General features: G+C 35.7%; 2 protein-coding genes across 2 annotated transcripts; both read left to right on the top strand.

The window, feature by feature from the left end:
• The first annotated feature begins 6,416 nt into the window (after positions 1-6,416).
• On the top strand, positions 6,417-9,835 carry LOC127844628 (uncharacterized). Its single transcript, XM_052375033.1, has 3 exons — positions 6,417-6,956; positions 7,965-8,953; positions 9,486-9,835. The coding sequence occupies exons 1-3, from the start codon at positions 6,622-6,624 to the stop codon at positions 9,833-9,835; spliced, it is 1,674 nt and encodes a 557-aa protein (XP_052230993.1). The 5' UTR covers positions 6,417-6,621.
• Positions 9,836-14,189: 4,354 nt separating this feature from the next.
• Positions 14,190-37,426, top strand: LOC127844629 (methionine--tRNA ligase, cytoplasmic-like). Its single transcript, XM_052375034.1, has 18 exons — positions 14,190-14,291; positions 18,445-18,549; positions 18,660-18,940; positions 18,971-19,210; positions 21,322-21,525; positions 22,036-22,124; positions 23,046-23,233; positions 23,621-23,791; positions 25,759-25,972; positions 26,852-26,985; positions 27,506-27,585; positions 28,957-29,088; positions 31,743-31,847; positions 33,666-33,849; positions 34,009-34,104; positions 34,447-34,536; positions 35,715-35,972; positions 36,349-37,426. Exons 1-18 carry the CDS (start codon positions 14,190-14,192, stop codon positions 36,508-36,510), a joined length of 2,835 nt encoding a protein of 944 aa, XP_052230994.1. The 3' UTR covers positions 36,511-37,426.
• The last annotated feature ends 34,663 nt before the right edge of the window (positions 37,427-72,089 follow it).

Here is a 72,089-nt window from a genome sequence, read left to right on the forward strand (position 1 = left end):
CATCCTTCATAAGGTCAAGGTCATCCTTCAATGTCAAACGTCATATAGGGGGACATTGCGTTTCACGAAGATAGCAACTTGATATTTGGCATGCATGTGTATCTCATGGAGCTGCACATTTTGAGTGGTGAAAGGTCAAGGTCATCCTTCACAAGGTCACAAACACATCTTGTTTTTAATTAAATATATTCACATTTATGTCAATTTTCTGTAAAATGGCCTCTATATTATCGAAACTCATACTCATAAAGCATGTTGAGGCAGTTTTTTTTAAATAGAAGTTTGCTTAAGATAATCAGTAGCGCGTGTTACGACATAGGATTTTAGGCGGGAATACAACTCGAGTACAGTCTAATATCGACCGGGTACGATTTAGTATATTTACCGTTCCCGGGGTACATGTAAGTATACTTAAGAGTACCCGGGGTACACGTAAGTAGTACCCGAGTCGACAATGACCAATGGAGTCCATATTAAGGGATTAATTATGTCATGCCTGGGGTCGGGCAGCTTCCAGTACTTTGTCCGGAGTATTAGTCTTTAACTATATCACCTATTCACATGAAACTTCATATATGCATATATGGATAGATCTCACTGATTAGACGTTCAGTGCACAAGAACTATAGCTATAGCCCCTTCATTACTTTATTTATCTCACTTTTTTATTGTCCGGGTCATAACGTAATTACAATAAGACCCATTTACATCAAACTTCGAACAAAGGTAGGTTGTGGTGTATAGAAGTGCAGCGTTCAACAATCATAAGTCGAGAACTCTGGCTTGCATATTTCACAATTCTATGCCTTTGTTGGTTTCACATTTTTTCTTGGTTTCCTGTTTTCCTGAAACTACTAGTTCATGATTGAAAATTAAGTTTTTATTACATTTAGAAAGGAAATCATACTGCTTATATGGGTTATATCAAATATTTCAGTTGTGTGTGGTATTTCGTATTTTATACACAATAATGAAAAGTGATATAAGTCCTTGGTGTTATATGTCTGTTTGTTTAGAGGGAAAAAGACAGCACAGGAACTAACGTCTGGGATATCATATCCTTATCAGAAAACAAAACAGTTAATACCTGAAACTGCAAATATAACTCAAATGTATTTAAACATCATCTATTCTATTGGAGAAGTGGTGTTGTGTCCCATATTTGAAACTAGCCAGTACAGTATGTTTCAAGAAGACTCCCGCATGTCTCTGCTTATAACGCTACCAGTGCACGGTGTTGTTAAAGATAAAAAACAAACAACTACAATAACAAAACAATGAACCTAACACACTGCCCTGTTCAGGCATTTTGTGTAAAAAAACAACTTGTGGAATGTAACCGGTACACTAAGGTACGACATTGCACCGAAAATGTTTGCAAGCTAAATTTCTAGGAAAAAAACCTCCAAAACTGTTACACGGGAATAAACAGCAAAAGAAATACAATTCCGAATGACAATAATTATGCTTCCAATGCTATTGTTTTTCTGGATTGTATTTATCATCACAGTAATGGATAAAAGCAACGTTTGGATTATCTAAAGGTAAATGCAATATATTTGCGAGACAAGTCACTTTATATATACAGTGAGTGTTGCAAAATTATGGTCGGAACGTTTTATATTCATCTTGACAGAAATATCGATATGTGGGTCTAATCTTTTACCAAAAAGACATTATATTCAACGTAAATTTTGGTACTGATTTAAGAAATCTCAAAAATTATTATTTGATTCCGACACCTTAAAAAGAAAATATCAATTATTTAATAAAGTTTGGTGTCTTTATACAATGTAATATAGTGCTATGTGTATTAACTGTTGAATGAATTGTGATTCCTACCCCCCCCCGTAAAAGTCCCATTGGTGTTCTTTTTAAATGGGAGTTAGACGGGGATCCCCCGTCAAACGCCCGTTGGGGTTTATTAAAAATGGGGGATTGACGGGGTCCTCCGTCAAACCTCCCACGGATGTTTAATGGAAATGGGGGTTTCAGGGGAGCTCCCGTAAAACTCCAACGGGGGAAGAAAATCTACAAACACTTTATTTTCTTATTTAAATACTTATTTCTTACAATTATGACTTCAGCATGTGTATTTGTAAACATTTAAACAGAAAACAAAGCATAACATTTAAATTACATTTTTTGTAAAATATAGGTAAAATTCTCCCGTCTGGAAAAATCTTCCGTTGGAAAATTGCAATTCTTAACGGGGGAACCAAAACCCCGTTGGGATCCCACGGGAGATGGCAACTTTATCATCAAATAACTCTACTTTCTAAAAACATTTTAAATCTTTTTTTTTCAATTATATGTATGTACTCAATGCCCCCTACAAATATGCAAATTTTCATAACAATTGTTCAATAAATAAAAAAAATAAGTTTGCAAATAATCTGGATTTGCAAACCTAATCTGGATACTGTTTAAGGTGTCTCTCATAACAGATTTTGTAAATATCACGTCACCTGGAGACCTTAAACAACTTTTTGATGACATCAAGACGATAAAGCAACAACTGAAAGAGCTATGAAAGAGTCGAGAGGAGAACATTGCGTCCTTGAAAGAGTCATTGAAGAAAAGCAAACAATACATAACAGATATGCGTAACAAAATTAACGCTGCATTAGATGAGCTTGAGAAGATGACAATGACAGAACTAGATTTTTCAATTGCAAACCTCAAAACAGACTTTAAAAAAGATGTTGACAACTGCAATAAGCTGTATGAAGAGTTGAAATGTTTCAGAGATACAATTCATGAAATAGGTGAAAACAATAATGAAGTCAATTTCGTAGCAAATAAAAAATGGTTGGAAAAGAAAAAAACAAACAATCGGAATCTTATATACAAGAACTTTCCGGAAAGCCTGGTATTTCATTATCGCTTCAGGTTAACACTACCATTGAAAAATATTTGTCGGAACTACATGGTTTGGGCATAATGCACACAGATTCGGTAACTACATATCTGTGCATTATCTATGATTGGTAAGACTGAGTTCAGGTTACATTCAAATGACGATACCTATTTGTGCAGCATTTTAGGGGTATGTTTTCTTCATGATAGTCACATCGTCTTAACGGACTATTCGAACGCTTCGCGGAAACTGTTGAACCAGAAATATATTGTGATCAGCAGAACTTCCCTGGTTACACATGCGCACGACATATGCCATGTTTGTTCATCAGAGATGGCGATTACTCTTAATAAGCAAGCTTCACACGAGGTGCAATTGTTTACAGTGGAAAAAGGGGGATTGATCAAAGGCAGGACTCATCGGCTTGAACATCAATGTATTGGAATTAGCCATCTACTGGGTGAGCTGTACATCACTTCGGGGTCTGCGCTGTACAAATACAGTCTGAGTGGGGAACTAATAAAGAAATTCTATTAAGATATATGTCATGAATATTCAGGTATTTTTACTTTTAATAAGAATACTAAATTTTATTTTCATTTTATAATATCCGATTATGATTGTGCATGTATACACACGTGTAATATAAACCGAAAATAATCACATTGTGACTTTCGAATGTGAGTGTATGATTTGATTCTTGAAAATACCACTAAGTCCTACAAAATTACTATTTTAACGCACCAACAAATTCATAATTGTTTGTCAGTGGCATGTATTGTTGTATTTATATATAATATTTAAATCAAGCATCTTTCACGATATCTTGTTTGGCAGTGTTGAAGTGTGCTTTGAGTCATAACGGTGACAGGATCTTCGTCACCGATCGTGGTAATAACAAGCTGCTTACACTGGCTAAGAATTGGGACATTCTCTTCGCGTTCTCTGATACAGACATGCAAGTCCCATGGAATGTACACGTCTCAGCTGCGGAGCACATTCTCGTCTGTGGATATGAATCACGCACTGTTATACATATTGATAGCAGGGAGGGGAGAAAAAATGCCACTCTTGCTTGAGATGAGGATGGGTTGATTGAACCAAAATCAGTGTTTTACAACACATATACAAACTCTGTCATAGTTGGGCAATCGAATAATCTTAAAATAATTGTATTTAATGTTAAATAAAATATGTTTTTAATTTTTTAGATTAATAAATGTGTCTAATGCGTTAAATATTAGGCCAATAATATCTAGTTTAACATCGATTTTGCTACAGATTGTTATACATAATTGACATATGGCTTTAGTCAGCAATATGCATAGTAAGAATAAATGTATGATTGACGTTCGTATATATACCTTGCTCAACGTAAAACACAAAAAGCCACATGATTTTAACTAACTGATATCTTTATGGGTTTTTGTAAGTTTCGAAGTTCATTAGAACCCGTCCTCAAAGTTTCAATACATGAGTTCCTCGTTTAATCCCAGCACTTTGGTAAATTTTGGCTGTTAAAAGCATCGATGATCAGAATACAAATTTAGTTTGTTGCTATAAGGTTTATTTTTGTTTACAATTAAGCTTTTGTGATCGATTTTACTCTTAGTGGGTGTTTCGGAATGCCTTTAACCGCTTTAAACCTTAATAATTTATTTGACCTTTCTAAGACAGCAAGTGCAGCTTGAAAATGTTAAACACATGATGACAGAAACACACTTTTCATCGACAGTATTTGAAGTTGTGACTATGTACAGGTAGCTGTGCCTTGCAATTATACATGCACATTTTGAGTGGTGGAAGTTCAAGGTCTAGGTCAAGGTCATCCTTCAAGGTCAAAGGTAAAAAAATCAAAGCGGCGTTATCATGAAGCTGTACAATTTTAGTGGTGGAAGTTCAAGGTCAAGGTCATCCTTCAAGGTCAACGTTATTCTTCAAGGTCAAAGGTAAAAAAAAAATCAAAGCGGCTATCATGAAGCTGCACATTTTTAGTGGTGGAAGTTCAAGGTCAATGTCATCCTTCAAGGACAAGGTCATCCTTCAAGGTCAGAGGTAAAAAAAATTTTTTAAAGCGGCGTTCTCATAAAGCTGCACATTTTGAGTGGTCGAAGTGTAAGGTCAAGGTCATCCTTCAAGGTAAAAGGTAAAAAAAAAAAAATTCAAAGCGGCGCAATAGGGTGGGGGCTTTGTGTTTCTGACGAACACATCTCTTGTTTTTTTTCAAACATGTTTAAAAAATACAAATATTTATTTTTATTATTTTATTTTTGAAATACCGTCCAACCATCCCACCCAAGAATCCCCCCCTCCCTCAGAAACATTTTTTTTGTGCATTTTGTTTGCATTTTTGGAAGATAATGTAATAAATGACCACACCCCCACACTATACACCCCTCTCAACCCCTCCCTCCTTTGTGATTGAAATTGAGATAGGTCCCTACACCTTTAAAAAGAAAAATAGATGAGTGGTCTGCACCCGCAAGGCGGTGCTCTTGTTTCCAAAAGTGCATTAACTGAAAGTTAACAAATAAAATAAGCACTTACACTTTACATTACAAGCCAAAATGAATGTAAATCAATATTTGTGTACTGACTTTTGTTTTTATATCATTATTAGCAATTAAAAATACTATAATTCCCAATTGGAAGATTTCACGATGCGAATTTTCCAAATTTGATTTTTTGCCCTAATTTTTCCCAATTTGCATGGTACAGGTAATTTTCCCAAATGGGGACTAAAAATCGCTGTCGACTATAGAAGCTACATTTATGACTAAGTCTTGATAAAACTTGGTCAGAATGTTTATCTTGCCAAAAAAGGTCAAGTTCAAATCTGGGTCACATGTTTCCAAAAATTAGGTCACCAGGTCAAGTTTTGAATATTGGTTGACCTTTAACTCAGGTGAGTGCTCTTGTTTGAAATTTATATTTAACTAAACAGAACAGGGCATATTAGTGTATTTTCACTTACGCTTGTAAAGCTCATCGTCATTAACATACATTTAAACTAACAACATGTGTACAAGTACTTTTAAAAACACATCATTTTAAAGAATGGTTAATTTTAATAAACAGAAAATAAACATATTTCGGGACAATGCCACATGGATGAGGTTAATACATAGTTATCACACAATGTTATGTGTATCGTTTAACAATTGTAACAAACATTCCGTTCTTTACTTGTATGACATTTCAAACAGAAATATGTACATGTACATTCAATTTACTGTGTTATCTGTAATAAGGCCACTTTATCAGCTAAATGGTTGTAGATATATTTTCACGCAGCAAAAACCTCTCCTTTAAAAATGCAATGTTTCAGGTTTCCTTTATGAGTGGTATATTTCTTAAACTTTTCATTAAATAGTGTACTTTATGTAAACCTCAGCAGAGGATCGATAAGTTATGACAAAGGGTTTTTCATAGTGTCTGTCTACCTTTCAAACCTATATGCAAACTTGCCGTATGATTATTGATTTGGTGAAAGCTTATACTCATGGGACTGATTTGCTTAGGTACATGTACTGCTGTTTGCGGGTTTGATCAAAACAGCCGAACTATTGAAATAATCTTAAAATTATCTTGTAAGAGTTATGTTCAACAATTTTTTAGTTGCTTGAAATCTGACATAAGTATTTAATGTTTTGTTTGTTTGGACAATATTTCTGTGGTACTGGAAAATATTAAAAGATGAAGTTATAATTAAATTGAGGACATACAGGATTATTTTTTCTTTAACTTTAACAACATTTAAGATGGCTACCTTTTCTCAGTCAACTGTGGATAAAGGATCTGATTCATTTACAGACTTTAGTTGTTCATCGTGTCTAGAGCACAAAATTGACCAGTGGGCAGACTTTTACTGTAATAACTGTCAAAAATGTTATTGTGCAAAATGTTTTAAACCCCATGGTCAGTTGTTTGGGAAACATGTGACATATGGAAGGGGAGACAAAAGTAAGTGGCCAGTGTTAAAGGAAGTGGAGGATTTCCTTCGGAAATGTGACCTACATGGGGACGAAGATCTAAAAATGTTATGTAATGACCACAGTCAGCTGTGCTGCACTAATTGTGCTTTCCTCAATCACAGGTATTTGAGTTTTGTATTGGCTTTCAATTCTGTTAGTAATAGACCATTCATTGCTAAGATCAATCATATAGAGGATATTTGTTGGATTTGGTGGAATATCAATTTTAATTCACGAGTGATAATAGAAAAATATATTTTTACAAGTGGAAAAGCCACGAGTGAAAATGTATTTTTTCTATGATCAGGAGTAGATTGAAATCGATATTCCACCACATCCAACACATTTTCTTTTTTATTTTTGGCTTACAAAGGAATAATTTTTAGCGAGGATGTTTTCAGAGAAAAACCGAGGTATTGTCATAGCCTGCTCGTCGTCCGCCGTCCGCCGTCCGCCGGCGTCGTGCTTAAACCTTAACATTGGCTCTAAAATCAAAGTGCTTCCACCTACAACTTTTAAACTTCATATGTAGATGCACCTTGATGACTTCTACATGCCACACTTATTTTGGGTCACTAGGTCAAAGGTCAAGGTCACTGTGACCTCTAAAAAAATTTATTCTGACAAGCTTTCGCAATCAAGCGTGGCACCCGTTATGCGGTGCTCGTTTTTTTTCCATTCCATACAATATCATTCCCCATTAAGCACTCCGGAATGTTCAAGGGAAGCTTATTGGTATGTTTTGATAAACATTCAATGCAGAGTAATTGCCCTTGGAACCAGTGATAATTTTCTCTGTTTTTTTTCCCCAAAGATTTTAACAGTCAAATATTAGTTTTATGCCACTGATATTTCTCTGTAAGCCATCGGTAAGCATTAAATTATAACAAACAATTATTGACTTTGTGTGTGAATGTGAATAATTTGAATAAAAGTACAATAGTAACTAATATGAATTATGTGTATTTCAGTATCTCTATTAAAATGATTACATTCGAAATCTAAGACAATTACCTAAAAAGAGCATTTTGAAAACAGAAGACTCCTAAAACAACCAAAGCTCAGCCATATTTGTTCATAATCGCCATTAAAAACCACCTACAAATATATAAGTATTGTTTTCCTTCCAGTCAATGCACTAAGGTAATCCTGATATCCAAGTTAGTCAAAGGACCTTCACCTGACTTACAGCAAGTATCAAAAAAGATTCAAACTATTCTGGAAACACTAAAGAAACTGGAGAACGATTGGAACACCAACATGCAGTCTGTGCAGGTCTCATACAGCAAACAATTACATAAAGTACGTCAGACACGCCAGACAATAAATACAATTTTAGACAAGATTGAAAAGAACACCATAAAAGAGCTAGATGATAAGATGACCACTCTGAAAGCTTCTCTCAAGACTGATATGGACAATTGCAGCAAGCTTAAAAATGAACTGAAACAACTCAGTGACGCAATTCATGATATTGTTGATAAGGGCAAATCAGAACTTATATTTATTGCAAGTAAGAAATGTCTGGAAAAAATTAGGCAGTCAGAAACTTATCTGCGGGAGAACTCAGTTCAGCTAGAAAGATTATTAACATTTCAGGCTGACATTGATATTGAACAGTTCTTCTCCACACTGTCATGTCTGGGGAAGATTGTGCTAGGTGACCAAAACCATGTATTTACTGTGCAGGGAAAGTCAGAGTATGAGGTGACAATACCAATTGATTCATCGCCTTGTGTACTCAATGGCATCTGTGTTCTATCCAATGGTCAGATGCTTGTAGCAGATACTTTTTATAATAATCGTGTTAAGCTACTAGATCAGCAATACCAGGTGGTCGGACACTGTGATTTAAATGCTCATGATATGTGTCAAATCACACCAAGTGAAGTAGCCGTTGCTTTCGAAACTTTGGACAATACACATGGGGTCCAGTTTGTCTCAGTGAATGATGGGCATCTGGTAAAGGGCAGGAAGTTACGGTTTCAACATGAATGCTGGGGTATTGCTTATGATCAGAAGGACCTGTATCTCACCACTGGCAATGCACTTCACAAGTATTCAATGAGTGGAGAACTGTTGAATAAGATGTACGAGGATACATCAAGCAGGTTTACAAGTAAGTACATTGTAATATTACAGTAGATTTATCTAGATATATTTGGAATTTATTAACAGTTTCCCAACTTTATAGTTGACATGTCAATTTCATTAGATTCAATTAAGTATTCGTGCGATAATTATGTTTGCAAATCATAAACTTAATTACTTTATTTTGGCAATATATGTAAATGAAAACTGCCATACAATAGTCTATCCTTTGCAAAGTATCACTACATGTATAATGACTTGTTTCTTTATTGTATAAAAGGCTTTATAAAATACAATTAAAAATAATGCAATGTTCATAATTATGTCAGCAGACTCTGTATCTCAGTAACCACATGTATTATTGTGAAAATGTTACAAATGTGTGCATCATGGGGTTTCAGCATAAAATAATTATGCATTCATACATGTTTAATTGTAGCTGAAATTCGTCAAAAAATCTTACTCTATAAATTGAAAACAAGCGAATAAGACGTAAGTGTCTTTATGAACATAATTGTTGTGTAAAAAATAAACTTCATTGATAATATTCTTCTTTGCAGCAATGAGGTGTACAGTTAGTCCAACAGGTGACAAGATAATCGTCATCAACAGCGTCCATGACAAGGTCCTCACACTTGCTAGAGATGGTAGTGTACTCTGCACCTTCACAGACCCAGACCTAAAATGGCCACTTGCTATACATGTGACAGCTCAGGGACAGGTGCTGGTCTGTGGGCAACATTCCAACACTCTCCTACAGCTGGATGGGGAAGGCAGGAAGAAGCTGGCAACCCTTGCTACCAGTAGGGATGGACTTAAATATATATGGTCAGTCTGCTACAACAGGAGCACAGCCTCAATCATTGTTGCACAATTTGATGAAAAGATCCGGGTGTTTAAAGTACAATAGTTTTTTTCACAAGTTTCAGTACAAACATTTTGAAGGGTGTACATAAATAATAAATTCATGGGGACACCAAACTCATATTCAGTGTTAGGTCTCATCACATAACTAATATGGATGATGTATTGTGTTGCTTCGGAATGATAAATCGTGAATTTGTTTAAAACAGGAACTTCACAATAAAATTCTTGGCAGCATGGATTTAGTTTAATTGTTTTTTTGCATTGTTCTTACAGGATTGATTGTGTTGCCACATTATTTTAAAACATCATCTGTTGCAAGAAAGCAATTCTTATTATTATGATTTTTTTTCTGTTAAATTGCATATACATGTAATGAGTGTATTGTTTTAATCTTGATCTTAATATTGAAAATGTTTGGCTTGAACATTCATGATTTACTTGCGATTATTTGTTATGCTCCATTATATGCTCTATTATGTTTTGCGTAATTCTTTTGCAAAGTAAAAGAACTGCAGAGTGCAGTTTATGAGATATTTAATATTTACATTTCATTCTTTAACTGCCACTAGTTGTTCTGTTCTAAGAAACATTTAGTAACATTATAGAATAATTATTTTGTATTGAGCTTAGTTTTTACATCATTGTTTTTAAGCCCCCGGTAGGGTGGCATATAGCATTTGAACTGTCAGTCAGTCAGTATGTCAGTCTGTCCGTCCGAAAAAAACTTTAACGTTGGCCATAACTTTTTCACTATTGAAGATAGCAACTTGATATTTGGCATGCATGTGTATCTCATAGAGCTAAACATTTTGAGTGGTGAAAGGTGAAGGTCAAGGTCATCCTTCAAGGTCAAATGTCAAATATATGGCATCTGTCCGTCCGAAAACTTTAACATTGGCCATAACTTTTTCAATATTGAAGATAACAGCTTGGTATTTGGCATGCATGTGCATCTCACGGAGCTGCACATTTTGGGTGGTGAAAGTGAAGGTGAAGGTCATCCTTCAATGTCAAATGTCTAATATATGGCGTCTGTCCGTCCGTCCAAAAACTTTAACATTGGCCATAACTTTTTCACTATTGAAGATAGCAACTTGATATTTGGAATGCTTGTGCATCTCATGGAGTTGAACATTTTGAGTGGTGAAAGGCGAAGGTCAAGGTCATCTTTCAAGGTCAAATGTTAAATATATGGCGTCTGTTGGTCCGAAAACTTTAACATTGGCCATAACTTTTTCATTATTGATGATAGCAACTTGATATTTGGCATGCATGTGTATCTCATGAAGCTGCACATTTTGAGTGGTGGAAGTTCAAGGTCAAGGTCATCCTTCAAGGTCAAAGGTCAAACAAATTATTAATTTTTTCAAAGCGACGCAATAGGGAGCATTGTGTTTCTGACGAACACATCACTTGTTAGATTTTATTTTTGTGGATGACAAGAATAGGTGTATTTATTTATATCATATGTGTTATTTACCTTAATATTTCACTATGTTTTAAGCCCCCGGTAGGGTGGCATATAGCAGTTGAACTGTCCGTCAGTCAGTATGTCAGTCAGACTGTCCGTTTGTCCGGAAAAAAACTTAAACATTGGCCATAACGTTTTCACTATTGAACATAGCAACTTGATATTTGGCATGCATGTGTATCTCATGGAGTTGAACATTTTGATTGGTGAAAGGTCAAGGTCATCCTTCAAGGTCAAATATCAAATATATGGCGTCTGTCCGTCCGAAAAGTTTAACATTGGCCATATTTTTTTCAATATTGAAGATAGCAACTAGATATTTGGCATGCATGTGCATCTCACAGAGTTGCACATTTTGAGTGGTGAAAGGTGAAGGTCAAGGTCATCCTTCAATGTCAAATGTCTAATATATGGCGTCTGTCCGTCCGTCCAAAAACTTTAACATCGGCCATAACTGTTTCACTATTGAAGATAGCAACTTGATATTTGGCATGCATGTGTACCTTAAGGAGCTGAACATTTTGAGTGGTGAAAGGTGGAGGTCAAGGTCATCCTTCAAGGTCAAATGTCAAATATAGGGCGTCTCTCCGTCCGAAAACTTTAACATTGGCAATAACTTTTTCAAAATTAAAGATAGCAACTTGATATTTGGCATTCATGTGTATCTCAGGAAGCTGCAAATTTTGAGTGGTGGAAGTTCAAGATCAAGGCCATCCTTCAAGGTCAAAGGTCAAAAAATAAAAAATAAAAAATTCAAAGCGGCATTCTCATCAAACTGCACATTTTGAGTGGTGAAAGTTTAAGGTCAAGGTCATCCTTCAAGGTCAAAGGTCTAAAAAACAAAAAAACAAATAATTTTGTTCAAGGTGACGCAATAGGGGGCATTGTGTTTCTGACGAACACATCTCTTGTTCTTAATAAATTAACTGTTACTAGTTTGAATATATGCATATTCATTCAATCAAATATTTTAGTAATAGCAATACTGGTGTTTACTACTTTGTGCCCAGGAGACACTGTATTTGTGTGTTTAAGTATCAATTTCCAACAATGTTGTCTGATGATTTTAAAATGTCTGCTTTCTTATTATTAAACAACTTCCAGTCCTGTACAAAATTTATTTATAATAAAAAAGTAAAAACAAGCCACACTTTATTTTAATCAAGTATTGACGACTGACACTAAGGTGTTTCTTTGATATTCAAGCTTGACATGTGACACTGGACCATATGGTTGATTGAACTCACTTTATGTTGTAGTATTTGGTGAAATCAATATCTTTGAGTTTAGAACAAACAACTTTTTACAAAAGGAAAACTATTGGTATTTAATAATAATTTAAATTTGTGAATATTTGCATGGCTTTTCTACACTGGAATTGCAAACATTCAATTGAATATTCAACTGTAAAATAATTGTGTCATCCCTATGTTACCACATCATAATTATGAAAATATACACTGTATATAATTTGTTTACAGTAGTATATATATACGGTTCCTTGTTTTGAAACTAAAGTTTTATAAATAATGGAAAAAAAACAAGCATTATCTTGGAACACAACTTCCTCAACACACAATATATAAAAAGGTCCATAATCCCCTGCATAAGGCATTATACCCATTTTCGCATTTTCAAATATCTTATTTCAGTAGACCATGCCAAAACAAGCTCTCCGAATACCAGAAATCTCCCGATTCCGAATGGTCGGGCCATTTACAGCAGTCCCGTTTTTTCCCTTTCTATTTCTTTGTTAAAAAATGACGAATAAACCGAACTCTCTCAAAACTGTAAACGGAACGGATATATCCATGAATTTTTTCATTTTCAACGTAAAATACATTGAGTACACCAGACGTTCAAAATTCTCAAGATGCCTGAGGCGTGTAAATAGAGAATAATAGGTTGGTGACGTGGATGGAGAATGGTTATCTGGCAAGTCGGAGGAAGTAATCCGGTGAGCCGAAGGCGGATAAGATCCTCCGAGGAGCCAGATAACCATTCTCCATCCACGTCACCAACCTATTATTCTATTTATCCTGTCACATTTACATCATTCGTTGAAATGTTTCTAAAATATCTAGTTTTAGAGTTTTTTGTGTTTTAATATATAATATAGGAAAAAACACGCGCGAACAAAAACGTTGTGACGTCACGTCGTGCAAAACGCTTAGGCTAGCTTCTATCTTGTTAAACAACACAGATATCGAGTTAATTGTTATAGATTCAATACACAAAGACGAAATTGTGCTGTTAGAAATAATTTTGTTTAAACAAACAGTAATTTACTACATGTATTTTGTATTTTTTTAATTGAATGCAAGTATATTTTATTAATAGAAAATAGTACAGGCTTGCGCATGCGCGGAGAGCAACCGACGGATATTCGATGTCACGTGGTCATCTAGCCTAATATCTTTTGGGATATTAGGTTACCCGGTTGTCGGGCTGATTTAAAGGCATGTGACGGGATAAATTACAATACCTAGTCAGCACGGCGCGTGCGGTGTCACACATTACAGTTATCGATAATGGGAATAAACATGCCATAAAGGTGTCAAGTCGTTACCGCGCTATTGAAGTCCGATTAAATAATGTAAAACAAACTGTGAATGTCTATTATAGAGGTGCGGTATCACCAAAAAGTGATTGACGCGATCGTTTTATTAAGCTTATGATAAACATTTTAGTTACCAAATTAATGCATGCCGTTGCAACAATCACTTTCTTGTGATCTTCTCGGGTAGTTTAAAAGATCTTATAGCCATGTTTTAAATGCTTAAATGGTTGTTTGTTTGTCAAATAAAACTGTTAACTGTTAAATATCCATCCATTTGTCTGCAAATTAATTCATTGCCTTTTCATACTTTTAAACGCATCTTCAGTATTAATAATATAAAAATCTACAAGTCTTTTCAAATCTGAAATGTCGCAGCCTCCAGCTAAACGAAGACGCGTAAAGCTTACGTTAGAGGAGAAGATTAAGCTGATCACGGAATCAACTTCTGAACCAAAAGCATCTCTGAAGGTAAAAATTAAGTCTCAAAATTTGAATGCACCTGCTTTAATTTTGTCCATTTTGTTATATCTTTTTTATGCCCCCCTTCGAAGAAGAGGAGTATATTGTTTTGCACATGTCGGTCGGTCCGTCCACCAGATGGTTTCCGGATGATTACTCAAGGACGCTTAGGCCTAGGATCATGAAACTTCATAAGTACATTGATCATGACTAACAGATGACCCCTATTGATTTTCAGGTCACTAGGTCAAAGGTCAAGGTCACAGTGACTCAAAACAGTAAAACGATTTCCGGATGATAACACAAGAATGCTTAAACCTAGGAACATGGAACTTCATAGGTACATTGACCATGACTTGCAGATGACCTTTATTGATTTTTAGGTCACAAGGTCAAAGGTCAAGGTCACAGTGACTCGAAACAGTAAAATGGTTTCCGGATGAGAACTCAAGAATGTTTACGCCTATGATCATGAAACTTCATAGGAACATTGATCATGACTGGCAGATGACCTCTATTGAGTTTCAGGTCACTAGGTCAAAGGTCAAGGTCGTAGTGACTTGAAACAGTAAAATGGTTTCCGGATTATAACTCAAGAATGCGTACACCTAGAATCATGAAACTTCATAGGTACATTGATAATGACTGGCAGATGAAACCTATTGATTTTCAGGTCATTAGGTCAAAGGTCAAGGTCACAGTGACTCGAAATAGTAAAATGGTTTCCGGATGATTACTCAAGAATGCTTACGCCTAGGATCATGAAACTTCAAAGATACATTGATCATGACTGGCAGATGACCCCTATTGATTCAGGTCACTAGGTCAAAGGTCAAGGTCACAGTAACTCGAAACAGTAAAATGGTTTTCTGATGATAACTCAAGAATAATTAGACCTAGGATCATGAAACTTCATAGGTACATTGATCATGACTGGCAGATTGCCCCTATTGATTTTCAGGTCACTAGGTCAAAGGTCAAGGTCAAAGTGCCAAAAAACGTATTCACACAATGGCTCCACTACAACTGACAACCCATATTTCATTCATGGTATGTGTGTGTCCAAAAACTTTACCTTGGTTAAGTTCCTTGGTTAAAGTTTGATAACTTTTGAAATATTGAAGATAGCAACTTCATATTTGGCATGCATGTGTATCTCACTGAGCTGCACATTTGGATTGGTGAAAAGTCAAGGTCAAGGTCATCCTTCAAGGTCAAAGGTCAAATATCATTGTATTTTTCTTTCCTTAAACTTTAACCCATTTATGACTAGTAGACTCTCCCATCCAGCTAAATTGGATCAATTTAGCATGACTGGCAGATGACCCCTATTGATTTTCAGGTCAGTAGGTCAAAGGTCAAGGTCATAGTGACAAAAAACGTAATCACACAGTGGCTTCCACTACAACTGACAGCCCATATGGGGGCATGCATGTTTTACAAACAGCCCTTGTTTATTTTAAAACGGGATTAATTGGATTTAGAAAAAGATCTGTGTTTTTAGCTCACCTGATTGCTCAGGTGAGCTTTTGTGACCGGCCTTTGTCCGTCGTCTGTCCGTCCGTCCACATTTGTTTGTTAACACTCTAGAGGCCACATTTATTCATGCCCAATCTTCATGTAACTTTGTCAAAATGTTTGTCTTAATGATATGTTGGTTGAGTTCAAAAGTGGTTCCGGTCCGTTGAAAAAAATGGGGCTGTTTTCCTTATTTGGCTATAGAGAAACCTTGTAAACACTCTAGAAGTCACAATTTTTGCCCAATCATCATAAAAGTTGGTCAAAACATTGGTTTTATTGATTTCTCGGACGAGTTTGAAAATGGTCCAGATCGGTGAAAAAATATGGCGGCCAGTTGGTGGGGCATTTTTCTCTATATGTATATAGTGAAAACATGTAAACACTCTAGAAGTCACATTTTTGGCCCAATATTCAAGAAATTTGGTCAGAACATTTGTTTCTTTGATATGAGAGTTGAGTTAAAAAATGGTTCTGGTCCGTTGAAAAACATGGTTGCCAGGGGGACGGGCATTTTTATGCCCCCTTTCTAAGAAAAGGGGGCATATAGTGATCGGACTGTCTGTCTGTCCGTCTTTCCGTCACACTTTGCGTTTAGGTTTCGAAAAATGCTCATAACTTCTATGTCCCTTGAGATATAACCTTCATAATTGGTATGCATGTATATATGGACAAGGCCTTTCCATACGCACACACATTTTTACCCCTGTGACCTTGACCTTGAACTTAGGGTCCGCGTTTAGGTTTTGAAATCTGCGTTTAGGTTTCGAAAAATGCTCATAACTTCTATGTCCCTTGAAATATAACCTTCATATTAGGTATGCATGTGTATATGAACAAGGCCTTTCCATACGCACACAAATTTTGACCCCTGTGACCTTGAACTTAGGGTCCGCGTTTAGGTTTCGAAATCTGTGTTTAGGTTTCGAAAACAGCTAATAACTTCTATCAAGCGTTTATAGGGGGCATAAGTCATCCGATGGTGACAGCTCTTGTTCCTTATATTTATATAGTTAAAAGGCTTGTAAATATTCATGAATTAAGATCATGTAACATGCGAGACAACTCTTATAAATATTGCATTTAAGTTTACAGTAGTTACTCCCCTTTGACTATTAATGTTTTCATAATAATAAAGTATATTTTCTAGAGGGAACATTTCTTTACCGATCTTCATGAAACTTGGTAAGAAGCTTTGTCCCAATGATATCTCGGTCGAGTTCGAAACTGGGTCATGCCCGGTCAAAAACTAGGTCACTAGGTTAAAAAAAAGAAAAAACTTGTAAACACTGTAGAAGTCACATTTCATATCCAATCTTCATGTTACTTTGTCAAAATGTTTGTCTAAATGATATGTTGGTTGAGTTCAAAAGTGGTTCCGGTCCATTGAAAAACATGGCTGCCAGTGGGCGGGGCAGTTTCCTGATTTGGCTATAGAAAAACCTTGTTAACACTCTAGAAGTCACAATTTTTGCCCAATCATCATGAAAATTTGTCAAAACATTGGTTTTATTGATATCTTGGACGAGTTCGAAAATGGTCCAGATCGGTGAAAAAAACATGGCTGCCATTGGGCGGGGAATTTTTCTCTATATGTATACAGTGAAAACATGTGAACACTCTAGAAGTAACATTTTTTGCCCAATTTTCATGAAATTTGGTCAGAACATTTGTTTCTTTGATATGAGAGTTGAGTTCGAAAATGGTTCCGGTCAGTTGAATAACATGGCTGCCGGGGGGGGGGGAGTTTTCTTATATTTATACATACTAAAAAAAGCTTGTGAACACTCTAGAAGTCACATTTGTTGCCCAATCATCATGAAACTTGGTGAAAAGATTGGTTATATATATATCTCAGATGAGTTCGCAAATAGTCCCGATCGGTAAAAAAACATGGGTGCCAGGGGGGGCAGTTTTCCTTATGTGACTAGAGAGAAACCTTGTGATCAAACACTATAGAAGTCATATTATTTGCCTAATCATCGTGAAACTTAGTCAATACATTGGTTTTATTGATTTCTTTGACAAGTTGGAAAATGGCTCAGATCGGTGAAACACACTTTTTAGCTCACCTGATTGCTCAGGTGAGGTTTAAGGATTGGTCTTTGTCCGCCGTCCACCCGTCCACATTTGGTTTGTAAACACTCTAGCATTCACATTTCTAAGGCATTCTTTATCAAAGTTGCTGATATATCTCAGTCAAGTTTGATAATGAGCAATATCACATAATTAATGCCATAATTATTGCCCTTAGATTGTCCAAATTTTTATTATATTATACAAAATCCTTGAAAACACTCTAGAGGTCACAAATTTGTTTCCGGTGTTATGAATCTTGGTCATAATATTTATTTTTGTAAGCAAAGTTTGATGTTTGGTAAGGGGGGTCAACTCAAAATATAGGTCACCAGGTCAAATCTGACAAAAACAAAAACACTCCATGCGCCATAGTTTTGGTTCAATAATGATGAAACTTGACCAGGATGTTTGTCTGGCCAATATCTAGGTAAAGTTTGATGTTTGGTAAAGATTGAATGAACCAACTCCTCTCAGGTGAGGGCACTAGGGCCTCTTGGCCCTCTTGTTTAGTTTTACCATCAGCGTCAAAGGGGCAACATATTTTTAACTTTCTTTCATTTTGCAGACACTTGGCAAGCGCTTCAAGATCGGAACGTCAACGGTCAGTGACAACTTCAAGAAAACGAATGTATTCCAGGAGCAGTGGGAGAGGCATGCGTCCGGCTCCAATGTCCGTTTTGTCAACGAGTGCAAGTGCGACTGACTGAACGAGCTGACGTGGGAGTGGTTTAGCCAAAAGCGGGCCCAGAACTTTCCTTTGTCTGGCTCACCTCCTGGAAGTCCCGCTACTCAGTGAAGGCGTTCAAGGTGTCCGGACAGAGTGCTGGGGTGGACCTGCAGACAGTCAGGGACTTCAAGAGCCGGCTGCCAGACATCATATTACAGGGATACATATTGGAAAACATCTTCAACGCCGAAGAGACCGGCCTCTACTACAAGGCGCTACCTGACAAGACCCTGGCTGTGCGCGGAGACGGTGCAAAGGGAGTCAAAGTGCACAAGGATTGGATAACCATCCTCTTCGCATGCAGCGGAACAGACGTCGAGACTCATGACTCCGAGTGAAAAGTAGACATCGTCAACTGATATAGAGAGGACGCAGCCGATTCCGTCGCCGCCACCGATGATGTGGACCAGACTCAAGGAGAAGTGCCTCCAGTGACTCTCAAAGAGATCCGCGACTTTGCTCTCGGTCTGCAGCGGTACGGACATGAGACGGATAGTGACTTCCTGGCAACTGTAGACACCCTCATAAACAGTTTAGAGTTTAAGATCGTGAAGCAGAATTGTGCACTGAAGCAGAGAGTGATTGCAGACTTTTTCAAGAAATCGTGAACTTCGTGCGTGTGCTTTTAATCGAATAAAAACACATTTTTGGCAAAATAATTTAAACATAAACATTACATGAGTACAGTTATCACAAGGTACATGTAAATGTATATGGTTTGTTGTATTCTTATATGACTTTGTACACAATGCATACAATGTATATTTCGGCAATATGCCTGCTATTGGTAAACCAGAACCAGTCCCCAGACTGTCCGGTTTACACAGAGTCTACTGTACATATTTAGCTCCTCTGAGCATGAAATGCTGACAGTGAGTTATTGCGATCAGTCTACATGTATTTCCTGAGTCTGTCATCACGTTGTATGTATCTTGGGTCATCACTGATTATATCATTAACACTCAAATAACCACATTTTTCATTTATATGGACAATATTTGGTTAAAATGTTTATGTTGACAACATAGGTTAAGGTGTGTGCAGAACACTATATCACATGGTAGAAGAACCTTGTTATCACTTATGTAGCCACATTTATTGTTAAATATTGATTAAACATGGTGAGATTTTGATGGAAACAATATCAAGGCAAAGTTGGTAAAGTGTGATCCAAAACTTGGCCACCATATCAAGTTTTCCAAAATTTGTGTACATTAAACTCAGGGGAGTACATTTTGGACCACTTATGTAGTTTGTGGCAAAACAAAATGGCTGGACAAAAAAGTAAAAACAATATTCCGAGGCAAAATGATATATAACACTATAGATGAGCATGTAATGCGATTAAATAAAATGAATGTAGGTATGTCTTTGTAAGTGTATTATTTACTCTTTTGTGGTGCTCTTTATTAAACATTCGTAATCACTTACTCTCAGGAGTGTTCGTTTTTGTTTTATTTTACAACTTTCACCCATGCTCTTAAGTTTGTTGCCTTGGTCAAACCAGTACTAGTGTCTAAAGCAAAGATCTTGAGAATGCTGTCATAGTTGCACTCAACCCCCGAACTTTCGCATCGCTAGGCGGACACCATATCCTCCATGTCACAGGAACTAACATGAAAATGCTGATGACCGTGACATCTTGGCCAGATTTGATAAACAAATAAATTGAACATTGATTTTATTGGCTCTGTGTCTAACATTTTTCTTTTCAATTTTTATCAAACCTGATATTTGATTGATATATATGAACCTACTGGATGCATATTTTGATTGATAAAAAGCTGTTGTTTTTATAAATGCAAGTCACACATACCACATACTCTCCACCTGAAACAGGAAATTACTGTGCCCAACAAGTATATGTGTAGGCTAATGATAAATTGATTAAACCTTTCACAATAATTTATATGAGCCACGCTTTAGGAAAACAGTTTACCCCACTTTTACAGCGAATTCGGTTGATTAAAGCTCGTTTATTAAATTTCTGCTATAAACCACGGCATGAAATGATATCGTTTTTTCGACAAAATGACATCATAAATCCTGCAAAATTATCCAGTTAAACTAATTTTGTTTAAATAAAAAGGTTTACTGAATAAAAAGTGGGATAAAAGAACAAAAGATTATTGTTGAGTAAAGCTCCTCCAGCTCGTGCTTTTTGTTTTCTAAGCCTCGTATGATAAACCAGGGGCTGTATTCCAGTAGCTTCTTAAGTTAAAAAATAACTTAAGTTGAAATATTGCGCATTATTTTTTCTTATCTCCGCCATTTTTTTTAAACATAAGATTTCACTTAAGTTAAATTCTGGTAGCTTCATAAACTTAATAAATTTCTTTACTCTGTGTATTTTTTCTCATATATTTAAAATTAAGTAAATCTTTTAACTCTTAAAGGAATTTCTTAAAGAGAAATGCTAAGCGTCTCATGATTTGTTTTTGACATTTCAAATTTAACTGAAGAAATTTATTTAAGAAATTTCTTAACTTAAGTGAAAACATAAGAAGCTACTGGAATACGGCCCCTGATCTATAATCAACACTAACCTATTATTCTCTATTAAATGTGTGTGTGTGAAGAGTCCTCCCAGATTAGCCTGTGCATTTTTATGAAAACAGGTAAAATTATTAGCATTATATATTTTCACAAACTATTTAACTGATGAAGTTTTAACTGTGTCTGCTCATTTCATAAGCTTTTCCAATAACTTCTCAGATATTGTCGTCTGCGCAACTACAACGTGCTGTACATCTGCGGTACAGACGAGTATGGGACCGCTACGGAGACCAAGGCCATAGCGGAGGGTCTCACCCCGCAGCAGATATGTGACAAGTACTCCGCCCTCCACCGCGACATTTACAAATGGTTCAATATTGACTTTGACTACTTCGGCAGAACTACTACGGAGCAGCAGAAAGTGTATGGATTGTTCTGAAATTATTATATGTTTGCTTATGGTAATTGTTATAGACTAACAATTGTCTGTTAGTATGTCAAATGAATCTGCTTTAAATTTCTATGTTCTGTACAATAATTGAAAGGTAATTAGTAATGCATATATGGGTGTAGTCTATAGCTTTATCAAAAGTAATGTCCAGTTTGTGATGCATGACTGATGTATGTTACAGGATAGCGCAGGACATATTTATACATTACTGATGTATGTTACAGGATAGCGCAGGACATATTTATACATTACTGATGTATGTTACAGGATAGCGCAGGACATATTTATACATTACTGATGTATGTCACAGGATAGCGCAGGACATATTTATACATTACTGATGTATGTTACAGGATAGCGCAGGACATAATTATACATTACTGATGTATGTTACAGGATAGCGCAGGACATATTTATACATTACTGATGTATGTTCCAGGATAGCGCAGGACATATTTATACATTACTGATGTATGTTCCAGGATAGCGCAGGACATATTCTGGCACCTCCACAAGAAAGGCTACGTACTCACCAACAGTGTGGAGCAACTGCACTGTGAGAACTGTGATAGGTAGGGACCAAGGACTATGTTATTGCAGTGCATTCTGGGAAAACTGTGCTTAATGCATGTACCTTAAGTGTCATCCCAGTTTAACCTGTTCAGTTAGCACAGGCTAATCAGGTACAACACATTTTGCTTTTATGGTATGTTTCTTTTAAAGGAAGTCTGTTCCTAACATATCAAGTTAGGCGAAGAATGTCCTAGATTAGCCTGTGCTAAACTATTCTCAGGGATGACATTTTACACACATGCTTTAAGCACAATTTTTCCCAGTACGAGGCTCTTATTGAACAAAATTCATATGTACTAACAGGCTGTTTAAGTCATTGGCACTGTATCATGCCACCAACATATCTGACGACTTGTTATGCCCCCGAAGGAGGGCATATAGTGATCAGACCGTCCGTCTGTCCATCTGTTCGTCTGTTCTTCCGTCACACTTTGTGTTTAGGTTTCGCGTTTTGGTTTCGAAAAATGCTCATAACTTCTGTGTAGCTTCAGATAGCAACTTGATATTTGGCATGCATGTGTATCTCATGGAGCTGCACATTTTGAGTGGTGAAAGGTCAAGGCATAGGTCATCCTTCAAGGTCAAAGGTGAACTATATGGCTTCAAAGCGGCGCAGAAGGAGGCATTGTATTTCTGACAAACACATCTCTTGTTTTAAAGTCATTTTATTCATGGCTGTTATATATTTAAGATGTCCTCAATCTTTAGGATTTTAGGATCTTTATATCCTGAGATCTTTAGTTATTGATTATGTACATATAATTTTAATAATACATATAAGAAAATATATAATTATTGAAATAAGAAAAAACATGCTTTAAAAAATAGTATTATGATAGAAATAATAACATAAATAATATAAATAGTTACAATGCTAATAAATACATATATAAATAACTAAATGCACTCGTCCTTGGCTGGTTCCTTGCAGACAGGTTCGCAGAGGGCACATGTCCCATGTGTAAGTACGATGCCGCCCTTGGAGACCAGTGTGACGCCTGCGGAAAGCTTATCAACGCTGTGGAACTCATCAACCCCAAATGTAAACTGTGTGGCAACAGGCCAAAGGTCCGGTCCAGTGAGCATCTTTTCCTGGATCTTCCCAAGGTAGAGAATGCTGTTCAATTGGGTTGCTTGTTTCTTGTTTGCATAAACCCTGTCCTTCTCGTAATATGGGTGAAAAAGTCTGTATGCAACCGGCATAAACCAGAGCAGCCTGTGAGTAAATTGCAGTCTGTTCAGGTTTCATGCTGTTTTCTTGGCATGACTATTCAAAGGTTGAAAATTAAGCCTTTTAAACTTGAGTCTAGTGGGAAAAGTCGTACATTTAATTTGATTCTCTAAGGGACTTCAAACTCATCAAACTTTGATTCAAAGCGTTAAAGAGAACTTATTGCAGCAAAGGAGAGCTAAACCACTGATATTTGCTTGAAAAATGTTTGTTTTGTAACACAGACAAAAGTCGAAAATAAAAATTGATACAACTTATCACAGGCAGAGCCGAAGCTCCAAGTCCACCTGGACAGTGTGTTCCAGACTGGATTGTGGACGAACAATGCGAAGGTGATCACCAAGTCCTGGATACGAGACGGGCTCAAACCTCGGTGCATCAGTCGTGACCTCAAGTGGGGAATACCGGTGCCTCTAGAGGGCTTCACAGACAAGGTGCAACATTTGCAATGGGTGTACATTTATTTGACTAGCTGACAACAAACAGGGCTTTACAGTATCCATGGAGGCAGACATCTTGAAAACTTCGCAGTAAATATTCGCCGATTTGCCGTTTTGCAAGACGTTGTTTCATTGGTTAGTTCGATTTAGCTCTTATCAAACTGTTTGGGTCAAACAAAGTATCACAACAGTTACAAATATATCACCGCAGTGATAAATTTATTACCGCAGTGACAAAAATGTCACCGCGGTAACAATTTTGTCACCGCTGTGATATCTATTTTAAGCTGTTGGCGTATCTGTACTTTTGACCCAAAGGGTACGTCATATGCATGGGCGTAAAGTGCTGTCTCCGATTAGTGTTTTCAGTCAGCAAAGGTTAATCAGAGACAACACTTTCTTCTGTTATGTTTTGTATGCCCCCAGAGCGAATGATCAGGGGGTTTATTGGTTTTGGCCTGTCTGTCTGTTATTGTAGGTGTGTGTCTGTCCCAAACTTTTAACCTTGCTCATAAAATGATAACTCTTGGGTCTATGTTCTTTAAACTTCACATGTGCATGCATCTCATTGAGATCTACAATCAAACATTGTTTGAGGTCACTAGGTCAAGGTCAAGGTCACTGTGATCTTTACATTCAAAATATAACCTTGTTTCTAAAAAAGCTGCAGTGTGGTTTCAAAGCCCAGTAGGGGGCATTGTGTTTCACAAAAACAGCTCTTGTTTTTGTTCTCAACAAAAATCTTGCAAATTAAAAATGTTGTCCCTGATCAGCCTGTGTTGAATGCACAGGCTTATCTGAGACGACACTAAATGCACATGCATAAAGCCCAGTTTTTCCAAGGCAAGGCTTATTTACTCTTAAGGTAACGTTATTTCATGTTATGTCATGCTTTAATGTTGAGTCAAGGTGCAAGAACATTAAAACCTTGCTGCCAATATCATATTAATTTGTTTGAAATTATTCCCTTAGCCATTCTGCTCAATCTCTGATTCAAGTAGGATGGTTATCAGTTACTGGTAAAGCATGTGCACTGATTCAAGCAGGGTGGTTAACTGTTACTGGTAAAGCATGTGCACTGATTCAAGCAGGGTGGTTATCTGTTACTGGTAAAGCATGTGCACTGATTCAAGTAGGATGGTTATCAGTTACTGGTAAAGCATGTGCACTGATTCAAGCAGGGTGGTTATCTGTTACTGGTAACGCATGTGCACTGATTCAAGCAGGGTGGTTATCTGTTACTGGTAAAGCATGTGCACTGATTCAAGCAGGGTGGTTATCTGTTACTGGAAAAGCATGTGCACTGATTCAAGCAGGGTGGTTATTAGTTACTGGTAAAGCATGTGCACTGATTCAAGTAGGGTGGTTATCAGTTACTGGTAAAGCATGTGCACTGATTCAAGTAGGATGGTTATCTGTTACTGGTAAAGCATGTGCACTGATTCAAGTAGGATGGTTATCTGTTACTGGTAAAGCATGTGCATTGATTCAAGCAGGGTGGTTATCTGTTACTGGTAAAGCATGTGCACTGATTCAAGTAGGGTGGTTATCTGTTACTGGTAAAGCATGTGCACTGATTCAAGCAGGGTGGTTATCTGTTACTGGAAAAGCATGTGCACTGATTCAAGCAGGGTGGTTATTAGTTACTGGTAAGGCATGTGCACTGATTCAAGTAGGGTGGTCATCAGTTACTGGTAAAGCATGTGCACTAATTGAAGTAGGGTGGTCATCAGTTACTGGTAAAGCATGTGCACTGATTCAAGTAGGGTGGTTATTAGTTACTGGTAAAGCATGTGCACTCTGTGCTGGAAAACCAGCTAACCCAGTAAACTTGTGAGTAGTTGACTGCGGTGACATGATTAAAATCCTGTCGAAATCTTCAGGCCTTTTTCTATGTCCACTTATTTCTCCAGTTCCAAATGAATTAATTTCTTGCTTTAACAGACACATAATTTTTTCAGGTGTTTTACGTTTGGTTTGACGCCCCCATTGGCTACATCTCAATCACTGCCAACTACACCGAGCACTGGGCTAACTGGTGGAAGAACCCAGAACACGTCCAACTGTACAACTTTCTCGGGAAAGACAACGTCCCGTTCCACAGCGTGATTTTCCCTGCGTCACTGCTCGGGGCTGATGACCACTACACTGTGGTGGGTCACATGTCTGCTACAGGTGAGGACAGAAACCTCAAATATCAATATAAACATTTAAGACGTCTTCAGAAATTTCTAAAGGAGATGCATGTAATGATAACTATGTATATTATATATTACTCTTAATAGCACCATATTTTATAACCATTCAGGGATTTGAATGTACTTCATTTAAGATGATTTTCTTCTTTTTAAAGAAGTTTTATCTTGAATGAGGAAAGTTAAATACAATTTATCAATTATCTGTGTATCGTAGCATGAATCAAATTTTGTTTACTTCAATGCAAAAAAACCCACTAATGTGTTCTTATCACTTTGCCATTAATTGACCAATTTAAACAGGTTTTCTCGTATTTATTGAAAACCAAGAGTTCTGTTTATGTGTTCTGTGTACAAATCTGCATACAATTCTGGGGATTTCCCAAAAGTGTTCATGAATGTGTTAATCATTTGGTACCTTTTCCTTCTGTACTTTAATTCTAGTTTTGCATTCATCAATGTTTTATTTAATTTGAAACAAAAAGAGAAAGATTGTATATCTGCCTGTATGCCTGCTTAAAAGTGAAGGGTCAAAGCAGTTTCAAAAATCCTGTTAATTATATTTTATGTTCTTATATGTTTTCTTTCTGAGCCTTGCCCTTGGAACACCGGGCGTAATGCATGAGCATTAAGTGTCATCCAAGATTAGCCAGTGCAGTCTGCACAGTCTAATCACTGACAACACTTTCTGATTTTATAAAATGTTTCTTTTAAATGAAGTCTCTTCCAAACAATCTAATCTAGGCGGAAAGTGTTGTCCCTGATTAGCCTGTGTGACCTGCACAGGCTTATATGGGACAACACTTTAGACACAAACATTAAGCCTGGTTTTCTCATAGTGACCCTCTCTGTATTTCAGAGTACTTGAACTATGAGGACGTCAAGTTCTCCAAGAGTCGAGGCACGGGTGTGTTTGGTGATCAGGCACGTGACACTGGCATCCCAGCAGACATCTACAGGTTCTACCTGCTCTATGTGAGGCCAGAAACTCAGGTGTGGTTACAATCTACCGTATTAGTAATGTGTTATCTTGTTACCAGTTTCATAAGATTTCATGGATTAATTTTTACCGCAGTCAATGATTTCCAAAAAAGAAGTGGCATTAAAATTGATTTTGCAAAAGATGCAACTAACAGCTTGGATTTTTCAATGTATTGGTCAATATTGCAGGGTAATTTATTACCCCTCTAAGTTCTTAATGAAATCAAATGATTTCATTGTAATAAACTATGATTTAAGTATGGGTAATTATGTTAAATGTACCAAACTAAGACAATCAAATCGAGGTTTTAGCGGCTAATTGTAGATTTACAGTATGTCTGAGCTTATGTTTAAGCTTGACCCAATTTATTTATTTTGTCTGTGAAATGTATGTACATAATCAATTTATTTTAAGCTTGAAAAACATGTATTTATTTTTGTCTGTGATATGTTAACTAACTCAAGATGATCTTGTGTGCTTTGTTAAATGTAAAAATTCAAAATTGTTTTTATTTCATATACACCAAAACAGGACAGCAGTTTCAGCTGGGATGATCTATTTTTAAAGAACAACAGCGAGCTTTTAAATAACCTTGGCAACTTCATAAACAGGTATGGAACATCATGATTTTGTTTGTTATAAGCAATTGTCAATATTTAGTTTTATATTGTTACATTAAATGATCATCACTAGCCTGTTTTATCGGTTTTAATTATCTTGTAATCTTGAATGATAAATTAACTTCTTCTGGAGGAGTTTTTTCATGTCTAAAACATGGATGTAATGTTTGTATAATTGATTTTCTATTCAAATGATTCTGTTAGATGGGTTCTATGGATTAGTTCTACTAGAGGCCTGTGGCAACAGTGAATAATATTACAAAGAAATGGATCAATAGATTGGCTATTATACCAACTTAACTGGAATCTATCAGTTGACAATTGTAATGAATCTTCTCCCTAAATTCAGCAACAGTAGAAGTCACTTCTAAATTTCTGTAAATTTCTGCAAAATGGAAAAGTCACTTCTCCCTAAATTTGGGCAAGGATGACCCTGGTAGCCTGTATTTTTTCTTATGCCCCCGAATCGAATGATCGGGGTATATTGTTTTTGTTATGCCCCCGCATCGAATGGTCAGGGGTATATTGTTTTTGGCCTGTCTGTCATTCTGTCTCTCTGTCATTCTGTTCCAAAACTTTAACATTGGTCATAATGTTTGCAATATTGAAGCTAGCAACTTGATATTTGGCATGCATGTTTATCTCATGGAGCTGCACATTTTGAGTGATAAAAAGTCAAGGTCATCTTTCAAAGTCAAAGGTCAAATATATGGCTTCAAAGCGGCGCAGTAGGGGGCATTGTGTTTCTGACAAACACATCTCTTGTTTTTACTCGTAGTTATAAATGTCTTGTACTAAAATGTTGAATCTCAGAGCTTATCGGGTACATTAATTCTAGCTCCATAGTTCACAGTGAACTAATTTCAGTCAAAAAGAATCCTTTAGCTAAAATGGACCTGTTGTTTACATAATACTGTACTTCTTTTACAGACACAAAATACTTGAACATTCAAAGTTCTAAGCATTTCCAGTACATTAGTTCTGTGCTTAATTCTCATTCTCTGATCAGTTTTTTGACACCTGTTTAGTATTCCAGTTTGTAAATTTTAAAAAGAGTTTAATTAAGTGGCCTGCATAACTGAAGTAAGCTGTTAAAAATCAGGTTTATAGTCTGATATTGACATACAAGCACATTTGCAGACAACTTTATATTAATCCCTGGGTCATATGTGCTCCATTCACCGTCTGCGTAGTCTGCAGCCATGGGAGATTGGCATATTTCCGGCACAGATACCCATTCATACACCTGAGTGCAGAGAAGAAAACTTCTGATTATTTTCTTGCTGAAGAAAATTTCAGGGTTCAAGCAGTGATCAAACCAGGAAACTTTATCCTGAAACTTATAAAACTCTGATTTTTCAGAGCTCTGATGTTTGTGAGCAATAGTTTTGGTGGCAGTATACAACAGATGGACCTCTCAGCTGACGATTTCAATCTGATTGCTCTGGTGACGAGAGAGCTGCGTTCATACATTGACAATATGGAAAACGCAAGGTTCGCAAAAAATCTTGATGTGCACTCTGGGAAAACAGGGCTTAATGCAGTCTGCACAGGCTTATCAGGGCCAACACTTTCTGCTTTTGTTTTAATTTTAGTGTAAAGGAAGTCTGATTGTAGCAAAAATCCAGTTTAGGTTGAAAGTGTTGTCCCTGATTAGCCTGTGCATTTAACATCAATTTCCAGAAGCGATGCCAACTTGTTTTTAAGCCATGAAACTATTTTGATAAGCAAATAGCTACTCACAGACATCAGCAATATTGCAAACCCATGGTCTGCAAAAAACTTTTTGTAAGCTTAATAGTATTTATTAGCAATATTTTTAGCTCATCTATTTTTTGAAAAAAAATTATGAGCTATTGTCATCACCTTGGCGTCGGCGTCGGCGTCCGGTTAAGTTTTGCGTTTAGGTCCACTTTTCTCAGAAAGTATCCATGCTATTGCATTCAAACTTGGTACACTAACTTACTATCATGAGAGGACTGGGCAGCCAAAGTTAGATAACTCTGGCGTGCAATTTGACAGAATTATGTGCCCTTTTTATACTTAGAAAATTGAAAATTTTGGTTAAGTTTTGCGTTTAGGTCCACTTTTCTCAGAAAGTTCAATGCTATTGCATTCAAACTTGGTACACTTACTTACTATCATGAGGGGACTGGGAAGAAAAAGATAGATAACTCTGGCGTGCATTTTGACAGAATTATGTGCCCTTTTTAAACTTAGAAAATTGAAAATTTTGGTTAAGTTTTGTGTTTAGGTCCATTTTATTCCGTAAGTATCAAAGCTATTGCTTCCATACTTGCAACACTTACTAACTATCATAAGGGGACTGTGCAGGCAAAGTAATGTAACTCTGACTGGCATTTTGACAGAATTATGGGCCCTTTTTATACTTAGAAAATTGAAAATTTGGTTAAGTTTTGTGTTTAGGTCCACTTTATTCCTACAGTATCAAAGCTATTGCTTTCATACTTGCAACACTTATTAACTATCATAAGGGGACTGTGCAGGCAAAGTTATGTAACTCTGACTGGCATTTGGACGGAATTATGGGCCTTTCATACTTAGAAAATTGAAAATTTGGTTAAGTTTTGTGTTTTGGTCCACTTTACCCCTAAAGTATCATAGATATTGCTTTCATACTTGGAACACTCGCAAACTATCATAAGAGTACAGTAAAAGGACAAGTTGCATAACTCTGGTTTTCATTTTTACGGAATTATGGCCCTTTTTTGACTTAGTAACTTTGAATATATGGATAAATTTTGTGTTTCGATCCACTTTACTTCTTAACTATCAAGGCTATTGCTTTCAAACTTCAAATACTTTCATGCTATCATGAGATTACTGTACCTGGCAAGGTTTAATTTTACCTTGACCTTTGAATGAGCTTGACTCTAAAGGTCAAATTATTAAATTTTGCTAAAATTGCCATACCTTCTTTATTTATTATTAGATTTGATTGATACTTTGACAAAACTACTCTTACCTGACATACCACAATAGACTCCACCCAAACCATCACCCGTGCCCTCCCCCCCTCCCCCCCTCCCCCCCCAAATCCCCCCCCTATTTTTTTTTTTTTAAGATCATCTCACAAATGACCACCACAACCTCACACTATACCTCCCCCACCCCACCCCACCCCAACCCCCCCCAAAAAAATATGTTTTTTTTAACGGTTAAAAAACACAAATATTTATTTTTATTATTTTATGTTTGAAATACCGTCCAACCATCGCACCCAAGAATACCACCCACCCACCCCACCCACCCCCCCACCCCCCCAACCCCCCCCCCGATTTTTTTTTTTGCATTTTTTTTCGCATTTTTGGAAAATAATGTAATAAATGTCCACACCCCCACACTATACACCTCTCTTCACTCCACCCCTCCCTCCTTTGTGATTGAAAATGAGAGTCCCTTCACCTTTAAAAAGAAAATAGATGAGCGGTCTGCACCCGCAAGGCGGTGCTCTTGTTATGACTTGTTGTTAAGCCATGTATCTTTTTATAAGGTAAACAGATGTGGGTTAATATATACCATATGAAAAATACAAGGTTTGCAATTTTAAGTATTAATTGAATTTCATATATGCAAGAAAAGAAAGTAACTTCATTCAAAAGCAAGTATGGTAATGACTAGATATTGCTCTCTGCATATTACATTTCAAATATTAAATATGCTGTTTAATGTTCCAATGTACATTTGACTGAGAACCAGATACATAAACAAAGAATTTTACCTAATAAACCAATGTCTTTCCTGGAATAGGGAAATCTTTTGGAAATAAACACACTTCATTTTGTTGAAGCAAAATATCAAGTGAGATGCATTTACAACTGATCTCTCATTTATTGTGACAATGTCTTTACTCTTAAGTTATAAATGCTAACCACCCAGCTACAAACCAGGCCATCTTGCTAAAGAGAATTTATATTTGGCTACAATTTTTTCTTCCATAAACCCCATTTAATCCCCAAATGACAAGAATTTGGTCATTTCGAGGAAAATTTGGTCAACAAATATTTTGAGCCCGGGAAAGTCCTGATACCAACATTTCAATGTCTTGTACTTGAAATAATTTATTTGAAAATAGATGTGTGAATAGGAACCAAGTTTCAAGGTTAGTTCTGTGTATCTTGTTCCAGAATTCGGGACTCCATCCGGAACGTTCTCAGCATATCTCGACTTGGGAACCAGTTCATGCAGGAAAACAAGCCATGGGTGCTTGTGAAAGGATCAGACATTGAGAAGTAAGGAACCAAGAGGGTACTCATTTTTGTTCCGTGTGATATAATGAGCTACATGTATATATAAACGTCTGGAATTTGTTGAGAAGAAGCAAATATATGTGATATTTCTGTAATATTATAAGTTGTAATTGTACTTACTACTATAATTTGATGGACTTCAAGTCATATTAATTAGGCTGATTGTATCTGACCGAAATTGATCAGGCTAATTGTACCTGACCTTGATTGATCAGGCTGATAGTAGTTGACCTATATCAGTTGATGCCAACAATATGTGTATATAAGACAGTACAATATTCTAGTAGATGGTATATAAAGGGATTAACATTAACTTTCAAGTCCACTAGTCCAGTTGGACTCTTATGCACTGCTATTAAACTGCTCGAACTTACTCCCTGATGAAAACCAAAACCATTGGCATATTGGACTTTTAAAAAGGATACAATAATTGCAAGGCAAGCCAGTATTTGCTATTGTTGGCACATATGCAAACACATGTAAAACATAAACAAAACATTACAAGGAGTTTAAATAAGCAGGTTCTCAAAATCCATTGACCAATACATTTCCTTCTTAGCCCCTATTTTATAAGTATTATCTGTACGTATTTAAGAAGAACTAAATATATAATAAGCGTTCATGACGGTGAACACAATTTAACTGTACATCCCTTATTATACAGCCTCTCAGCCTTATTTAACTGTACATCCCTTATTATACAGCCTCTCAGCCTTATTTAACTGTACATCCCTTATTATACAGCCCCTCAGCCTTAATTAACTGTACATCCCTTATTATACAGCCTCTCAGCCTTATTTAACTGTACATCCCTTATTATACAGCCTCTCAGCCTCTTACAGATAAGCGTTCATAACGGTGAACACAGTTTAACTGTACATCCCTTATTATACAGCCTCTCATCCTTATTTAACTGTACATCCCTTATTATACAGCCTCTCAGCCTTATTTAACTGTACATCCCTTATTATACAGCCCCTCAGCCTTATTTAACTGTACATCCCTTATTATACAGCCTCTCAGCCTTATTTAACTGTACATCCCTTATTATACAGCCTCTCAGCCTTATTTAACTGTACATCCCTTATTATACAGCCTCTCAGCCTTATTTAACTGTACATCCCTTATTATACAGCCTCTCAGCCTTATTTAACTGTACATCCCTTATTATACAGCCTCTCAGCCTTATTTAACTGTTCACCCCATATTATACAGCCTCTCAGCCTTATTTAACTGTACATCCCTTATTATACAGCCTCTCAGCCTTATTTAACTGTACATCCCTTATTATACAGCCTCTCAGCCTTATTTAACTGTACATCCCTTATTATACAGCCTCTCTGTCTTATTTAACTGTACACCCCTTATTATACAGCCTCTCAGCCTTATTTAACTGTACATCCCTTATTATACAGCCTCTCAGCCTCTTATTATACAGCCCCTTATTATACAGCCTCTTATTATACAGCCTCTTATTATAAAGCCTCTTATTATACAGCCTTTTATTATGCAGTCTCTTATTATATAGCCTCTTATTATACAGCCTCTTATTATACAGCCTCTTATTATAAAGCCTCTTATTATACAGCCTTTTATTATGCAGCCTCTTATTATACAGCCTCTTATTATACAGCCCCTTATTATACAGCCTCTTATTATACAGCCCCTTATTATACAGCCTCTCAGCCTCTTACAGATAAATATAAGCCTCGCTCTGAGCAAATTTTATGGAACTTAATTCTTGTGCATAAAATATCGTCCCAGTTAAGCCTTATTTTTTATTTCTCACATTGTCCAAAGGTCTCGTGCTGGTACAGTAGTGAGCCTGGCAGCCAATCTGGCGTGCCTGCTGTCCGTGTTGCTGCACCCGTTCATGCCAGAGGTCAGCGCAACCATCCAGGGCCAGTTGAACGCCCCTCCGTCTTGCAATGTGGTCTATGAGGATTTTGTGTGTCACCTAGACCCCGGGCACAAGATTTGGCAGGTGTGTTGAAGGTTTCGTAATTCTTGTGCAGTTGAAGTTTTTGTTCAACCATCCACTGGAAGATTCCAGTCACAAAGAGTTAAAAATACAAAGTATTTGTCTGGTTGATATGCTCTTTATTCGGTTTCAAGCACTATCAAGTTCTTTTGTTATTTGCAGCCATCACCGCTTTTCCAGAAAATAGAGTCAAGCACAATCGCAGAGTTAAAGAAACGCTTTGCGGGCCAGGGACCTGCTGCTCCCAGCAAACCCAAGGTGATTGTCAACAAATTAGTTCTCATTTATTTTACATAAAAAATTAAAAACAAAGTATGCAGTAGAAACTGATAACGAGAAAACCCTAACACAAGTAAAAAAGGTATTAAACAAATGTAAAAAAGTATCAGAAGAATGCAAACTTTGAAAATTCTCTGTAAACAGTTTAGTAACAGCCATTATATATATGTTTCCAACAAAATGTTGAGTAATACAAAATCTTGATAAAAAAAAATCAGATGTTACAAGAACACAATATACATACAGAAGAGCACATTTTTCTCTAATTCATTACTTTAATTTTAATCTCAAGCACATTATCTCATACATATCGTGTTACAGCCTAAGAAAGGAGGGGAAACTTCACAGAACTCCCAGACAGCAACCAGTCCTGCGGAGGTAGAGCGATTACAAGAGGAGGTAACAAATCAGGTCAGTCAGAGAGAGGTTATGTGGGGATGTAATCAATCATGTCGGTCACAGTGAGGTTACAAAGGGAGATAACAGAGAATATGAATTATATGGAGTGGTTTCAAGGGGAGTTAATAAAGAAGGGGAATTATATGGAATGGTTACATGGGGAGATAATAAAGAAGGTGAATTATATGGAGTTGTTACACTGGAGTAAATAAAGAAGGTGAATTATATGGAGTGGTTACAAGGGAGTAAATAAAGAAGCTGAATTATATGGAGTGGTTACAAGGGGGGGGGGGGTTGATGAAGAACATGAATTATATGAAGTGGTTACAAGAGGAGGTAGTATAGTAGGTGTATTATATTTAGAGGTTTCATGGGCAGGTAAACAAGAAGGTGAATAATATGGGGGGTTTACAATGTTCGGTATTACAGAAGGTAAAGTATATAAATGGTTTACAAAGGGCGGTAACATGATGGAGGATTTATGGGTTCAAGAGGGGATAACAAAACAGGAGAGTTATATAAGTTAAGTTACACGGAGAGGTATACAATCAGCTGAGTTATATAGAAGTTAAAAAGCCAACAAGCCATTCACTTCATCACATGTTTATGTCACAGTACATGTAAGTAAGAAATTATCATTATAGGATGATTTAAAAGTTGATACTACTTAATATGTGGTGATGAAATGCAGGGGTGTGGAAGTACAATGACCATTTGGTCCGAAGCAGCATTTATTTTTCACAACAGTCCTGCTAGCTTAGTTGGTAGAGCAACAAAGCCCTGGCTTGTGGGTTGGATTACCGGTTAATAGTTCACTCTGATATGACTATTATAATGATGAAACACCCAAATAAACAAACAGAAGTATTCTGCCTGATGAGTAAATTTGTCCTGTCTACTAATTCAAGAACAAGAAAAATATCAAGGTGTGAAAATGATAAAAGTTGGAAGTTTATTATCTTAATATTAACTGTTTATGTTTAAAAGAATACATGTGTTCAATTTATAATTAACGAGACAAAAAACACTGAAATGATCAGAATAACATATACATGTATCAGTATTTTTATACAGGAAAAATACTTTTCTCTGCAGACTATTTTGTTGAATGTGTCCATAGACATATAACATATGTTGATTAAGGATGTCTACACCCCTGATTTGATGGTATGCTCTGTTGATATTTCCAGGCGAACAAGGTTCGAGACTTGAAAGCAAAGAAGGCAGAGAAGGGTGTTATAGACGCTGAAGTGAAGATCCTCCTGGATCTGAAGAAACAGCTTGCTGATGCACAAGTACCATCTGCCCTCACAGAAACCGGGGGAGGTAAAAAGAAGGGTGAGAAGGGAGATCAGCCAGGAGTGAAACAGGATGTGAAAGTAACAGCCAACAACGTGACTTCCAGTCCTGCAGAAGTTGAGAGACTAAATAAGCTTGTTACTGAGCAGGTATGTATTAGCTATTAGCACCACGAGAAAGTGGTCTATTTACAGCACATTTATTTATGCTAGATTATGCTTTTATGTGATCTTATTGAAAAGTTGCATTTGATAGAGATTTGCAGTTTCCAGATTTAAAAATTAATTTTCAAAAGAGATTTGCTGTTGGTGGCTGATGCAATGATGAAATGGAGTTGCTTAGATCTCAAGATCTTGCCGAATATTGGATCCTCACAGGAAACGAATTTTCTCTAAAGTTTAAGGCCTTCGATGCAAGCAAGCTTAATAAATATGTTTAAATCAAACGAAGTTACTCTATTTAATGCATTTATTTATTATTGTCCTTGCATATGTTAAAAACATGTTGTGTCTATTTTTTCGCCAGGGTAACAAAGTTAGAGAATTGATGACCGCAAAGGCAGAGAAAGCACTGGTTGACACAGAAGTGTCCAAACTTCTTGACCTCAAACGTCAGCTTGCACTTGCCCAAGGAGAGAACCCTGATGCCTCACCAGCAGTAGGAAAACAGAAGGGCAAGAAAAAGTAAAAACTACTTTTGAGGAGGCAATTGGAAAAGCCTTAAACCATGGCTATTTGAATGAACTATTTGAAAATATTTGCCTATATAATGGTGTTATATACTATACAACACTTGTTTTTATGCCCCCAGTAGGGTGGCATATAGCAGTTGAACTGTCCGTCAGTATGTCAGTCAGTCTGTCCGTCCATCCGAAAAAAACTTTAACATAGGCCATAACTTTTTCACTATTGAAGATAGCAACTTGATATTTGGCATGCATGTGTATCTCATGGAACTGAACATTTTGAGTGGTGAAAGGTGAAAATGGGGGTCATCCTTCAAGGTCAAATGTCAAATATATGGTGTCTGTCCGTCCCAAAACTTTAACATTGGCCATAACTTTTTCAATATTGAAGATAGCAAATTAATATTTGGCATGCATGTGTATCTCATGAAGATGAACATTTTGAGTGGTGGAAGTTCAAGGTCAAGGTCATCCTTCAAGTTCAAAGGTAAAAAAACAAAAAACTTTTGTTCAAAGCAGCGTTCTCATGAAGCTGCACATTTTGAGTGGTGGAAGTTCAAGGTCAATGTCATCCTTTAATGTCAAGGTCATCCTTCAAGGTCAAGGTAAAAAAATAAATTCAAAGCGGCGTTATCATAAAGCTGCACATTTTGAGTGGTGGAAGTTTATTTAACACAGAGAGTTACTATACATATGACTACCCTTTTGAAATTCTTTAAACTGCTTTTAACGAAACTGTATGAAACAACTCTCAAATTAACTATATAACTTGAATATGTTTTTATTTTGCTAGTATTTATCAATCAGATCTAATGCCGGTTTCTGTGTTTTGCAATAATAGTGCAAATATTTGTTTATAAGAGCTTTTGAAAATTGAATGTGTGCACTTGTATTTATTTAATAAATAAACGAAAATCATTATAAATTGTTTGTTATGAATTGATATGTTTTCATGTCTCAAGCATTTTGTTGTGAGTGTGTCTTTTGTATTATACTTACATGCAACCCGTAAGTTCTGAACAGTTGAAACTTTACATATATAAAATAACGACACTATTTTAATTGCTCCCAAAGTTATTAGAATATATCATCTGCCCCCATATTCTTAACCACTTGGACTAGCACAAAGTATAAACAAACGTTTATCATGCTTCTGCTCAGGATAATCTTGTGAAACAGCCGATGAAACGCTCGGATACTACGATCATAACAAACAGGTTGACACCATAATGCTTGATTTTAGTAAGGCCTTTGCCGCTGTGCCCAACCAACGCCTACTTCTGAAGCTTGATAGCTATGCTATTCGCGGTCCAATACTCCAAAAAAATCTCCTTACGAACTGACTAATGTGTGTGGTAGTTGGAGAGAATTCCGACCATTTTAGTGTAGGCTCCGGCGTACCTTAAAGCACAGTGTTAGGTCCCCTGCTTGTTCTCTGCCATATCAATGACGTGCCAGACAGAGTAAGTCTCACATACAACTTTTTGCAGATAATTGCCAACAGTATAGAACTATGAACTAAATCAAAGACCATAGAATCTCAAATAAGACCTTGACAACCTACAAAATTGGACCCATATAAAGGTAATGCGGTTTAACGCCAAGAAATGATATCTTCTCAGTACCCAATCCTTGGCTACTTTCTTGTACACTATTGACAACGCAATTTAAAAACGTCAAATGTAACTTATATTAAGGCATTACTTTATCCAATGATCTGGAATGGAAAACCAACACTTCCCAAAAAGGACCAACTCTACACCAGGTTTCTTGAGACGTTACCTCAGATACTGTGCCAAAGCTACTGGAAAACCGAATGCAAGTCTAGCGTCAGTACGCCGGGTTTGCAGGGATGACCATCCCAGGGAGGCGATCATATGGCTTGGGCTGCTTGTCCTGTAGACTCCCTTGACGAATCATGCAGCTCTGTGCTGTACTGATTCTAGCTGGGATATGTTTCCCGCTGTATATGTGTTGCATGCTGTAGATGCGTATTCCAGGATTGGGTGCACTAGGGCCTTGTAGCATCGGTCCTTCACATCAGTCGAGCATTTGCTGATATGTTGTCTTAGGAAGGCAAGGGAGTTGTTGGTTTGTTTGGAGATCTCATCAACATGACTTTTCCCGAGCAGTTTTTCATAAAATGTGACCCCTAGGTATTTACCACTTGTGACATGGGCGAGTTGGTGGCCGTGAAGCTCATAGGTCCTCTTGATTGGATGCCGTTTTTGGGTCAAATGGATGGGTTCACATTTGGATGGGTAAAATTACATCTTCCAGTCTCTCTCCCACTGTTCCATTTTTGTTCATATCCTCTTGCAGGATGTCTGTATCTTCAGTTTTTCGATACAGTAGACTGTCTTAAAAGAGGCGTGTGGTGGAGGCCACTCTTCCTGGCACGTCATTTATGTACAGTAGAAAAAAGTAAGGGACCGAGGGCAGAGCCCTGGGGGACGCCTGATGTGACAGGGGCAGACGATGAGGTGTGACCTTCGACAAGGACTTCTTGGCTTCTGTTGCTGAGGAAACTCCTGATCCAATTGAGCAGTTCATTGCGGATTCCATAGTTGTCCTGCTTGATGGAAAGTCTCTTGTGGGGTATCTTGTCGAACGCTTTGCTAAATTCAAGTAGCATAGCATCTATCTGGTAACCGTCGTCCAATCATGAGGAAATGTCTTGTATCGTGAGTTCAAGTTGGCCTTCGCAGAAACGTCTTTCCTTGAAACAATGCTGACTAAAGGTGAGGATACCATAGATGATATGATCAATGGTTTTGGAACAGATTGAGGTCAGGAATATCGGCCTGAATTTTGCAGTAGCTGTGCGATCGCCCTTCTTGTATATTGGAGTGACCATAGCGTGCGTCAAGTCGTCGAGTACTGTTTACTCGACCTTGCGTAAGGCAGGCTTGAAACACTAGTGTCAGTGCAGGGGCAATCCCATTGGCGAATTCCATTGAGGAATCGTCGTGACAGGCCGTCTGGCTCTTGTGCCTTGTGGGGATTTAGGTCTAGCAGAAGCTTTCTTATACCGTTTTCAGTTATGTCGAAGGGTCTATCAATATGAATATCGATCCTATGTGAAACGTCTTAGACCAAAACGCACATTAAGGGCTATGCAATTTGAGAACTACTTCCACAAAAATAATTGTGTTAAAATCAGTGAACAAAAAGTAAGTGCTACCAACCAATACGTACCAACAATGAAACATTTAAATACTAAATACTATTTCTTTCCGCGAACCATTTTGACTGAAATTTACTTAGTGACAGCACTGCGTATTCATCTGCATAGTGTTTTACGGGTGAACGTAACATTAAAAGTAACAGATTTATCCTGCACATATTTACTTCATGCGCTCTCCCCGTTTACTAGAAGGCAAACTCTGTTACTTCAACTTATTGAGAAGTCGAGCAGTCGGCTGATGCTCCGTTAATTAATGCTGATACAATGGTACACATGAATATTGCTAGAATTTGCTAAATAGTTATTAATCTATTTTGTCAACAGAACGCGCAATTAAAAGTACGTGCCAATACCTACCCATCAATACGCAAAACAAATATAGTTATTGTGAAACTTGCATTATAGATGACACGAATCTTAGGACCTAAATTTCAATTTTTGTAGTAAACTATCTTTCTAAGTCAGTTGATGTTATCGATAAGATACGTAATCATGTGACACGTTTTTAAACTCTTATCAGAACAAAACTTTCAAGACAGTTAACTGCTTGATTTAATCAGATATTTATGTACTAGTATCATATATAGATATATTTTTAAAATGGCAACAATTACTCGGTCATCAGTGTATAAAGGATCGGATATCATGCTGGATTATTCTTGCATGCCCTGTGAAGAAAAAGGTTTTTCAAAAGAGGCGGAAGTATATTGTGAAAAATGCACAACATTTTACTGTGAATCGTGTTTGAACTTGCACAATCAGTTGTAAAAAACACAAACGAGGTATGAAAGATCCGATATGAAACATTGGCCACTAGCTAGGCTACACGAGATTGTGTAGAGAAGTGTGAGTTACACATGGACGAGAAATTGAAACTTTTTTGTGAGGACCACGAAAAGCTCTGTTGCAACACTGGCATATCGCTGAACCATCGGTATTATTTTCTTTGAAAATTTATTTTATTCTTAAGGCTGAGTCAGAAAACGTTAAAGATGTTGAATTAGTCTGTGTAAGTAATATTTATGATGCAAAACGTGGTTTGTGTCGCCACGCCGTGGGTTTCGTCATTATCATAACTTTGGAAATATTTGTATACGTTGATGCGCTTTGCATCATTACAATAATTACCTTTCTTGTAAAACACTGCCATTTTATTAATCTTTTAAAAATTGCCAAAATGATAAATGTATTTACACACCTGTTTATTCCTGAGTTGACATACGTTCGATCGGCCCCTATCATAATTCATGAATAAATTATTGGTGTTAAATCACGCTTTATATATTTATACATGTATACAATACTAGTTTAGACAAATTCAGATCAAGTTAAGTAGCTACAGCATTTATAAGTACTATTTCAATACCTATATTTAAAATATTTCATATTTTACAGAAAGAGCGGTAGTTAATTGTATTTAATGGCTTATTGGCTTGAATGCCTTGTCTGAACAACCCAGCCGTCAAAATTGTGTAAATACGTTTTGGATGGGTTAATTTTGATTGCAGAGAAAATGGTCGTTTAGCACGATGTTATACTTGGGAAAATACATTAGTTGCATGTGCGGTGCTTGTGTTTAATAGCATGGCACACACACTCGTTTTAACCAACTATAACATTAAATATACTTGTTTGATCATATCGTCCTAAGGAAATATTAATATCTAAAAGAAAGCCGTCTAATCGCTGGATTCATAATTGTAATGAAACATTGTTAAGCGCGATCTCAAATATCTTGAGAGTTGTATGATGAATCAGAATTATAAATGTGTAGAATAAGAAGTACTTTTGAATTATTGTGCAATAATGTTTGAATTAAACGGCAATTTTCGGGATATTAATTAGTTATAGTGTAAAAAGAGTTTCATATATATATATATATATATATATATATATATATATATATATATATATATATATATATATATATATATATATAATTTTTTCAATACTATATATACTATACAATTACAATTTGAAAAAGTAACCAAATTGAATAGTAACATTAGTATTATAACTAAACCCAATTCTCAACATAATACATGAATTATATTTGGTATATATCAAATGTATTAATATCGATATTTTATCCTTTCAGAGACAGAAAGGTAAATGTTTGCAACTCATAACATTAAATAAACTTAAAAAATAATTGTCTTTATTTATAATCTTTATAATATTGGCAAGCATGTGTCGGTGTTCATAAACATATCGATTTTAATGTTTACCATCGGTATTTGTGTTAATTGTTTTAGTGTATATAAACTATTTATTACTAATTATGACAAAATGTACAATCTAAACCGTTTATCAGTCAAATACACTAACTGCTTCATTTGTTTTACTTTCAGGCCAAAATCGGCAAAAACAACTGTCTATGAAACACTTTCTGGTAAGATAATTAAATTTCCCGGAAATATCAGAATAAATGTTAATAAAGTGAAGTTATAATTTTGCTTATTTTTTGAAGACGCTATAATACATATATTATTATTATTTATTGTCAGTTTTATTTGCTTACAGACGCAACAAGGACAGAGTAAGTTATAAAGCAATCGCCTAAACGCTTTAATAGTGTCTTTATCAAAACATATTTCTTGAGTGAATGAACTCCATTGAAAGGATACTTGTTATGCTATATGAGGTCCAACGATTTTACATATGGGTAGGCTAACGCATGTATTAATAGCTTAGAATACGATGTGTAATAACAAACATGTAGTAAATTCTTTATGAAACTATGCATACAGACGTTCCGACGACTACAGTGCTGTCGATCATGCCTCAACCAATGTGCATAGTGCAGGTAAAACACATTTATACTATTATATTTTTCATGTTTTTAAAAATACCAATTAAGTCGTTGTAGAATATTTAAACGTGCTGAATATTTGAAAAGAAGAGCAACATAACACAACCAAAATAACCAAGTTACAATTGTATAGATGTGGGACAAGTGTATAATACTTGTTCTCATAAACTAACATACCTGGTGAAATCACAAATTGCTGAAACTGTGTTAAATTTCAAAATGATATAATAGTTTCTACCTTAAGTTTGTCTTATTATAAATAAATGCATATCTCTTTTATTTAACTCACCTCAATATAAACTTCTTCTCTTTATTATCGAATAAAGGCACCAATTCCAGAATACCAAAGCCGAAAGGAAATCGAAAATTACCGAAGTAAGTGTCCGCGACAAATAATAACTTGTCAAGTGCTCGGACTGATTATAAATAACGATATCAGTTGGAGGAAAAAAGTGAATATGATGTGATGAGATGACAGCAATAAGTGTGTTTCTATCTGCAGTCATTTGCTTCTAGAATGAAGATAAAGAACACGTTATAATGGAATATAATACGGATTTACCAGTTATTAAGTATATGAAAGAAAATCACGTATATTGGAGATTTTGTTTCATATTTAACATTAAACGGGAAACAGCTCTCATGCACGAAATTTGATATAATATAAATAATTGTACTTATTTATGTTTGGTTGTTTGCGTGTTTTTAAACTTCTGTGCAGTGTGTACGTACTATTACTATGTGTCTACTATGTACTAATATTGTTCATACAATATATCTCTGTATATAGATGAACTGACTACTAATCAGATATGTTTACATATTTTTTCATTAATACTAAAATTTAAAACAATAAATGAAAATGCTGATGTGTACATAAATATGTATTGTAGCCATTTTTCGAATCTCGCGTTAGCAGCGTGCGATGTTAATATGCTGTAACATATTGAAAAATGTAATCGTCGTTTGATTAAACATTATACTGATGCATGTTTTGTGTAGGTTGTCATGTTATGTACTTTCTAATTTGTCACAATGGCGACTACACGTACATAAAAAAATAAAGCATTTTTATGACTTAGTTTTGGGACGGGCGCTTATACATTTTTCCATATTCCAGACAAAGTTGAAATTTGTTGATATTTATGAAGAAAACGATTCCTGGAAATACGAATGTCAAACGCTTGAAAATAACGTTAAGAACCCGTGTCACTTACAAAATTTAATATTGTTGGTGAGCAGTAAAAGGGGATAAAGTGGATTTATGCTTGTGTGATTACTGTAGCCATGGGAACGGGTTATCGTACGGCAAAACCCATCACGTAAAGAAGAGTCTTCATCTTTTCAAGAAAGGAATGCCTTGTTTTGCTATCACCACAAAGCTCGGAACATGACTGGCAGATGACCCCTATTGATTTTCAGGTCACTAGGTCAAAGGTCAAGGTCACAGTGACTCGAAACAGTAAAATGGTTTCCGGATGATAACTCAAGAATGCTTACGCCTAGGATCATGAAACATCATAGGAACATTGATCAAGACTGGCAGATGATCCCTATTGATTTTCTGGTCACTAGGTCAAAGGTCAAGGTCTCAGTGCCTCGAAACAGTAAAATGGTTTCCAGATGATAACTCAAGAAAGCTTAGGCCTAGAATCATGAAACTTCATAGGTACATTGATAATGACTGACAGATGACCCAATTAGATTTTCAGGTCACTAGGTCAAGGTCACAGTGACTCGAATTAGTAAAATGGTTTCCGGATGATCACTAAAGAATGCTTACGCCTAGGATCATGAAGCTTCATAGGTACATTGATCATGACTGGCAGATGACCCCTATTAATTTTCAGGTCACAAGGTTAAAGGTCAAGGTCACAGTGACAGAAAACGTATTCACACAATGGCTGCCACTACAACTGACAGTCCATATGGGGGCATGCATGTTTTACAAACAGCCCTTGTTTTTTTATTCCTTTTGTCACATGTTATAAACTATCATATTTGTATATATTATGCATTTATCTATAAATACATACTAAAACGTGTTGTTTTTCAACATTTGGATGATTGAGAGTGAATTTTGTAAATAAATGGTTCACAAAAAATGGAGAAAAAATTTTTGGGGAGTTCAAAACTGAAAATGTCAATACAAATTATTGTACGTCGAATTGTATTTAAACTTTAATGATCAATGCAGAATACCACAGAAATATGCGAAGAAAGAAGAGAAAATCAACATGTCAACACTCTCAATCTGCGCAAAAAGCGTTAACTTTTTCATACAATTTTCTTTTCTTTCATTTTAATGAATGCCGTTAGAGTCCTGGTATAGCTATGGTACATTAGAAAACCGGCGCTCTGTCGGAATGCCACCGGCATTCATCGGGGCTCCGCCGGGGCATTACCGGCGACGACCGGGGTGAAACCGGGGCGTTGCCGTAGCTCTGCCGGGGTCTGATGCCGGTGTAGACACGGTGAGTGCCGGCGGTGTTACGGTATACCGGGGCTCTGCCGGGACGCTGCCGGCTTTCACCGGGGCACTACCGGCGACAACCGGGGCTATGCCGGGACGCTGCCGGTTTTTACCGGGGCACTACCGGCGACAACCGGGGCTTGACCGGGATAAACCGTAGCCAGACCGGGTTGACCGGGACTCTGCCGGGCTGTTGACCGGCTTCAACCGGGGCGGCACCGGGAAATAGTGTGACTGCGTTAAAAAATGTATACGCTACGAATCGGTCGTCCGGCGTTAGCAAACCGGGATGGACCAGGGCTCTACCGGCAAAAGTGAGACTTGGGCCGAAGTGGATTTTCTTTTGTATACACATTACAAAGGAAGAATGAGTGTTTTCCTGATCTGTTAATTATGTAATAGAGAACTATTTTAGGCTATTGAAAGGTATTTATTTGACGCCAACAATAACAGTTTTTTTGCGACCATGTTGTTGTTGTATATCTTCACCGCCTATGTAGACGAACCTCTACCAGATCTGTAGAGTTGAACAAAAGGTTATCGATCTCACAACCAGTATCGTGTTGTCCTCCCCCGTCTATGTACACAACTATTGTCTTTTATTGCAGTCTCTGAGCTTATGCACTCAGCCGCTAGGGTCAATCCGTATAAATTCGAACAAAGGGAGAAATTCGGACAAAACATCCTGAATGCATTTTACGTCACACTAAACCTAGCCCCAGGCCTTCAGCACCTACAGCGCTTTATCAACGTTGTGTTATGAGCATTTATCCATAAGAAAAAACACAAAAATTGACGTCGATGGTAAAAATGTTGTGTTTATTATAATGTATAATGTTAATTTAATTGAATCTTATAGACATAATTTTTTACATGAAATTTTGTTTTATCAAGAAGAACTCTAAGCTGTTCGTATTTACTCAAAAAAGCTCAGAGCATAAAATAAGAACTAAGTGCTAAGCGACTCCGATTTTATTAATTTCTGAATTCAATTTTAACTTATTTACGAATTTTTTTGTTATATGAACATAAAAACATGTGGTCATCTGTTGAGGTACATCGAAGTTTACAATTATGTTTTTTACTCCACGGTGGACGGTTCCTGGGTCGAACCAGTACTTATTGTGTTTGCGGGAGATCTAAAGAACGTTCCCGCTGTGGGGATCGAACGCACTGATCTCCCGGAAACTTCCCATGGCAAAATATGTCGACGTTAATATCAATAACCAGGGACATATACATGTTTGTATAGGTTCCTGCAACAACAGATGCACCCGGCATTAGTTGCTACTCCACCCTCAGCTACTCCTCTCCCACAAACGATAGCCCCTCCAAAACCCTGAAGTGTCACTAAGTCTTCATAAAATATCAAAACAAAAAAAATAGTAGAATTAGTGTTTACTTACATATATAGGTTGTATACAAACAATAAAAATTCTGTTTATTTGTTTTGGTTTTTACATTTTGTATAGCAAATGGACAATTTAGAGGGTTTTAGGAGGGGGGAGTAGCTGCGGGGGGGGGGGGCAACTATGATCAACAACACCCACTATTTTTAAAGCGTTGTCTGTTACGGCTTCCACTGGAAATTGTATTTTGAATTTTCTCAGAAATTGAAGTACCTAAGAACAAGCTAAAAATACCGCAAGACATCGGAAATATCGGTGTGCTCGGTACACAAGTCATTTTTCTTTGTCGGAATGTTAAATGACAAAAATATAAAGATATACAGTATCTTTTGGCGCGACGTTTCCGGTCAAAATAGCTGTGATCTTGTACATGTGTTGTGTCGCCCCTTCGCTTTGCTATTATAACACATTATGTTTTTCCGAGTACCTCAAATGTGGCAAGTGCAGGTGTTTTGTGCAGACGTGCACAACAGATTGAATTATTAGGAAAACAGATTTTTCACAGGTACTTGAAAAAAAAAATTGTGTAATTGTGAACAGACATTTGGACGTCGAGAATTGCACACTTCGATTTTGGGGTCATACTTGTGAAACTTGACGAACCATCTTTTGAACCTCTTAATTTTTGACATGTTTGGAAATAGTGAAACATATTTGTAATTGAGTTTTATGTAATACATAGATTGTTTCTACATACCTAACAACTTTAATTGTTATGTTAATCATCTTTTGTTAACAGATTTGCGCAAGTTTCCAGCACCACCATATCATGTAAAACTATCATGGCCACCAAAACAATCGTACCTGCTTTTAAACCCTTCATTGTTTACCATTTTAATTCAAAATTCTAAGTAGATTTTGTTCAGTTTTTTATGAAACTAGAAAATAACATTACAACTTTATTCATAACTATTTATATATATATATAATATATGTTTCTATTTCCATTTTAGTATTTTTACTCTTCACTTTTATGACATGGGCATTCGAAGGCATCATTCCGCCTAACAACTTTAAGTTTGCAGCAAAAAATCAAGTGTATCCAATGTCCACAGTTTTGCTGATCACATCATGCCCATTTTGTAAACACAAGGGAAACACCGTTTTTCAGTTCCTTGGGTTGAACAAGTTTACATACACAACATTTGTCTTCTTCAGGAACATCATCTTCAGAAGACTGACTCAGTATCACAGATGTTAGAATAACTGCCAATGTGCGAAGGTCCAGGAAGAGGTTCTGTGAGGGGACATTACTTTGATTGACATTTGTTGCATTTGTTTTTGGTTGTTTTCTTTTGTTGATCGGAGAGACTGGTGGATCTTTGGAACGTAGTAAAGGCTGTGATAACATTTCTTGATATAAGCAATCACGGTTATTTCCTGACCAGACGCATTATTTCTTAAAGTCATTTTTAGTGTATTGTCATGGTGTGATTTCTTCATTTCAATTATGTTTTCAGCAGTTGTTAAACAATTGTCAATGCATGGCTGAATGTCAGAAACTACTGAGTGTTCTTGAGTGACAACATATGGAATTGATGGCTAAAAATTATCAGCACTTATCACAGTTCTATTATATGGAAATATGACAGTCATTTCAAAGGCAGCCGTCAGGTTATTCACGAATAATGCTGCCACATATGCATTGGATGCTAATTCTGCAATTATTGTATCTTGTGATTCTTGAAGAGGGATGTTCTCTGATAAATTTTTGACATGCATAATTATATATTTTCTGCAGAGGTCCATAGCAGGCTACGACAAGGGGATGAAGCACGTGTGATGTGTGTGCTGGCAGGACAAACAATATGATGTTGTGTTTCTTTGCCCATTCCAACACAGGGACATTTGAATGTACTTGATGAAGTGGGATTTAAATATTCCAGAAAAATGCTTGAATTAGACCAGCCTGTCTTTGACATAATCGCATCTGATCCCTGAAGAAGCACCTTGCATTAATGTTTCATTCATTCTCGCACCCTTGAAAACAAAGTAGGGAGGTATCTGTGTCCCAATTGCGTTACCGTCACCAATGACTGTGGTTGTTGCTGTCCGGGATGAAGTGATTGCTTGAGCTGATGCATTACCACTAACTATTTATGGTAGGGCATGTTCAGTTAGAAACCCTCTTTTATCTATGTTATAAATACACTCAGGTTGGTAAATACGGTTCTTACTTTTCAGTTCATTTTCTAAATTTGTAAAATAGCTATCAACAGCTTGTTAATTGGACGCTTCTGTCCTACATTTAGCTAATCCCCTTGTTTGTATTACTATAAGCTCCAGCCACCTGCTGCGCAAGCCCTTAAACCATTTCACGGACAATGGTTTGTCCCGTGTCCGCTTCTAAAGAAACACTGCATAATCACTTGCTTTTGAGACAACTTATGTTATGGTAAAACCGTATCCCGAATCAGCCATCAGTTTAATGTGTTCAACTAATTTTGCCTCCTCTTTCAATGTAAATGGTGGACCAGAACCTGTCATAGTGGTTTCTGGATCCACGCGGCTTATTACCATATCGCGAAGGGTATTATGTGGCATCCCCGTTTCTTTTACAAGCTTGTAAGCATTTGTGATTGCTGATGGAGAGTACCCCTTATGTTTTTTAACTCTTTTTGTTGGGAATTTCTGGAATTTGTTGGACAAATATTCAATAAAAAGTTACAGAAACACAATCAGGATATAATATTTTAAGTTGCAACAATTAGTGACATAAAACATTTTACTTCGTTTAAAAATAGTTGTCACATGATTTGACCATGGTCACGTGCCTTGTTGCCGCAGACGAAAAGTATTGTCAAACATAGTTGAGATCGAAAGTTAGACCATGCTTTATAGTTTTTTACATGAAAATCATAATATAGGTAAAAAGCATTTAGAAAAACAATGATTTTTACGTATTTTCGGTTTAATGTACTTATTTTACCTGTTTGTGACGCATTTTCGGAGATTGACAGCTACGCGAAAGTCGTCGTAAACAATGCGCAGGTACACACAAAACGATGACGTTGTGCGCGTGCGCGCATGCGCATAAAATGTAAAAAAAATGACGGATTCGAAAAGAGGTGAGGTTCGAGAAGAGGTACCTTTGCGTATATACCTTTGCAGATTTATAGTGCAGATTGTGTACTACGTAATAAACAGTGCGATGTCTTTATTTTGCGGCTCGGTTAGAAAAGATTACGAATGTTATGTCTATGAAGCCCTATTCGTCTGCGTCAACACTTTGATGCGTTAGATGCAGACATGCACACCATATGGTGTTCTGAATACATATTTATAGTGCATATTTTATGCGTTAGATGCAGACATGCACACCATAATATAATTATGGAGTTCTGAATACAGATATATAGAGCAGATCCTGTAACTTCTATTTACCTGCGTCTCTACGTCTCTTCGCAAGTTTTATACGGGTGTTATGGCGTTGGTGAAGTAATGAGCATCTATTAATCTGTATCAAGTTCGAATCGTGTTTATAATGTTAAAATCGGGTTTATAAGTTATTGTCCCTAATGAGCTCTGTTCAGTTTACATAGACATGCGCGTATACGTCCATTAGCCTATAGTTGAACTCTATCAAACTGCGTCAAAAATAATGAGTGAGCTTATACGCTATTTATGCATGGGATAACTCATGGACTTCTATTTAAGTACAATATCCGCGAATACGTGTTTTATAGCGTTTGGTAACTAATTAGCGCCTATAAATCTGCGTACAGACATCATTGTTCACATTCTGCGCATACGGTTATATTCGGGTTAAATAATGATGAATAACGGTAGTATGCGCCCAGTTAACATTCACATACGGTCGTACGTGCATTATAGAGCTAATAAAACCCTATCAATCTGCGTCGAGGCAACACATTGAGTTTCGACATCTTAATCAGTCAAAAAAAAGATTTACATGGCGTAGAACAAATCCAATTCAACAGGCTAGGCTGGTTCTATTTTTAACCACATCTGATATTTTGCAACACTTTAAATCCACTGAAATTGAACCAAGTCTTCAATCGGATCATTCAATAATTACTTTAAACTAAAATTTTATCAATTTTTTTCATAAACCAGGTCTTTGGAAACATAATAATTCTCTACTGTCAGACATTTTGTATGTGCAGGAAATAAACAAACAAATTGATGATATTAAACTTCAATATGTACTACCAATTTATAATCACCAACATATTAATTAAATTCCTGACAGTGAATTACAGATCACTATAAGTGATCAACTATTTTTAGAAACTATGTTTATGGAAATAAGAGGCAAATCTATTTCATATGGGTCTTATATAAACAAGGAAACACAAATTATAGAAAGCAAATTATTAACTAGAATTAAAGAGTTGGAAGAAAACTTTTCAAATGAGAATATTGAAGAATTAGAAAATTTGAAATCTGAAATATACAAAAATTCAGAGCACACAATTAAAAGGATTTATGATCAGATCAAAATTCCAATGGACTTTACAAGGTGAAAAGCCATCTAAATATTTTTTGAGCTTAGAAAAAACAATGCAATAACAAAAACTATATATAAACTTAAAACTGAAGATGATAGTGAAATAACTGACCAACCATGTATCCTAGATACCATAGTATCTTATTATCAGTCTCTTTTTAAGCAAAAAAAAAATGAATGTAGTACTGAAGACTTTAATAACTATGTAAAAGAAATTAACTGTCCAAAATTAAACCAGGCTGAGTCCACTTCAATTGAAGGCATCATAACTTTAAAGGAAGCTGCAACAGTTTAAAAAAAAATATGTCAAATAATAAAAGCCCAGGAAGTTCTGGCTTCAATGCAGATTTTTATAAAATGTTCTTGAAAAAATTGGAACATTTGTTGTCAGATCCTTTAATGAAGCTTTTAATTGTGGTAATTTATCTATAACACAAACTCAAGGTATCATAACCTGTATTCCAAAGGGTGATATGTCTAGGCTTTTTATACAAAATTGGCGCCCTATTACTCTTTTAAATACTGTTTATAAAATTGCCTCTGGGGTAATAGCTAATAGACTTAAATTATGTATGGACAAGTTAATTCATAACGACCACACTGGTTTCATTAAAGGGAGATACATAGGGGAAAATGCAAGGTTAATTTATGACATTATGCACTATACTGAAGAAAATGACATCCCGGGCTTACTTCTCCTAATAGATTTTGAAAAGGCGTTCGATTCATTGTCTTGGTCCTTTGTACAAAATGCACTTTCTTTTTTTAAAATTTTGGTCCAGACATAAAGCGCTGGTTTCAAATTTTATATAAAGATTCTAAGTCGGCTGTTACTCAGTGTGGTTACTTATCTAATTTTTTCCCTATTGAAAGGGGCTTCAGACAAGGAGATCCCCTCTCATGTTATATTTTTATCCTCTGCGCTGAAGTTTTGCCACTTGTATTGAGAGATAACAATAATATAAAAGGTATAACACTACATGGAATCGAACATAAATTGTCCCAGTTTGCGGACGATACTACTATTTTATTAGACGGTACTGATTAATCATTAAATGCAACACTTAATGTTATACAAGATTTTTCAAATATTTCAGGTCTAAATGTTAATTTAAAAACAAAAACAAATGTTGTATGGATTGGCAAGAATAAATATAGTTCTTATACCATAAAAACAAAATGGAAATTAAACTGGATGCAACACAGCTTTAAAATGTTTGGAATAAATTTTGATGTTGACCTGTCAAAAATATCTCAAATAAATTACAATGAAATAAATGTTAAAATGGAAAATATCCTGAAAAATTGGAAAAGAAGATTTTTAACACCAATTGGAAAGATTGTTATTGTAAACACACTTATTGTGTCATTATTCAATCACTTGTTCATATCACTGCCTAACCCACCCCATACTATTTTAAATTCAATAAAATCTTTAATCCTGACTTTTATTTGGGATGGGCATAGTAAAATAAAGTTTACAACTATAGTTAAAGAATATAGCGAAGGAGGTTTAAAAATGATAAATTTGGATGCATTTATTCCAGCACTGAAACTTACCTGGTTACAAAAAATTCAATCCTATAGAGGAAATTGGATATATATCACACAACTGTATTCTGATACTCACAAACTTTTTAATTGCAGTTATCATTATGCTTTAAATATGTCGAGCAGAATTTCAAACCCTTTTTGGGTGGATGTTTTAAAAAGCTTTTCACTTTATTGTAGTAAATTAGAAGTAAAAGCAGAAGATTTGTTGTATTATCCAATATTTTATAATCCAAATATATTGATAGGTAATTAAAGTTTTTTTCTTTAAGTCATGGTTTGATGCTTGAATTCACTGTATAGGTGATATATACAAAAATGGAAGCTTTATTTCTGTTGATGATTCAAATAAAATGTACAATTTGAAAATACATTTCATTAATTATATAGGGGCGACAAGAGATATTGAAAAAATATTGTATACCCTGTCCTACCCATCATATTATCAAACCCTTTTTGCCCCAATTATTACAACTAATATTAAAAAATGAATCGGGAGCAAAAATACTGTACACAATTCTTTATAAAAACAATGAACAACCTTCAATTAAAGCAAAATGGGGTATAAAACTCAATACAACAATTAATGAAAATGAATAGAACTGCATTTTTGAACTACCCTTTTTAATAACAAATGATGTAAAGGTACAGTGGTTCCAATACAGAATAATTCATAGGATACTTGGAACAAAAAGTCTTTTGAACAAAATGAAAATAATTGACGATCCATTATGTACTTTTTCCAAACAAAGTTAAGAAAATTTAGAGCATTTATTCTGGGAATGTCAGATATCTAAAGCAATAATTGATGAAATGCTACCAGGTCAATCTTTTTCTTTCATTAATATGCCAATATTTCTACTTGGATATTTGACAAAGTCTGATAGTGCAATAAATAATGTTATTTTGTTTATATAGCTATACTTATACAAATCTAGGATAAATAAATGCATTCCAAGCATAGCTGGAACCAAGAAATACATAAAGTACGAATATGATAACTTGAAAAAAATATCAATTTCAAAATATAATTTAGAATCGTTTGGCATTGAATGGGAACTATTTTATGCCATTGTTGCATAAACTTACTTATACAATTATAAACACCTATTATTGTTTTTCTCTGTGCCTTATCATCTGTTATTACAACTTATACATCATTGTTTGTCTTTACTCGATGAAAAATGTCTTTATTATTATATGCACCTATTAATGCGTGTATCTATGCCTTTTTTCATTTGATAGTTCAATTAAAACATCCATGTTGATCTATACACACTGGAATTTGACTGTTTATGCCCCCTTTAAAAAAGGGGGTATATTGTTTTTTGCCTGTCTGTCTTTCTGTCATTCTGTCTGTCCAAAACTTAAACCAATATTAAAGTTTTGTCATAACTTTTGACATATTAAAGATAGCAACTTCATATTTGGCATACATGTGTATCTCATGGAGCTGCACATTTTAAGTGGTGAAAAGTCAAGGTCATCCTTCAAGGTCAAAGGTCAACAAAAAAATCAAAGCAGCGCAATAGGGGACATTGTGTTTCTGACAAACACATCTCTTGTTTTTTCATCTATACACCATAAATGTTTTTTTCAACAAAAAATTACATGCATTAGATAGCTTACCTTATATGTATTGCATATGTTATTCTGTTCTTTTCTGATTGTTTTACATGCTTGTGTTATTGTTCATAATTGTATATGCAATCTCGAAATAAAATGTGTTGGAAAAAAACAAACAAACAAAAACACATTGAGTGAGCTTAAATGCTATTAATTGCATAAACAAGACTGTGCTACTTCTATTTATGTACGTCAATAAAATTTCCTCGTGTTGTTATACGGTTTTTAGCATTGTAGAACTGATAAGGCCCCCCCCCCTCCCCCCCTTAAAAAAACAACAGCATCCAGACAACGTCCACATCGTGCTTATACGGTTCAATTGGGGTTAAATTAGGGATGGATCCCTATTTATCTGCGCCCAATTAACATTCACATGCGATTATATGGTCTTAATTGCAGTATGAGCTGATGTAACCCAATCAATCTTCATCGAGTTAATTTATTGAGGTTGTTTATACGTCGGTATCAATTGCATCAACTAATTAATAAACTTCTATTGATCTGATTTCATAGAATATTCCCATGTTCTTATACGGATTTAATAGCGTTGGGGAACAAATTGACCCCTCTTAGTATGCGTCTAGACAACGATCACATCGTATTCATAATCGGGTTTTATAAATGAAGGACCCCTTTAAAGCAGCGACCAACTAATAATCTCATGTGCTTATACGGTCTATATTGCATACTAGAAGCTATGTACCATAGACATTAATGGAGCTATAGTGTTATATCAGGGATTATTAATTACAATATTGTACTCACGCTCATCAAGCCGAAAACAAAAAACATACAAATGCAAGTCATCAACAATCACTCAATAACATAATGTGTATGCACTCATGGTACATTTGATCCTGTATAAATTGTACTTCTTTTAAAATAAAAAAATCAACGTCGGGAACGGAGTAAAACTTCATTTAGAAGACAGAGAGGCCAGCAACCCGCTATAAGACTTCATTCGCATGCCAAATATTCTCGCAAAGATGTTAATTCGTTGAAAAACAAATGCTGTCACTACAGACCGTGCAACAAGGGCCCACCCTGTCCCATTCGCTATGTTTTGCCGCTTATAACTACAGCGGACTTCGAATAATATTAGTGAACGATTCCTTTTTAATAATATCTCAACAGTTATGGTGTTAAGAGAAACATGAATATCGAGTGACAATAATAATAATATAGTATTATGTGGATTTGTAAAATACCATATATTTGTACGACATTAATAGGAAACAATGTAGGCAATGTAATTGAGCTATCTTCGCTTAGAATAAATTTTATTTCAATAATTAAATTTCTATTGTTGAATACAAAATGTGTTGTTTGATTAGAAATCGATAAAAAGCTCTATTTGACAGTAAAAATGTTTATATATGCCCGTGTACAAGCCAACGAAAGCTATACAGTTTTATTATAAAATGTATCATTTAGGCTATGTATTTGTTTAAAGCGACATGGGTATTCGTACTTGAAATGAACAAGACAACATTTTATATGATGAATACCTTGATGAAAAACAGTCGTATTTATACAATAATTAAAATATCTCACTTCGTATTAGTAAAGGTAAATAATAAAATAATGCGGTAAAAGTCTAATTCAACTTTTTCAGGCAACATGTGTTTCAAATGAAAATTGGAGATGAGGAAAAAATACGTTTGTGGAAATTAAACTTGTATAACAGTATTGGTGTATGCTGTAGATAATCGTGTTTACAACGATTAAACGGTTCAGTTTATCAAGAATGTTATCGTCAATGACTTTATGTTCTCTGATCATTTTCCGTTTTAATTTTCAAATAATACAAATATTGCTGCATACATACATACATGCATACATGCATACATACATATATACATACATACATACATACATACATGCATGCATGCATGCATGCATTCATACATACATACATACATACATACATACATACATACATACATACATACATACATACATACATACATACATACATACATACATACATACATACATACATACATACATACATACATACATACATACATACATACATACATACATACATACATACATACATACATACATACATACATACATACATACATACATACATACATACATACATACATACATACATACATACATACATACATACATACATACATACATACATACATACATACATACATACAAACATACAAACATACATACATACATACATACATACATACATACATACATACATACATACATACATACATACATACATACATACATACATACATACATACATACATACATACATACATACATACATACATACATACATACATGCATGCATACATACATACATACATACATACATACATACATACATACATACATACATACATACATGCATACATTCATACATACATATCGTACAATCATCTTTGAAGTGTGTCGCCATAACTAATACGAAAGCGATGATTATGGTTATTTTAACAACATTCGGGTATACACAGTTACCATCACGATAACTCAATAATTACCGGTAATAATCAACCATACCATAACTAATGATGCATACGTCTCCTTAGATGCAGATAAAATGGACGTTTTTAAAACGCATTATTTACGCGAACTTCATTTTTTTTTATAATTTATTACAACAAATCTAAATGATGAAGGAACATTATATTGCGTTTTTCGATTACAAATCAATGTATGAACTTATCGATCATTAGCATATCGGACGCGTGCGGGAACATGTTCAGGCTTTTTGGACGCAGACGATTCAAGGCCGATAATCACGCGCGCCACCTATTTTTTGATATGCATTAATAAATTAGCAAATGCTTCTTCCGAGGTGGCGCTCAGGCCCGGATGTTTTGAAATTTGACGGATAATTTTACAGGGTGATTAGGTTTAATATGTTCTTCAACACATTTCGCATTATTTTTAAAAATCGGCCAATGTAGTGCAATTCAGCGATTATCTATTCATCTAAAAGTGTACAGGAACATACAATCACAACATATTTTGAAACGTTTGGACCTTTATTAGTGGTGGCATGGTAGAATTTGTAAAATCAAATCCATGTCTTATGTCTTTTTCAAATTTGTTCATGTGTTTTGCACAGTGTTAATGTAATCGTTTAATAAAATCCCAAGTGCGCGGGTAAAGTAAGACTACACTGCACAAACGATAAACCAAAATAATGGCCTTATCGTGCTTTATAATGCGTTCATCGAACTAAACATTTAAAGCATGTGTACGATAATTCTGATTTGAGTAACGTATCGGTTACATTATTTACTTAACATGAGTACATAGAAAAGCGTGCGGTTGAGTGACTCAACACGAGTCAACAGCCTGAACACAAAAAGGGTGAAAAGCATGCTTTTTAATTGTTTCTTTTTTTTCAAGTAAACACGTTTTGATGTGCAATAATGAAACATACTTGTAACAAACAATAATCCAAATATTCGATTCATTTGAACAAACGTAAATGCTTAGCGTTCGATTTCATTCGGCTAACTTCAATTGTTAGAGGCTTTGCATATTATTCAACAAACTTTACGTCTTACCTATTCATGTAATTTGACACATATCAATGATCACTAATGTATATCATTCAACAAATTGCAGTACTAAGCGATCGATAAACTTAAACAGAATTCAATACTGGTCAAAATATTTTTATCGGGCAATCTATTTATCCTCCGATCGGTAGCTTTTATGTAGTTAATATAGGCATTGCCTTTAGCGATGGGATTTTAAACACTTAGAAAGGAGATCGACACACAACATTCCGTGCACTTTGACAATATGTACTTCATACAATATTGTATAAAGATACTGATAATTCATGACAATATAACACGGTGGATAAAAATACAAGTTGGACATTTAAACGTAAACAAGTATAATTGCTTTAAAAATACCTTCATTTATTCAACTTATAGACAACTATATATACGTGGCTAGGTTTTCGTTAACATACAAAGGTAATTAAGTTGTCATAATTGTTATTATTATGTTTCATGCTTGATTGTAAAATAAACACATATTGACAAAGCTGTGTTTATAGTTTCTAAAAATAACATATAAATTTTTGTTCACTTAGAGATGCGTTTAAATTTATAATTAGAAATGATATGAATAACCGCTTACATAATTTATGCATGCACGCGATTCGTAATTGACATCTCTTTAACTGTTGCGTACGGAATACCGTTAGTGCAATCGTGGTTTCACATTAAAATCCAGGGGGCGACAATGTGATAGTGCGATAGTACGATGGCGACAATGCGATAGTACAATGCGACAATTCGATAGTGCGATAATACTATGACGACAGTGCGACAATACGATGGCGACAGTGCGATAGTAAGATGGCGACAATGTGACAATGCGAGTGTGCGATAAAACAATGACGACAATGCGAAAATACGATGGCGACAGTGCGATAGTACGATGGCGACAATGCGATGATACGATGGCGACAGTACGATATGACCATCGCATTGTCGCCATCGCAATATCGCGTTGTCGCATTGTCGCCATCGTACTATCGCATTGTCGCCATCGAACAATCGCGTCGTCGCATTGTCGCCATCGTACTATCGCATTTTCGCCATCGTACTATCGCATTGTCGCACTCTGGATTTTAATGTATAACCACGATTGCCCTAACGGTATTCCATAGTTGCGACATGTCTTTCTCTTCCCGGTTGGCCGTTTACAAAAGAAATAGCTCGCTTTATATTTTAAACCTCTGACGCAATTTACATCTAATTGAAAAATCAGTTTGTGCAGGTAGTTAGTTGATTATTCTAGTCGGAAAATGGATAAAGGCATCGGTAAGTCTATTATGAATATCATATTTATTATGGATTATTTTTATCTTCTTGCAATAAATGATTTGGTGATAACTTTTGGCAATACAATTAGAATAATACCGTAAAATCTTGAAATGGTAATTGGTTCATGTTGCTCATTTTAAAATTAACAGCTAACGCCTGCGAATGGATGACTAATGTTTTAATCAATTCATAACTGTCAGATTGACTAGGGCCAGAGTGCAATGCAATATTCAATAAATGTAACCATGGCTTGCACTAACCATTGCTAATAAGAAACATAATGCTCCTGGGTCCTGATCAGGGCAATTTTGCTTTCAGTATTTGGAAGTTTGACAGTATTGAAACATACAAATAATCATTTCAATGCCGATAGCAGTTATCAATACGATATGCACAGCTCTAAATATAGTAAATATAGTTCTTGATAATCATTTAATATTAATTCTATTAGAGCAGAAAAAATAAACTTATTAATATCGGGAACTATTATAACAATTTATACAAAACTTATTACGGAATAAGACATGCATAATATTATGTAATAATGCTATTTACACGTATGATATATGCAAGACAGAAATTAAATGTTGGCTTGTTGTGGCTTGTTGTGGCTTGTCGTGTATAAAATTAAAGTTGATATAATGTAACAAGCTAACATTTACATTTTTATTAGATGATGATACTATACGAATTACATGTTATTTAATTAAAACGCGCCTTTCATTGGCCTCATGCTCGACGAAGCGTATATTGCGTTGATATATAAACGGCTCTTTTAACAAACCAACCTATCTGAGTAATTACCCGTCAACTAGGTTTGTGAACAGGTCGTAACAGTTGGGTAATTAATATGCGCAATGAATTGAATTAATGCTACTCGTGAGTATTTATTCTTGCACTAATGCCAATACGCCCCTTGTTAAGAGCGCTGGCCTACAACAGTCATGCGTTTCATTCCATTAAGTGTTTTGCTAAACTGATTGTACCCGAAAATTTATAACGATAATAAAGATTTGTATTTCTAGTTGAAAATTATATTCTTACAAGTTTAAATAATGGAAGCCTTACGTAATTTTTGGAAGTTGCAAATATAAATTTTAACAATAATCTTCGGGAATACTTTCCTGACAAAATATATTTTTTCAGCAAATGTATTAAAGTGCCAAACACATTTATTCTGATCACAGATTTTTATATACGATAACTTCAAAACAGATAACAACTTTCCGTAAACGGTTTATGTGCGTTTCAGCAAGGTTTATCAATGAAACATATATTATCGCCCAGGTGAAGGTCAAGGCTGGTCTCGCCGGTACAGTCGAGTAGTAGTATTGTCTCAGATGTACTCTAATATATCAACACTGCTCTCTGCAGTGCCGGTAGTGTAGATGGTTGTCGCTTTTATAGGCTTTCATAAAACGATCCCTCGCTTATTCAACACATTTCGATAAATAACGAATGCCAAGATTTGTTTTGTGGATATGATCGTTTTCAAAGGTTATTTTGCTGAGGTTCACGAACGTATGAATATTTCAAGAAAATCACGATTGTGCCACACTATTCTCTACGAGTTGGTACATGCATTTATATTTCATACGCATTAACTAACCATCATTTACAACAATGATTAGCTTTTTAATAGTTAATCAGGTATTATTTACAGAAAAAAGGTCCACAAACGTTTTTTTCCAGACTCTGGATTAAATCAAGGAGCATGTAATTGCTGTTGTGTCCTTTCATTCTTTGATACACAGAATTTTTTTTCTTTCCTTAACTATGGATGTTGTAAGAAATGTATTGAAGCACACTTTAATCTGAATGACAGCATACTGCATGCATGAAACAGCATATTGCAGGTCGTAGGCAAAGGCATTTGTTTTCATTCAAATTAAAACGTATACTTTATTAATCGACATATTAAATGAAATGTCATAACTTTATTTTTGTTTTCAATGATTTATGCATCTATTTGTTCTGTGTTTTCGTGATTAACAGTCATTTAAATGGTTTAAGTAAGTGGCATTTTACATTTTATTTGATTTACATTACAATTGATAGTTACAGCACTGGTTTATAAGTTAAAATTGGTATAATCTGCTAGAAAATTTTAAGGTTGCTTTTAACTCAGAAAATAAGAGTATGAGGTTTTATCAGCCTGAAGAACAGTTTTAAAAGATTGTATAATCAACAGAACAATATCAATAATTTAGAATATTTATGATGACACATGTAACACTTTTACAGCTAGTTCACTTTTTTGAAATAGCTCTTAATTATTAAGATGTACGAGCATATTTACCTTAAGATAAACAACACATTTTCATAATCGGCTTGTGTAAGTTGAAAAAAACCAACTTGGATGGTTCTACCTCAGTCAGAATGCTTGACGGTAGGGCTAAAACGAGTAGCCGAAAACATATCGAATAAAAAAATTCCCCGCGGATCCGGGAAAAAGCTCTGTTTACGATATTGGGTCGGGTCTCTAATTCATGACAGGGTAGATGCGGTTTGTTTGTAGGTTTATTAAATAATTTGCGTCATTTTAAATTAATAATCATGTTAAGCGTTGTTTTCATTTAAAATGGAGATAATACGTTGAAAGTAAGAAATGCAAGTAAGTCGATGTATGGTATTCTAACAATGGTGAAAATAGTTAAAACAAATACGTGGCGAATTAATTTTTTTATCGTTGTAACACTTTAAAAGGACATTTAAAGAGATCATTAATCATTCATATCCTTGTCTTATTTTAGGTGGCAAATGTGTAGTTGTTTACCTGTTTGTTTATCGGTCTGGCCTATTGTTTAAAGCCATTTATTTAGACGTAATTTTACCTGAAAAGTAAGGAAGTCTTTACTTCCAAGTTTCGATATTGAAAGTCTGGATCAATGTTTTAAAGCTGTCATTATTGCACGTTTGGAAATACTCATGTAAACTTGAGATACGATTTATTGTAAACTTCTATTAATTCAAGCAGAAAATGTTAAATTCAAGCACCGAATGTAACATTTGAATGGTGTAATTGAGGAACAGAGTATCATCACTGACAAAGAGATGACAGCAGGTAGCAGTAAGAAGGCCTACAGCACCCTCAAGACCCTCGAGAAGACCAGTCAGCCCAAGGTCAGTGTTATATCAGACGCTGACGAAGATCTCCCTACCGAAAGTGCCGCAGTTCTAAACAGGTGGACCGAATACTGCAGTGACCTCTACAAATACCCGCTTCATCCTTAAGTCAGAGGTGGAGGAGGCAGTGCGTAGTCTTAAGGCAGGACAATCACTGTGTTTGGACGGCGTTCCTTTATAGCAGATTAAGCACCGAGGACAGCAGCAATCATAGAAATATGCCAAAAGAGCTGGGAGAAGAGGAAGTGGCCCAAAAAGGTTCATCCAGTCACTGGTCATACCCCTACCAAAAACGAGCAACCTCAAGTTGTGCGCGAATTACCGCAACATAAGAATCATAAGTCATTCCAGTAAATTCATGCTTCGTATCATCCTTGATCACTAGATTGTCAGGTTGAGGAACAACTCACCGAAGAGCAGGCTGGATTCAGAGCTGGACGGAGCACAGTGGGACAGAATTTCAACTGCAGAATCATAATTGAGAAACACCTGCAGTACCAAATTGAGCTCTTCCATTGGCTTTAAGCAATCTGTCTACCGCGTTTTGCATGGTGACCTATGGCATGTTATGAGAGGAATCAACATTGACGAAGGGCTGGCGCAAATTATTCAAGAACCTAAGCACCAGCAGCGCATTACTTATTGACGGACATCAGAGGGACTTCTTCAGGAATTCAGTGGGCAAACGTTAGGGATGTCTGCTCTCTCACCCTGTTTTACCTTTACCTTGACAAGATAATAATGAGATTCTCCATGACCACCACATCACTATCAACGACGATTGAAGACTCATCTCCAACTTGGGAGTTGCTGTTGACATTGACCTCGTGGGTGGCAACAGCAGTAAACGTCACAATCTCACCAAAAGACCCTATAAAAGAGCAGGAGCATACGAGATGGAGAACAGCACGGAAAAGACGAATATCATGATGAACACCAGTGCAGACATCACATTGAATGACGAGAAGCTGCAAGTACTTGAGCGCAATAATATCCAAGGATGGTTCCAGTACCGCTGATGTCCGAATTAGAATTACCATGGCGACCGCAGCGATGGCCAGACTGAGCAGGTTGTGGACACGCAGTTCTATCAGCTTTCCTACCAAGTACAGGCTCTGCAAGTCTCTCGTAGTCTCCATCTAACTCTGCGGCTTTGAGACATGGACGCTTCACGCGGACACATAACGCAGGATACAGGCATTTGAACATCAATTTATCCGAAGACTGCTCTGCATCTCCTACACGAAGCATAAGACCAACGAGTACGTCCGGAACATGACTGAAACACTTGTTGCTCCACGAGTTCCCCTACTGGCTACCGACGAACAACGAAAGCTGGCTTGGTTTGGACACGTCACCAGGCACGACTCTTTGTTCAAGACTGTTCTCAAAGAAACGCTAGAGGAAGGTCAACGGCGAGGCCGTCACAAAAAAGCTGAATGGGCAATTTTAAAGAGTGGTCATCCCTTTCCATGGATGAATGACTCTCAGACGCACACAACATACCTGACTCGAGGATGATTTCTGTATCGTCGTACCTCATCCCCTCCAACGGACAACCGGTCAAGTGAATAATGAGAAGGAGGATGATGATATTTATTAAGTAATTGCTTTTTACTACGTGTGAGTGATTCAACTTATTCTTGCTTACCTTCTCTAAATTATATCGGTTCCCAGAGATACTTTTTTTTAATAGCAAAATAGTATATTCATTTCTTTATATTCATTTTTTTATGTTTTAAAGTTAACTGTATTTGGATATCAATCATTAAACGATGCAGATGTAAAAATAGTCAAATAATTTAAATTTTAAATTATTGCTTTAAAGATACACTACCGTAAAAATAAGTAAAAACAAGTTTATCGATGTTGGCCTAGACGTTGTATTCAGTTACGCGCATAGATGTTAGGCTGTTAGAATCTTTTCATTTTATGAATTGTTAAGTTTGCTTCCTGTTAGTAAAGAACATGGCAGGATCATACCACATTTGCAACAATTGACAAGTTGTACACATAACTTTAAAACCAGTTAACGCAAGTAGTTTATAGCTCTTCCTAGTTGAGAAATGGATAAACGCTTCAGTAAGTCATTTAAATATTGATATCTTTACTTCATAGCGTATATGATTACATGTATATTCTTTCTAAAAAGCAAGATTATTAACAATTTGGAAATATAGTTAAACTCACAGTATAAAACCTTAATGAAAAACTCACAGTAATAAACCTTAATGAAATGAATTATATTACCTTTGTATAATTTGTTAAATTACATGGAAAGTTGAATGCTATAGCTATAGAGTAAGATGAACACTGACTCTAAAATTGGCTGCGTCCTTATTAAAGTGACGTGGGAATTTAAATTGACTGGAATTTATACATGGACGGGTAAAGTCTGTTTTGTACATAACAATTATACGGTACATGGTAAAGACAGGGTTACCTGAAACCTTGAAATAACTGGAATTCCGACATTCCGTTCTTCTTGACAAATGGAAAATACTAGCCGATGAGATAAAACATACGCATTTATTGCATCACGTCTTAGTAATGGTGTCGGCTTGGCCATCGTGTTTCTACCACATTGCCTTAATTAGCTTCAGAATAAATACAAAACAAATTAAGATAATAATAGGATTCATTGGGGGCATGTAAACAAACGAAATATTCTAATATAAATTATAATGTATAAATAATGAAATGTGTACACTGATATAAAGTGTTTTTTTTAGATTGATAACGTGTATTTGTAAAAAATGTCATGTGATCGATAAAACAAAGAAAATGTAGCCAAAACTCAAAACGCTTAAGATACAAATATAATGATGCTTAAGATTAAAACATTCGTTATTGTTGTACACTGGTAAGAAGGTATACTCTGTGACAAAATCATTTTTGTTTTTCTACTACAAAGACAGGAAAAGTAAGGTATATATATATATATATATATATATATATATATATATATATATATATATATATATATATATATATATATATATATATATATATATATATATATATATGAATATGTCGTTTCTCATTAGAATATGTTTACAGGTTTGACCCCAAAAGAAAATGGTTTATCACCATTTATTGATTCATCTGTTGACTCATATATACATTAAAAATATGTTTAAAAGCATCATGTCACTTCTATACAATATCAGTTATCTCTAAGAAAACATTCAAAACAAAATTGCTATGTTCAGCAAAAATATTAATTTGCGTGAAATCAAATTATTTAGATTATAAACAAATTTCATGAAATAGCATTAGAACGACACAGGTTGTCTGCCTTAACTTCATATGTGACGTTAAGCAAGGTTTTTTTATGTAGGATACATGATCTCCCAGGTAGAGGTCAGGGCTGGTTCACTGGCACAGGCGATTAGTAGTCAAATCGTTGTCGTATACATAGTCACGTGTGGAACTGTCCCTCGTTTATGCTACAAATGTCTATAATTACTAATGCCACGAGTTGTCTTTGTTTTCTTTTAAATATTATTACGATATTATGATAAAATAAAGGCTATTGTTCATGTTGAGAGACTGAATTTGACGTAGCATTGCACTAATGTTCATGACATACTCATCTAAGAAATATCACATACATTCTGTCTATCGAAAAAAAGAAGCCCTGAGCCCCAAACAGGGATTTTATAAAATATAACTATTTTCCAATATTTAATGCGCTCACCGAGACAGTATGTGTCTAACAGGCTTTTGTATAACGATAGAGTTACTTACATATAATGCTTTCAATGTCGTTCATAAACAAACACGTTCTGTAAATCCTGTTTATTTATACTCCATATTTAGTCTGGTATGTTTGAGTCATAGGATCATGTTTTAAAATCAAATTAAGTCTGCATAATCAGCACCGTATGTGAACAAGGAGCCTTTTCGGCCGACGGCTATTTCAGTTTCGGTTTCATCTTTGTCAAACGGGTATATCGTTGACATTCGCGCAAAAATTATCACGTCATTTCGCTACTGATCAATAAAAAAACAACGCCATTAACTTTCGCGCAAACATAACGTCATTTTGGAAACTTGTTTGTGACCGGAAAGTAGCGCTATGAATATTTATGTTTAAATTTGCATACGAAGTGGGTTCATCGAAAAATGAAAACTGGCCACGCGAACAAATTATCCAATCAGAATGCAGCATTCATATGAATGTGATAGACGTTGTAATTATATATAGGTAAAAATAGAAATACACCTCAGACCGTGAGTGTTCCTGTAAACTCGTAACTAATCGTATAAACTCGCGAATGAGGTTTCAACACTTTGTCACAGTATCATAAGGATTATGCGGAACGTTACGTGGTTTAGCGTAGTCGGTCATAATCACCAGAATGGCATCTATTCTGAACGAGAACCGTTTTAATCGCTAACCTTGTCTAAGCCGTCCGAAACAATTCTGCTTCAAAAACACAAAAGACGCGACTTACGTCTCTATTTGCTAAGATCTAATAAGTCTAATCGATTTGCCTACAATAACCGCGACGATTTGTTAAGTAATGATAACCATACAAGTGGGAAATTTGAATAAGTATGTCATGGATAACCCGTTAACTGTGTTTTAAAAAAGGAACCTACATTTGGTTTGTCATAATTGCATAGCGACATACAGAGAAAAACGCCTAAAATGGCGTAAGGACAATTGTATGTGGGAACCGACTCCGGTCACACTATTACATACCACATTACACCCATTGCCCAAATCAAAAGTAAACATTAATGACATAAATGTATAAAAATCAATATTTGGGGAAAAGTCGAAGATATATCTGAAACCTTAATGTCTATGATTTATTTCAATGATTGATATACACAAAGTGTAGTACTTAAAATGAAAAACAAATAAAAATGTGTTTTCATATCTTAAATTTTATTGTATTTCATAATTGATTGAAATTTCTCACAATCAAATGTTTTTACGGTTTTCTGTAAATCTAGTAGATAAGCATAAATACGTCGTTTATTGTTTAACACCGAAAATAATTGAATGTTGCGAACGTTTGCTCTGTAATTAGGTTTTTAATTTCGTCATTGAGTCATTTATTTAAAGTTGTAAACAAATATTTTTATCTGCAGTTATATTCTCATGTGTGTTCTTCACAACGGATGTGGTCAGAGCTTTATACCGAGAATGTAAGTACGCTACAATTTAAAATATTTGATTGTATTATCCAAATGTTGCTCTAGACATACAAAACAACCAATTATTTATAAATCAAACCTAGCAGTGTAAACAATTAGAATATATGTAGTTTTAACAATGAAAGATGGTTGTCTTTCGAATGCAGATAACTTCACCGACAAAGATATCAGACTGATTGGTGGTTACAGCGAATTGGAAGGACGGGTTGAGATCAGAAAACATGGCGTCTGGGGAACCATGTGTTCTAAAGGGTTTGGATTAAATGATGCAAATGTAGTATGTAGAATGCTGCACAAGGACCTACGGTAAATTACTTACTTCACCTAAATACAAGATATGAACAAAAATAATAATTGTATTGTCTATCATTATACACATTTCAACAAATGAAGAGCTATCTTCTTCTCTGATTTTAAAATTGGAACACGTTTAGAGTGTGTATTATTTGCACAATCACATAATGCAATGAATATCAAGGAGTAGTGCATCTTCAAATCCGTTTATTTAGTTGTTCCACTGCATACCTAATTACCAACCGCCTTGTATATAGAGAATACTATGTAAGTGTGATTGTGTACTAAAATTTATCCTACGAGTGAAGAAATGTTTACATGGCGAGGCTTGCCGAGCCTTGTAAGCCTTTCTGAGACGAGTGGAATAAATTTAAATACACAATCACACTTACATAGTATTATATTTATACTACACATGTTTTTTTATTTGATTTCTTCCTGATGCAATCAAAATGGAAGTCTTTAATTGCTAAAATAAAAGCAAAAACACATTTAATCAACTGAATCTAACATGGCGTGGTAATAATTATTCTGATCGGTCACGTTTACGGAACTCAAAATAGTCATTAAGAATTCCACGCAAAAGAAGAGTAGCGAGACAAAATATCCTTATACGACTAAATTCAAAGTTAATTAGCGTTCCAAATGTTACTCACTCAAGTAGAACGAAGACGGTTGTGTTCAAACTACAATTATTGTATCACCACTGTAAAATACCAAAAACATAAATGGCTGCCATTTTGAAATTTAAAAAATGTGTAGACACCTACGTGAAGCATGATTCAGCATTTATACCCGCCGATATTGTTAATTTTAGTCTATAAGCAACTCTTCTTTTAAAGCACTTTTTTCTTACTGACATAGAAAAGTAAAACATCTACTGGTCATTGTTCTACTCACCGAAGTTGTGTAATAGCCATGTTTATTTTCGTAAATTTTGATTTGCTTTCATGACGAGTTAAAAGTCTGGACACATTACTTCATCGCCATCCATCTTTAATATTTTTAAGCACTGGGTGTAAACCGGCAATTCTTTGTGGATAGACATTCATTGATCGACCGACAAATGAACGACTTATTCATCAAAGAAATTACCCTTTTAATTCAACTTCGATTTCCTTCCAAAAGTCTAAATAACAATTCATCGACTCTTTTCTTAAATTTAATCAATCAATTGTTCAACAAAACATCGCGTTATTCAAGTACATTCGACATTTTAACGAAATCGAAAATGTAGTCTCACCAGTTTCATTCCAGTTTTATATACCGAGACTGTTATTCACATTTATAATATTGTAATAATCTATCGAAAACACACTACTCGTTAACCCGTTGAACGACTGCGAACCCAATGGTCTGAATGACGCAATCAAGTGATTTCATCAGCTGTGTCATACAATATTGTCTTGCGAAATCAAACTTTTGTCGTTTGACGTGTTAATAATGACGTAATTTGCTGTTGTGTTGCATTTCGTGTTTAGAATATATTACATCTTGGTATCAAAATGTTTGTTTTGCTGAATCTGATTAGATTTTACTAAAAATGATTATAGTTGATTCCGAGTAATATGACATTCATCCACACATGATTAGGTAAGGGATAAATCAAGGTGTGGGATAAACCTTATATTTGTGTTATGGGTCGTATTGTGTTCTATAAAATCATTTAGCTGTAAGATAACAACACTTACAAATTCAGTAATGCAAATGTTGAAATGAACAAATTAATGTGAATATGGCATTTTGGCGATTTTTTAAAGTCCTATTTATTTCGGTGTCACAGATGAAAGCACTTTGAAGATTTAATGAAGATATGCCTTCAGTAATGCTTTAAACACTCAGCATATACAGATAAACATGTACGTATTGTACCACATGTATGTTACTGTACCACTTATAAGCCCTCCAAGTAACCTATTTGCAATGTTATTGTATTTCGTTTCTTTTAAACAAAGTTCTATAGATTATTTCTTCGACGGACGATATGGGGTCGGACGTGGACCTATTACAAATCTGCATTGCTCGGGTTCAGAGGAATCGATATTCAACTGTTCTCAATACAGTTCGTCGGCATGCACGCACTCCGAAGATATTGGTCTTATATGCGTCGGTATGTTTATCTTATTGGAACTACTTATAATATGTATTGCAGATAGATAACTATGGAATGCCTCGTCTGTCTCCTGTTGACTATTGATATAGGCGGTTTCATTGAAATGATGTGGGTTTAAAGCAAATGATATGATTATAATATTATGGTGTGTGATTTCCATGGTATGCTGTGTGTTTGTGATGATATGCTTGTGATTGTGATGAAATGCTGTGTGTTTGCCATAGTATGCTGAGTGTATTACATGTTATGTTGTGTGTTAGTCATGGCATGGTGTGTGTTTGACATGATATACTGTGTATTTGACATGGTATGCAGAGTGTGTTTGGCATGGTATGCTGTGTGTGTTTGTGATGGTACACTTTTTGTTTGTGATGGTATGCTGTGAGTTTTTTTTATTATGTGAGTTTAAATCATATTATATGTGCTTATGATAGTATGATTTGTGCTTGCCATAGTATGGTGCGTGTTTTGATGGTATGCTGAACGTTTGTGATGGTACGCTATGTGTTTGTCATGGTAAGCTGTGTGTTTATGATGGTATGCTGTGTGTTTGTCATGGTATGCTGTGTGTTTGTTGTACTATCCTGCTGGTTTATCTAACAGGATGTCATTTTCATTCGCTATGATGTGAGTTGGCGTTATTTTCATTTTGAACACTCGGTTCTTGTAAAAGAACTAATGGTTACGTCATACGTATGTCCGTGTGTCCTTATTTTCGTTCGTCCGTCTGTCTGTGAGTCTCGTCTGTTTGTCTGTATGTTGTTCTATCGGTCTCTCTTTCTGTCCGTCCGTCCGTATGTCCATATGCCCAGTTGTTCGTGTGTCCGTCCGTGTAACCTTTTTCTGACTGTCCGTGCATCTTTCTTTGAGACTGCACGGAGGGAAAGACAGACGGACAGACGTACAGACAGAAAGCCAGACAGACAGACATATAAACAGACAGACAGACCGAAAGACATACGGACGGATGGACGGATGTACGGGATTGCGGTCAGGCGTTCGGGCGAGCAGACGGGTGGACGGATGGACAGACGGATAGGCAGAAAAAACAAGCAGAAACATAGAAAAACAGACAGATGTACGGACAGACGGACGCAAATACGGACGTATGGACCGACGGACATACGTATTACGTTACCATAAGATCTTTGACAAGATCGAGTGTTCCGAATGAAAATAACGCAAACTTACATCATAGTGAATGAAAAGGACATCTTTTTACATATACCCGCAGGATAGTACAACAAACACACAGCGTACCATGATAAACAAACACAATACCTTGACATGCACACAGCATACCATGACAAACGCGCAACCTACCATCACATACACACACCATGCTATAGCAAGCCCACAGCTTACCATTATAAGCACAGTTCATATGATTTAAACCCATGTCATTTCAATGAAACTCACAGCATACCATCACAAACATACCGCGTACCATCACAAACACACAGCATACCATGTCAAACTCACAACATGCCGTGACCAAAAACACAACATGCCATGACAGATACACAGCAGACTATGGACAAACACACCATATCATCACAAACATACAGCATATTATCACCAACACACAGCATACTATGGCAAGCACACAGCATACTAATATAAACACATATCGTATGATTTAAACCCACATTATTTCAATTAAACGTCCGATATATCAATGGTAAATAGGAGACAGACAATGCGTTCCATAGATAACCATTGTTTTGCATACTCTTTGTGGCATATTTTGTTCTGGCACAGGTGTTATCTATCGAATATAAAATAGTCTTCATCATGTATTATGACCACGCCTAATGTATAAACATTATTTAATCAGGTTGTCGAAATGCAACACTAGAAACGACCCATGGTCCACTGGAGCATGTGAACATAACCACCTTAGGTGATGTATACAGCGGCTCGTGTATGAAGGGACTGTCTTCACAACAGTTCATGTTTACATGCACCCCATTAGGTGGATGGATTGAACTTATAGATCAGTGTACAAATACAGGTAATTCATGAGTAGTTTTTCACCAACATTTAACGACCTTTTACGAGAGAGCAAACCAGTTATTTGATATTCTAGTTTATCGTTTTTATATCGTTTTGCTGTTCGATAGTCGTAAGCAATATTCGCCTCACGGGTAGAAGTGACTACTACATGGAAGGGTTTGTGGAGGTCTCGGTAGGTGACACGTGGCTTCCACTTTGTGGTATGACGAATATCAATCGGAAAACATATATCATGCACAGTGAACATGCACACATTGTTTGCTCTATGATTGGAAAAAGGTAAGTAAAAAATTGCGTATAATTATATATTTAATAAATCGATCCGATTTTTCTTTTTTTTTCGGTCGCTCAAGAAATAATATAATTCTATCATAAGTTGTTGTAGAATAAAAGAGGGTCAGGATAACGCGCATCTACATTCCGAGTCGGGACATGTACTGTCTAGTTTATATAGATATGTGCATTTTTAGAAATGAGCAAATAACATATAAGAAAGTCC

This window comes from Dreissena polymorpha, chromosome 9, assembly GCF_020536995.1.
Source record: "Dreissena polymorpha isolate Duluth1 chromosome 9, UMN_Dpol_1.0, whole genome shotgun sequence".
Taxonomy (NCBI): Eukaryota; Metazoa; Mollusca; class Bivalvia; order Myida; family Dreissenidae; genus Dreissena; species Dreissena polymorpha.

What these genes read in the sequence shown, in the direction of transcription:
- LOC127844628 (XM_052375033.1), top strand. Translation starts at nt 6,622, where the DNA reads ATGGCTACCTTTTCTCAGTCAACTGTGGATAAAGGATCTGATTCATTT. An exon ending in TGTGCTTTCCTCAATCACAG is followed by an intron (nt 6,957 to 7,964) that starts GTATTTGAGTTT and finishes TTTTCCTTCCAG; the next exon opens with TCAATGCACTAAGGTAATCC. An exon ending in TACATCAAGCAGGTTTACAA is followed by an intron (nt 8,954 to 9,485) that starts GTAAGTACATTG and finishes TCTTCTTTGCAG; the next exon opens with CAATGAGGTGTACAGTTAGT.
- LOC127844629 (XM_052375034.1), top strand. Translation starts at nt 14,190, where the DNA reads ATGTCGCAGCCTCCAGCTAAACGAAGACGCGTAAAGCTTACGTTAGAG. An exon ending in ACTACGGAGCAGCAGAAAGT is followed by an intron (nt 21,526 to 22,035) that starts GTATGGATTGTT and finishes TGTATGTTCCAG; the next exon opens with GATAGCGCAGGACATATTCT. An exon ending in AAGAGGAGGTAACAAATCAG is followed by an intron (nt 34,537 to 35,714) that starts GTCAGTCAGAGA and finishes TGATATTTCCAG; the next exon opens with GCGAACAAGGTTCGAGACTT.